Below are 72,089 nucleotides of genomic sequence, written 5' to 3' on the forward strand. Positions count from 1 at the left end.
GGGGGAGGCCAGGATCTTGTGCAGCTGATGGTGATTTATTGTGGGAATGCCAGACAATGCGGCATAGGTAAGGTGGGAGATGGAACGAGTCACTTGACTCACTCTATTATGCGGTGGGGGAAATGGCGCAGAGTGGGGGAAAACTAGTGGGTGCTGACAGCCACAGCACGCTGATAGGAGCAGGACCCTGGGAATGCCTGTCACTAGCATGTCACAGTATGCCACCGTGGGCCACGGGGCGTAGTAATGGGAGTTCAATAGAAGCAGGCTGGGTGGCATAATATCATACTTGCCAACTCTCCCTCATTGTCAGGGAGACTCCCTGAAATAGCAGCAATCTCCCTGTCTCCCTGAAGAGTCTAGCAATCTCCCTCATTTCATCCTTACCCCCATTATGAAGCTGTTATATTAAAAACAGAGATATATACATTCAAATGGGATCATTAGTGTAATTTCCTTGCATTGGTTATTATAAGGCACAATGATCCCTATGAATTTCTGAAAAGTATTAGTGTGTTTTCATCAACAAACAGATCTTACTAACTGCTTTTGGGCTGGGTTTACATTTGGATGTAAGTCAGGTTTAGGACACGCCTCTCAGATTTATCAGTACACGCCCACTGTAACACGTGCTCATAGGTGCTGCTTTCACAATCTCCCTGAAATGCTTTTTCAAAAGTAGGCAAGTATGCATAATATGTATATTTGGTCCCTCGATGTCAGGCCACATAAAATGTACATTCGGGATGCGAGTTTGACATGGCTGTTCTAATGCCTACTTCCAGTGGGGTAATGCACCATGGGGTCAATTTACAATGATTTGTGACAATGCGGCTAGTCTGTTGATTTTGGTGCTGGTACATTACCGCATATCTCTTTGGGGAAATCTGTAGTATTTACTGGTAGCACATTGCTGTCAGTAAAACACAGAGTTGTGGAACTTTTGTTTTTTAAATCTGTGTAAAATCACAGACAGAGGCACTCTACTCCAGCTCCAGCTGTACAGGCTATGGCATCAGGGTGTGGGTAAAAGCCGGAAACATAGTAACTGCATTGATAAAGCCTGAAATCCATAGTACATGTATTAGAAAACCCGGAAATCATAGTACATGTATTGAAAAAGCCGGAAATCATAGTAAATGTATTAGAAAAGCCGGAAATCCATAGTACATGTACTAGAAAACTCGGAAATCCATAGTAAGTGTATTAAAAAAGCCAGAAATCATATTACATGTATTGAAAAAGCCGGAACTATGATTTCCGGCTTTTCTAATACATTTACTATGGATTTCCGGCTTTCCTAATACATTTACTATGATTTCCAGCTTTTCTAATACACTTACTATGGATTTCCGGCTTTTCTAATACATTTACTATGATTTCCGGCTTTTCTAATACACTTACTATGGATTTCCGGCTTTTCTAATACATTTACTATGATTCCTGGCTTTTCTAATACATTTACTATAGCTTTCCAGCTTTTCTAATACATTTACTATGATTTCCAGCTTTTCTAAAACACTTACTATGGATTTCCGGCTTTTCTAATACATTTACTATGATTTCCGGCTTTTCTAATACATTTACTATGGATTTCCGGCTTTTCTAATACACTTACTATGGATTTCTGGCTTTTTCAATGCACTTACTATGTTTCTGGTTTATACCCTCTTCCTCCAGAGGGGTGTAGAGTTATTGTCATATATACTATACCCTGAGAGAGTTATTTTCATATAGTCTATACTCTATACCCTGAGAGAGTTATTGTCATATATTATATACCATAGGATAGTTATTGTCATATATTCTATATCCTGAGAGAGTTATTGTCATATATTATATACCCTGAGAGAGTTATTGTCATATATTCTATACCCTGAGAGAGTTATTGTTATATATTATATACCCTAGGATAGTTATTGTCATATATTCTGTATCCTGAAAGAGTTATTGTCATATATATTCTATACCCTGAGAGTTATCATATATTCCATTCTCTGAGAGTGTTATTGTTATAAATTATATACCCTAAGAGAGTTTTTGTCATATATTCTATACCCTGAGAGAGGTAATGCCATATATTCTATACCCTGAGGGAGGTAAAGCCATATATTCTATACCCTGAGAGAGGTAATGTCATATATTCTATACCCTGAGAGAGGTAATGCCATATATTCTATACCCTGAGAGAGGTAATGCCATATATTCTATACCCTGAGAGAGGTAATGCCATATATTCTATACCCTGAGAGAGGTAATGTCATATATTCTATACCCTGAGAGAGGTAATGTCATATATTCTATACCCTGAGAGAGGTAATGTCATATATTCTATACCCTGAGAGAGGTAATGCCATATATTCTATACCCTGAGAGAGGTAATGCCATATATTCTATACCCTGAGAGAGGTAATATCATATATTCTATACCCTGAGAGAGGTAATGCCATATATTGTATACCCTGAGAGAGGTAATGCCATATATTCTATACCCTGAGAGAGGTATTGTCATATATTCTATACACTGAGAGAGGTAATGCCATATATTCTATACCCTGAGAGAGGTAATGTCATATATTCTATACCCTGAGAGAGGTAATGCCATATATTCTATACCTGAGAGAGGTAATGCCATATATTCTATACCCTGAGAGAGGTATTGTCATATATTCTATACACTGAGAGAGGTAATGCCATATATTCTATACCCTGAGAGAGGTAATGTCATATATTCTATACCCTGAGAGAGATAATGTCATATATTCTATACCCTGAGAGAGATGTCTTATATTCTATACCCTGAGAGAGATAATGTCATATATTCTATACACAGAGAGGTAATGCCATATATTCTATACCCTGAGAGAGGAAAAGCCATATATTCTATACCCTGAGAGAGGTAATGTCATATATTGTATATCCTGAGAACAGAGCCGTAACTAGACTTTTTGGTGCCCTGTGCCAGAGAGAGCATTGCCCCCCCATTTTTTAAATAGGTACATAAGATAATGCAGTATATGGGAAAGATTTCTGGACTGCACAACCTGACTATATATATGATGGGAGGTGCTACCTGATGAGACTAATTGCAGGCACAGAAACAGACAAATCTCAGGTGCACAACTCCAAATTATTAATAATATATATAAATGCAATAAAATTTTGCAATTAATAGAGGTTTTTAGCATAATCATGGCCAAGGTTATGGGCCTACCCACCATATCCAGGTAACCTCTTTCGGGTAGGTCCCTAACATACTAGGGTTCAAATCCAGAGTGCAGGACCCCCCAAAACTGGACCAGCCAAGCTGCCCCAGGGCACCACCATAGTAAGAAAAGTGCAGTGTAAAGAGATAGTTAGGAGCAGCTGCAGCTGCATATAAAGAATAAAAATATTTATTTTTATTAAAAAACTGCTTGGCTGGGCCATATATTCTATACCCTGAGAGAGGTAATGCCATATATTCTATACCCTGAGAGAGGTAATACCATATATTCTATACCCTGAGAGAGGTATTGTCATATATTCTATACACTGAGAGAGGTAATGCCATATATTCTATACCCTGAGAGAGGTAATGTCATATATTCTATACCCTGAGAGAGGTAATGTCATATATTCTATACCCTGAGAGAGATAATGTCATATATTCTATACCCTGAGAGGTAATGTCATATATTCTATACACAGAGAGGTAATGCCATATATTCTATACCCTGAGAGAGGTAATGTCATATATTCTATACCCTGAGAGAGGTAATGTCATATATTCTATACCCTGAGAGAGATAATGTCATATATTCTATACCCTGAGAGAGATAATGTCATATATTCTATACCCTGAGAGAGATAATGTCATATATTCTATACACTTAGGGCTCTATTTACTACAATCCGTATATGGAATGCGGATTGTAGTGTGATATTACCGAGTGAATTCGCATTGCGAATTCAGGCAAGATCACAGGGATTTACTATAAATCCCTTGCAGGGACAGAGCTTGCGATAAAGCTCTGTCCCTGCGGATCCCATCCGCACTCTAGTCACGGTATTTTCGGAAAAAATACCACGACTAAGAGCCCGCGCATGCGCCGTCCCACCGTCGCTGCTACCCCACCACCCGACGCTAAGCCCCGCCCCCGGTGCTAAGCCCCGCCCCCGTGATCGCGGACCCCCGCGACCCCCACTCCCCCGCCGTGACCCCCCCTCCCTTCATTACACTTACCTGCATCCTCCTGGCATCCGGTGATCTTCTCTGGGCTTCCCGATCAGGTGATCTCCCATACTGCACTGGGACCCGATCACCTGATGACTATGGGAGACCAGCTGACCGGAGAGGAGCCATCACCGGAGGCCCGATCACCGGTCCCTGGATTCAGGTAAGTAAAAAAAAAAATGTTTAATTTCTTTTTTCTTTTTTTTACAGCAATCAGCTTGCGGTCTGTTTAGACCACATAGCTGATTACTGGTACTGGCTCCCGCCTCTGCTCTCCCCGTTAGAGCAGAGTGGGAGCCCGGTAACCGGGGAGACCCTGGATAACGCCACCTCCAGGTGGCGTTATAATCACAGGGCTTCCCCCGGTATTTTTTTACAATTTATTTTTAGTAGCTCTGGTCGGATCACATTTCCCATTACAATTATGGGAAATGCGATCTGCTTTTCTAAAAATAAGTGATACTGGGGGTTGGAGTAGAATTTTTCTAATTCTACTCCAATTGCCCTGTAATAACTACAGGTGAAACTAAAATAATGTGAAAAGGGTGTGAAAACACCCTTTTTCACTTTATTTTAGTAAAAATAATGTTAATAAATAGAGCCCTTAGAGAGGTAATGCCATATATTCTATACCCTGAGAGAGGTAATGTCATATATTCTATACCCTGAGAGAGATAATGTCATATATTCTATACCCTGAGAGAGATAATATCATATATTCTATACACAGAGAGGTAATGCCATATATTCTATACCCTGAGAGAGGTAATGTCATATATTGTATACCCTGAGAACAGAGCCGTAACTAGACTTTTTGGTGCCCTGTGCCAGAGAGAGCATTGTCCCCATTTTTTAAATAGGTACATAAGATAATGCACCTGAAAAGGGGGCCATAGCCTCATGGGGAAGGGCCAGGGAAGAGATGGGGGAGGCCAGGAGATGCTGGGCATAAAAGAAGAGGAAGTTACAAGTGAGAATGATAATAAACAGTAAAATTGACAGGGCCAAACAGTACCCCCTGCCCTGCGGTGCCCTGTGCCATGGCACAGGTCACAATACCCTAGTTACGGTCCTGCCTGAGAGAGGTAATGTCAGTCTTACCAGAGAGAGCAGGGAAAGGAGCAGACAGCAGTCAGGACGGCTGATACAGATTACGTTCCCTACAGGATATGAGAGAGAGAATAATATGACACTGCACCAACTATACAGTGATCTTCTCTTACACGTCTCATACACTAAGGCCCAATTTATCAATCTTTTTTTTTTTACTGAAATCTTTTTCACATCATTTTTGTATTACTTAAATGTATCAAAGGGCTTTTTTTTTTAGCAGTTTTCGTAAAATACTCCCCCAAGCCCTTAAATTCACATTCTTTTAGTAAATAGATCACATTCCCATACTTGTAATAGGAAATGTGATCTGTTTCAAACTTACTAAAAAAAAATTGTTAAAAAATACTGGGAGGGAGCCCTGCGAGAACAACGTCACACCTGGAGATGGCATTAAGCAGGATCCCCCATCTCACCTACACTAACTCATCCTTTCCTGTCGTTAGCAGGGAAAGCAGAGCCCCAGTAGACTTTGGTGATATGTCTGTGTGTCTAACCACAGGCTAATCACAGACAGAATCCCCCACTTACCTCTGTTCAGGTGATCAATGATTCGGTCATCTGATTGCTGTGCCTCAGTCATCTGATTGCTGTGCCTCAGTCATCTGATTGCTGTGCCTCAGTCATTTGATCGGCAAACTAAGATGCTGTAATGTCCTGGCAGCATCCTCCATTTACTGTAGAGATCAGATGACTGGAGTCCTGATCACAGAGGAGCTCACTGATCACCTGAACAGAGGTAAGTGTAAGCTGAGCAGGGAAGGGGGATCATGGGGAGGGTGGGTTGTCGCTGGGGGCAGGGTAGTTAAGGCAGTTAAGGAGGGTTTGCCCTGGCTCATGCGCTGTCACACTCTCAGGGTACTTTTTGCATAAAATACGGTAAGAAGTGTGTAGAAAGGATTCGCAGGGACAGAATTTTCTCGCAAGCTCTGTCCCTCTATACAATATTTAAAACATCCATGTGATATATTCAAATATCGCAATGTGAATTTGGATGATTTTATCACATCCCATCCGCATCTGGGATGCAGAGTGTGCTAAATAGGCCCTTAAAGAGTTAATGTCAGTCTTACCTGAGAGTCGGAGACAGGAGCAGGCAGAGGATAAGGAATGATGTTCCCTACAGGATGAGAGGAGATTTATTAAACCTTGGCCAGAGATAAGTGGAGAGAGAGATAAAGTGCCAACCAATCAGCTTCTGTCATTTTACTAACAAATGAAAGTTAGGAGCTGATTGGTTGGAATGTTATCTCTATCCAAGGTGTGAGGTAATAAAGAGAAGAATGTAATTTGATCTTCCACTCTTTCAGCTATAGTGGGCAGATAGTGGTTCATCGTTTGATCGTTCAGCGTGAACGATGTGTAAACGATTTGTAAGCAATCAAGTGAAATTGAACTACATGTTCAGTCGATGGAGGAGACGATCAAACGACCAGCGGGAGCGCGCATCGTACATCGTTAGAAACAATTACTGCACGATTTGCAAACGATTTTTAAATGATTTTTAAATGATATAACGATATCGTTATCGTTCAATCGCCTGCTAAAATCGTCTAGTGGATGCCCCCCATAACACTCCAGAAATTAGGGGTTTCGAGTCCTGGCCCGGAGGGTCCCACTAAGCTCAGATCCCAGAATGAGGTAAAACATCATTTTGCTTTTCTTTTTTTGCTTTGCATAATAAAGTCCCTCCCTCGTGATCGGGCAACATTTCATACAGGAGAGTGGCAGGACAGGGTGTGGGACTGTGAGCTGTGTATCTAACTTCATAAATGCTATGAGGATGCCAGATTAGAGCAAAGAGAGCTGTAGTAGGTAGATGCAGTGGGTGACAAGAGTGACTGCAGGCTCATTGTCACTGTGGGTTTGACTGTCACACACACACTGCACACACACACTACACACACACTGTGTATATATATAAACAAAGATAGGCAGCACCCCCATACAGTCAGAAATAGTCGTCCGGTGCCTTCCTTGATATCCCCGTGACCGGGTCTGACATAAACCCAAACAAGTAGGTGGCACTCAGATAATACATTTCCACACTCAGCTGGATAAAGTTGCTCAATGTTTCGGGAATGTTTATTGTCTCATCATCAGGATAAAAATGTACAAAAATACACTCACCTTAAATACCCACCACCATCACCGCATGCAACGCCAGCTCACGGGAAAACAGGAAGTCGCAATATAGTGTCGTCATTCCTAGATGCCCGCAGCCATGGCAACCGTGCTGTAGATAAACATTAGTGAATATATAAAAAAACATGCTAATAATCATTGAACATAATTACATATACAGAACATATAGACAACCAGAGCCCCCTGCTATATATTCATCTTTTAGAAAACTGCTCTCGTATTAGATACCCACAATGAATAGCTAAACACCTAAATGTAGACAACTCAACAACTACACCATAATAATGCTCAGATCGTAACAAATCATCAAATATCCGTACCGACGGTCACTCAAATAAAGCAATGGAGACCTATATTTTCATTGAGACCTCGCTGGGATAACGTCCCAAGTTTGTGTATCCATTGCGCTTCACAGCGCAACAACTTGCCCGCTCTGTCCCCTCAGCGAATCTATTCTGGGACATGGTCAATCAAGATAAATCTAAGTGTAGAAAGGCCGTGGCCAGTATTAAAAAAATGCCTGGCCACAGGCTGATCACTGTGCCCGCTCGCAGCTGCGGCCTTAATTGCGGAGTGATGTAACGCCATTCTCTCCCGTATGGTCCTCTCAGTTTTACCTACATAGCTTAGTCCGCAAGGACAGTTTATGATGTAAATCACAAACTTAGTTTGACAGGTCAATCTATCCATAATAGTGAGTTTCTTTCCACTATGTGGATGTCTAAATACCATACCTGTTTGCATATATCGACATGTCAAACAATTTAAGCACCTATAGCAGCTTGGTTTTAATGATAGAAAATTAGATCCACTATTCTGTCCCAACCGCACATGACAAATGGCCTGATTCAGAGCCGCTCACTCGCGCTGTGTGTTCGCAAGCGGCCCGATGTTCTGCATATGCGCATGCACACGCTTCATTCTGCGTGTGCACGAACTACACACTGCGATCGCATCCCTCTCGCTCGGCCAGCAAAGGCAGCCCAGGGTAATGAGTGACAGGAGAGGCCATTTGTGGGTGGTTACAGGGGCAGGACATTAATAACGGGGGGTTGGAGATGTGAACGCAAGCGTGCCAGAGTGTTTCAACGCCATTTTAGAGGCATGCATAATTAACAGGCAGCGTCATAGTACACGTCACATACCTTGTTTTTACACTGATTTCCTCGCAATGCTTGCGGTAGGGTAAAGCTATCTCAAGCACTGCGTTCACATCCGATGGTGCTCGACGTACCAATGTTTTAATACACTTCCTGGAGATAACGTGTTGCTGGTGGGCGGCTCTGCCTGTGCAATTGGGCGTACGCATACACAAAGTGGCCGCTCGCTAAGACATGGTGGGTGTGCTTATGCCTTGGCAATTGATCGCCTCCTGTGGCATCATTTCACAAATTTGCATAATCATCCATCGAGCGTAAGCAGATAGCGAACTTGTCTGAATAAGGCCCAAAGTCCCTAATATTGCGTCCCCTCGTGTAACAAGGCATAATCCGTATTTGTCTTCTAATATTAAGGCTGGATCGGATTGAACAATAGGCCAAAGATTTTTGGCCTTACCACTGATTGACCCAAGGTATACATTTCTTGATTTCCTTTTTACTTCTTCTATTCAATAGTTGTTCCCTAGGGACAGTCATTGCCCGATCCTTGGTTTCTAACAGTGCCTCATACCTGTAACCCCGAACCAAAAAATTCTGTATCATACACTCTATATGTTTTTTTTAGCCTCGCTCGAATCATTGCAGATGCGTCTAGCTCGCAGAAACTGATAGAAAGGTAACCCGTACTTGCAAGGTTTGGGGAGGCAACTGCTGGCATGTAGGAATGTATCACGGTCGGTAGGGTTATGAAATAGAGAGGTCATTGAAGACATTCTGTAAACATATTTTTGATATATCAATGTGTGTAAGAGGATGTGTCCTTAGAAAGGGGTGGGCTGGGGCTGCTAAGCAGCCCTGGCAGTGCCACTGCGTGCGTGCCGAATACGTGTGCATGCACCCGCAAAAATATGGTCTGTTTAGCATTTTTACAATAATATGTGCATGTCCGTGTGAAACTTGGCATTGCTTTTGCTTGGCCAGCTTGTCAATGGGGCATATACAATTGGGCGCGAGGTTTAGCGAGTTAAAAACCTTGTGCACCTCGCGCCCAATTCCGGAATACCGCAGGAATGCTCGCTCCCGCTACTCGCGGTATTCAATAAAAACAATAGTGGTAGCAGGGTTTTCAGCTCTGAAAACCCGCGCTGTGTAAAATAAAAAAATAATAAAATACACCTACCTGGGAAGGGCTCTCCGTGGCTCCCCATCTCCCTTCTTAGCTGCTGGGAGGAGCAAGGGCTGCTGGGAGATGTAGTTCTCCCAGCGCCCATTTCGGGGGGCCACACACACCGCACCGGGGGTCACACACACAAACACACACTCACACACACACAGACACACTCATGCACACACACACACACACACACACTCACTCATACACACTTACATACAGCACACACACTGACATACTCACCCTACTGCAGAAGACCCTGCTCCCGACACTGGATGCAGAAGAAGATGCAGAAGACAGCGCTTCAAAAGATGAGTCATTAGGGACTAATTAAGCTAATTGGATACTTCCAATTGCTTAATTAGTCCTCAGGGGGGGGGGTACAGCGGAGGTGTCAGAGCAAGTCCCGGTGATTTTTCTTAACATAATCGATTTTAGGAAAAATCACGCTTGCTCAGGAGGTGCGTGAAAAAAAACATCCCAGTGCATGTTTTCTAAAACACGCACCTAATAGAATAGCAAAAGACCCGCACCTGCAGGAAAAACCTCACAGGTGCGGGTTTTTTGCTATTCTCGCACACAATTGAATATGCCCCTATGTTGGCATCAGTGTTGGAAGTCGCTATGCGAAGAGTATTCTCAAAATGTTGGTCTGTAATCTGAGTTCATCCTGGAGAAGAATAGCTCACATACTGTAAGTATATGCTTCCTAACAAAGCACACATCTTCAAAGTGTGCCGCCAGAGATTACAGGTTATTTCTATGAGAAGTGCCAGCTGGAGGTTGCTGCCCTTAATGTCGTATCTGTTTTCCATGACCAGTTCAGCCCAGTGGGAGAATCGCGTTGTGTGAGCCAAGGGGGGTGAGACTCTCCAGCCAACCTCATGTTGGGGAGAAGGGCAAGCCTGGAATGTAATAACACCCCATAATATTATCATCATCTGTATGTTGTCCTAATAGACTATACGTTAATTTGCCAGCCTCTTTCTCACCTGGCATCTTCTCAGACAAATGGTTAACCCTTCAGCTGGACATTACACATCAAGGGTCAATCGCAGGTTCCCATGAGGGTAATTAAAATAAATACACTTAAGGAACATAAAGGGTTACATAGTACCTAATATTTTGTGATCTATGGGCCTGATTCAGACCCACTCGTGAGCGGCTGTCCCCTCTCAAGTGGGTCGATGTTCTGGACTGAGCATGCACACGACGGAGGGAGCTCCGTCGTGCGCATGCGCCAGACGCGACGAGCGAAGGAAAGTCCTTCGCTCGTTGTGTCCGATCAAAGGGGGCGTGCTGTCAATGTTGATTGACAGCACGCCCCCTTTGGTAGGTGTGTCGGGGGCGTGCCTCCCTGACGGGGGCGTTCCCACGGGAACGCCTCCCGTCAAAAGGAACATAAAGGGTTACATAGTACCTAATATTTTGTGATCTATATTCTAATCTCTCCATCCTATCCCTGATATCAAGATCAGGGCCGTAACTAAGGTGGTGCAGGGAAGGGGGCACTGTTTGGACCTGTCAATTTTCCTGTTTTATTATCATTCTCACTTGTAGCTTCCTCATCTTTTATCCCCAGCATCTCATGGCCTCTCCTATCTCTTCCCTGGCCCTTTCCCATGAGGCCATGGCCCTTCCCCATATTTGAAAAATGGGGGGGGGCCAATGCTCTCTCTGGCACAGGGCACCAAAAAATCTAGTCATGGCTCTGATCAAGACTGAATAATTTTGGGGCAAATCCTGCAAATCGTGTGTATGGAGCTTAAAAGTCTGCTAGGTTTCGAAATACTTTTAGAAGAACAATTTAATAGAAGTAAAAATGCTAATGAGAACAGGAAACATATTTAGGGGTCTAGTTACTAAGCAGCGTTAGGAGACAGAGTGAAAAGTAATAAGGTGCCAGCCAATCAGCTCCCAACTGTCATCTCACAGGCTGTGTTTGAAAAATGACAGTTAGGAGCTGATTGGCTGGCACCTTATCACTTTTCACTCTGTCTCCTAACACTGCTTAGTAACTAGACCCCTCAATGTTTAGATAACAGATTCGTGATTACAGCTTACTTCTATTCACAGGCAATGAATTAAAGACATGTAAATAACCTTTTTTTACCTTTAACTTAAAGTGGTGGAACTCACCCTCATCAGCGCTAATTGAAAAAAAAGGGATAGCGAGCGATGTAGGTGCGCACGTCAAGAAAGGGGTGTGGTCTCAAAAGAGAGGGTTGTGGTCACACAATAGTGTTCCCAATTCAAATTACACCACGCAGTAGCACTAGCTTTATTCACCCGATTCAAATTACAGCACATAGTAGTGTGCCTTATTCATGTATGACACACAGCAGTGCCCCTTTTACACAATGCCCACATTTGTGTCCCTTATACACAATGCCCACAGTAGTAGTGCCCCTTATACAATGCCCACAGCAGTAGTGCCCCTAACACATAATGAGCACAGCAGAAGTGCCCCTTATGCAAATGCAATGCCCATTGTAGTGGTGCCCCTGATGCAGTGCCCCCAGTAGTGGCGTCCTTGATGCAGTGCCCCAGTAGTGGTGTCCCTTATGCAGTGCCCCCAGTAGTGGTAGTGCCCCTTATGCAGTGCCCCCAGTAGTGGTGTCCCTTATGCAGTGCCCCCAGTAGTGGTAGTGCCCCTTATGCAGTGCCCCCAGTAGTGGTAGTGCCCCTTATGCAGTGGTTTCAGAAGTGGTAGTGACCCTTATGCAGTGCTCCCAGTAGTGGTAAGGCCCTGTATGCAGTGCCCTCAGTAGTGGTGCCCCTCATGCAATGGCCCCAGTAGTGGTAGTGCCACTTATGCACTGCCCCCAGTGGTAGTGCCCCTTATGCAGTGCCCACAGTGATAGTGCCCCTTTTTCAGTGCCCCCAGTAGAGGTGCCACTTAAGCAGTGCCTCCAGTAGTTGTGCCCTTTATGCAGAGCACACAGTAGTGGTAGTGCCCCTTATGCAGTTCCCCACAATAGTGTTGCCCCTTATTCTGTGCCCCCAGTAGTGGTGCTCTTTATGCAGAGCCCACAGTAGTGGTAGTGCCCAGTGATTGTGGTAAGCAAAAAAAATTGTGGGTCCCAGGGACCGCACACTTTCAAAATTGGGGTCCTACTCCACTGTTTTTGGGTCCCATTACATATTATGGGGGTGAGGACAGGCAGCAGTTTGGACAAAGCTGGGGCAGTTAGCAGTTGGGATAGAAAAGGTTAAGGCAGTGGGGTAGAGCTGGGGGTAAAGGCATGGAGAAGTTGTGGTATAGCTGGAGTTAGATAGGGAGTTAGGGCGGGCAGAGCTTGCGAAAGGGAGGGATAAGTGCAGACCATAGTTGTGACAGTGCTAGGGGCAGGTAGTGGTGGGGGTAGTAAGGGGACAAGGGTAGATTGCAGCTGGGGCAGTACTGGGGTATGGGAGAGGTTAGGGGCAAGTGTGGCACCCCATCAACACCCTGTGTTCCTACCCACGCTGATGTGCCTCTATGAAAATGTAAAATATTAATGTGACTCCTTCCATTGTCTAATATAGGGCATGATTTAACTGGTTTCATTAAGGTTCAGGGACTATTTGCACTGCCCCCTCAGCGGTGGTGGACGTTAGGGGACCAGTGAGTACTGTAGCAGGCTCAAGGATTTGAACTAGAGGAAAAATGGCAGTTGGTGTGAGCAGTTGGTGAGGTAGCTGGACAGGAGAAGGGGCTGCGCTGCCTTGATGCTTACCTGAGGGCAGCGGCCGTACTCCGGGACAGGCAGCGGAGGTCTCTGAGGCGGGGAACATCCGGTGGGACTAAGCTGTGTCATCCGGGGAGGTTCCTGAGAACAATCAGCATAAGAGGGGTGTGTCGGACGACCCCTAAGGGAGTGCCTCAGGCGGAGCTGCAGAAATATAGAGAGATCGAGCTTGTAAAGGAGCCGGAGGCTGAGAGCTGATACTGGAGGGGTAAGAAAGCTGCTGCAACCTCCCAAATAGACACTCAGTGACATTAGCGCCTATTAACTGGAGGCCTACAGTTGTCCACCGTTACATATGCACAGCTGTTCCTGCAGAGATCAGCCTGGGGTTTATAGACTGCATTCATAATAGTAAGAGTAACCCCCCCTGATACAGCATATTGGAGATTAGGTACAACAGTTACCAGCAGTGTTAGGGGGACACTTCAGTGCCAGCACCTGTAATACTATGAGTATGAACTAAGGTTGCTAAGCAGAGAAGGAACTGACTGTAATACCAACACCATCGCAGCAGGATCATTTACAGAGGATTACAGTATTGCATTAAATACAGACACGTACTGTAGCTGGAGCAGTTTAAGAACTGTTCTTCATATCCCGGGCAACGAAGGGTGCACCCCATAAACTATTTCAGCGCTGAACTAGCATTGTATGAGACATGTAAAGTGTAGTAGTGTGAGGAAAACATTTTCCTAAAAAGGTGTATAGAAAAGTAACACAAGTTTGCAATTGTATTCTTGATGTAAACTTGTCCGTTTATCATACTCTCGTGAGGTTTTTTGTATATATTTTAGAGATGTTAAGGGAATTGCAAAATTAGTAATTTGTTAATTGCCACTAGAGCATACTTACCCATTTATAGTTTGCAGGTTCGAAGTCCAGAGTTCGCTAGTGAACTGCAGGTTCCTGAAAAATAAAATAAACAAAAGTGTTAATGTGTGTTACTGTCTGCTGAAATGCATTGTTGATATATGAATATTGCCAAGTGTTTCTTTGTTCTTGCAAAGTATAATAAACATAAGAAAGGATTCACTATTGCCATCTTTACTGCTATACTATATTGTATGATTACATTGTGAATAAACCCATAGTATAGGGTATCACACAAGCAGTACTAAGGGTAGGGAGGGGGTAAAGATAGATAGCAGCTGGGGCAGTACTGGGGCAAGAAGGAGGTTAGGGACAGGTAGTGCTGGGTGTAGGTAGGGGGCAAGTGTAGATAGCTGGGGCAGTACTGGTGGTAAGGAGGAGGTTAGGGACAGGCAGTGCTGGGGGTAAGGAGGAGGTTAGGGACAGGCAGTGCTGGGGGTAAGGAGGATGTTAGGGACAGGCAGTGCTGGGGGTAAGGAGGAGGTTAGGGATAGGCAGTGTTGGGGGTAAGGAGGAGGTTAGGGACAGGGAGTCCTGGGGGTAAGGAGGAGGTTAGGGACAGGGAGTGCTGGGGGTAAGGAGGAGGTTAGGGACAGGGAGTGCTGGGGGTAAGGAGGAGGTTAGGGATAGGCAGTGCTGGGGGTAAGGAGGAGGTTAGGGATAGGCAGTGCTGGGGGTAAGGAGAAGGTTAGGGACAGGCAATTCTGGGGGTAAGGAGGAGGTTAGGGACAGGCAGTGATGGTTCTGCACCGCGGCCGATACCTCTCCCTCCTACAGCCAACAATTCCCCACTTGGGTCCGACATCCTCACAGACACCCCTCCCCCTTCCTCGGGTCCTAGATCCCCACTGAGGCACAGTGAATGTAGAGTGGCTGTGGCGGAAGCAGAGTGTGTGGGAGAGAGACCGGAGGGTGGCTGAGTGAGCCGCGAGCACAAGGTGGCATAGGAGGAAGAGTGACAGAGTCTGTCTAACTGAGACTCTGAGTGGAGCGGGCGGCACGACACGCTGCAGAATGCGGACTCAGAGGGAGGGGGAGCCGCAAGCAACAGGAATTCTGGGAGCTGTGGTGAGAAGACTGTGCCGGCGGCGATTGCTTGGGAAGCCGCTGGTGGTGATTGGATGCTACAGCGCTACACAGGACAAACAACGCGTCCTACAGGACCCACTCAGTTTAAGAAACCTGGTCCCAAAGTTCCTGTAATGCATAAAAACGTGCGATCCCTGCATGTTACCAACCATCCCAACATACCCCTAGAATGTCCATGTGTGTGTGTGTGTGTGTATATATATATACACACATATATATGTGTGTGTATATATACATACATACACATCTACATTAGATTATGCGCTACAAACCCTTCCCTTATATGTTTGATCATTTTGTCCCCCCAACTCCTTCCCTTTATATTTTATATGAAATTGTCATCTCCCCCCTAATCTCTTTTGTTTTTTATTGCTGCCTCCTCTCCTGTAGTTCATCTTCTTGGGATGAGACGTTATGATGTTTAGACAGCATAACATCTCATTCCCACACCTCCAGCGCCACCCACCCAGTAAGTACTGGTACTGATAGCGGAATCCTGGGCACATCATGTGACAGAAGAGAGGAGGACGGAGGTGAAGGGGAGCCAGGGATGAGACAATGCGGTGGAGCTGGGAGAATTCCTCTTGTCGCTGCAGTACATGGAAGCCCGGGGATAGCCCCGCACCCCATCAAAATACCGCCGCCATCATTCAAAGCTTTTGCCGGCCGTGAGCCAATTGTGTCTCGTGGACTGGCAGCCGCTGCTGATTGGCTGCCGGTCCACGAGCCCTGATTAGCTCACGGCTGGTGCTTATTTGAATGACAGCCTGTCAGGGATTGTCCACAGCACAGCACATCCCCGGGGACCCAGGCACTTAAGTGAGTCCCTGGTCTTCAATTCCGGGTAATATACGTGCTATATGGCGTATTTGCGATCATTGAGTGCCCCTTATGCAGTGCCCCCAGTAGTGGTCCCCCTTATGCAGTGCACCCAGGAGTGGTGCCCCTTGTAGTAATGTCCCCAGTATTAATGCCCCCTATAGTAGTGCCCCCAATAGTAGTACCCCCTGTATTATTGCCCCCAGTTGTGGTGCCCCCAGAAGTTATGCCCCCCTATAGTGCCATTTACACCAAAAAAATAAAATAAACAATATTTACCTTAAGCCCCGCTCCTGCGTGCCTCCAGTCTGCCTGGGTGCTCCGAGTCCTCTGAACTATGGGAGAGATGTCATGACGTCTCTCCCATGGTGCCCGCTGAGGGAGCGGAGCTGGAAGCCGGAGCTCAAGAGTGAGCTCCAGCCTCCATCTGCCGCTGGCTCTGCAGAGAGGGAGTTGGGCACCCACTGATAACAAAATCTTAGCTGACATCCAGAAAATGGAGCCTCCCTGCGGCACTGGGCTGAGGTGGGTCGGAGGAGGTGGAACTGGTTCCGTCTCCAAATAGAAGTGACGGAACGCAGCTCTGCCCCTATCCAGCCCACTTTAACCCCTGCATCTAGCAGAGAATAATCAAGAGGTTAAAATATAAAATTACTAGTTATGTATTAAGTTGTGTTATTGCCATTTATTTGCATTTTATCAGAAATGTACAAAGTTCCCAGATTTAAAAGTGAAACTAGGAAAAAAGAGATGATCTTCACTTCACAAATATAATTACCTAGTAATTCATTAAAGATTACACTATGGTAGACTATAGTAACCTTCTACTTTGCTTGCTTAAGAAATACATTTAAAAAATAATTACAAATTAAAAAATGTATAAATTGCAAAAATATATATTTTTCCTGCTATAACTTTTTTTATTACGATGGAAACTCATTACAGGGTTTGTGTTTATTAAAACTGAGGTTATTTTTTTTTTTAAATTTTGATGTTAATTACAAACTTAAAATTCCTAGATATAACATTGATACACTCCTGATGGTTGATTATTGTTAGTCTGCTTGCTGACAGCGTTATTGCTTGCAAAAGAACAAGAGCTGACATTTGTCATTAAGTTACTGAGGGTGTTTTTTTTGTATCAGATACACTGTATAGTATCCTCTAATTTCATTGGCACATTTCAATGGTCTGTGAAACTGTCATACTACAGAGGATTTATTTTTTAAATTTACATTTTTCTTCAGATATGCAGAAGAATTGTTCATATATGTTGACTAAGGGAATTTAATGTTCCTATCAATGCTATGTTAGAAAGATTTTAGAAAGTTGACATTGCACGATGAAGCATTGCTAAATTACTGTAGTTGATTGTTTTTGAGATACAGATACTGAATAAAATAGGTTATTCCCTAAAGCTAAGTTGTTGATTTGAGATTTCTGAGGTTTAGATGGACTTTACCTTATATCTGAAATTTATTTGCTAATACATACATTTTGGGTATACTGTAAATTACAGTTATTGGTGTAACTCAGAGGTCTTCAACCTTTAACACAGTGTTGACCACATAAAAAAATTAAACGAAGCCCATAGGCCACTAAGCTATACTGCGGTATGTAGACTCTAAATTTTAGAAGATTCTAAGACCTTTCCCAGACTCATAAGCAGGCCCGCCAAGAGCCGCGGCGGGCCCGGATAATAGGGGGCATGGCCTAATTGCGGGAGGCGTGGCCATGCCCCCTTCCCAATAAAAGAAAAAAGTTTTGCAGTGCTGCAAAGCGGTACTGCGAGCTGGAGAGGGGGGCGCTCTGAGCCCCTCAGCCCGGCTGAAAGCTGGGGGGGCACGATCAGGGTGATTGTTCCCCCCCACAGGCATAGGAGACTGCTGTGGCTGTTGCTCAGCACATGCTGTGTGCTGGGCTGCTGTGAGGGAGGGGGGGCGGCACCGGTCCCCTCAGGAACCCCGGGCCCGGTAATCTGTACCTGCTTCCCCCCCCTCTTGGCGCCCCTGCTCATAAGGCCATAATGAAGACTTCAAAAGTTAATTTTATTATATTAATGAACAAAAATATGGTTTGTTTATCTTTTTTTACAATAGTATGTTCATGTGAGGGTGAAAGTTGGCATTGCTTTTGCTTGGCCAGCTTATCGATGTTGGCAACAATGTTGGAAGTTGCTATGCGAATAGTATTCTCAAGATGTTGGTCTGGAATTGCTCACATAAGTATGTGCTTCCTAACAAAGCACACATCTTCAAAGTGTGCCATCGGAGATTACAGGTCATTTCTATGAGAAGTGCCCTGTGGGGGTTGCTGACCTTAAGGTTGTATCTGTCCTCTGTGATCGGTGCAGCCCAGTGGGAGAACCGTGATGTGTGGCTGCTTTGCATTGCCCGACAATGGAGCTTTCTGGATGTCTGCACTCTGCACTCTGCACTGATGGAGACCCATGTGCCGCTGACACGGAGGACACATCAGAGCCTCTCCCCGCCTCCTTCCTGGCAGCGCATCCTCTCACTTCCTGGCAGCAGAGACTGTTTAACCCCATTCAGCGCCAGCTTCCCTGCCACCAATCTCTCCCCAACCCCTTTAGCACCAGTGTCCCCGCCACCAATCTCACCACCCAACCTGTGCCCCGGTCCAAAGGCCATGGGGAATAGCTCCAGGGGTGCTCCGGTTGGCGGGCCATGGGGAACATATCCATGGGCCAACCGTGACCCATGGGCCATGGGTTGAAGACTGCTGACCTAGTCCATTCAAGTTATCAATTGTGTAGTGTGACCTATAGTATGCCTGTATGCTAGGAAGTTAGAGACCGCCATGCTGTTTACTTTTATTGAGAATATCTAATTTAAAATTGGGCGTCTGTATCATATTTAAGAGAGGAGTGAATTTAGTTTGAAACAATTAAGAGAAATCTTTAGGAATGGGAACCCGAGGTATCTCAGGTGGGTAGGGTACCACGTGAACTAAAAATCCTAACCATGGATTTCCTTGGGGGGGCAGTAAGGTTGAGGACCACCAATTTGGTATAGTTTTTAAAAAAATTGGATAGCACATCAAAGTTCTTTGGAAGGGAGTTCATTATAAGTATAACCAAAGCAAATGAACACAAATGAACATTCAAGACAGACAACTCTGAAGTTCCCTCCATATCGTATTTAAGAGGGGAGTTAAGTTAGTTTAAAAACAATTAAATCTTGAAATCTTAAATTGAAATCTTTAGGAATGGTAAAGAACCAGGTATCTCAGGTGGGTAGGGTACCACGTGAACTAAAAATCCTAACCATGACTTTACACAATACTTGGTATAGTTTTTTTAAAGATTGGATAGCACACCAAAAGTTCTGTAATCATCCATTAAATTATGTGAGGAGACGATTGGATTGGTGACCATGGCCAATAGGTCCCTCATGCATTTTTCCCTTAGATGTAACTATTTCACTGCTCCTACACTGCAACATCTAAACTGCCAGCTTTCAGAGGTGTCTAAGATGCCTATTTTTACAGGATCTGATCTGCCGGCCATCACATGCACTGGAGTCATTTTATTATGACTGTCAACATTACTGTCAACATTTTAACTGTGCTTGTATTTTTACTATTGACATTTTCACCTTGCCAACAATTTCAACCTGTCTATATATAAATTTTCGACATTACTGTATGTCCCTGTTGGCATATTCACGGCCTACATATTGATTGTACACGTTGGCATTTTGGTTGTCTAAATCTGTAACTGTGAACATTATGGTGTCCATATTTTAACTGTCTAAATTTTGACTGTCTAAGTAATATACTGCACTCCTTCTCCAGTGATACTGCTATTATTACTTTAATTGCCAAAATATAAACAACTTTGATCCAAAAACTAGAACCAAAAAGTTCACACATTTCATCATTTACACCAATAATTGTCATTTACTGTATACCCAAAATTCATATATTAGCAAATCAATTACAAATATATGGTAAAGTCCATATGAACCTCAGAAATCTCAAATCAGCAACTTATCTTTAGGGAATAACCTATTTTATTCAGTATCTATATCTCAAAAAATAATCAACTACAGTAATTTAGCAATGCTTCATCATGCAATGTCAACTTCCTAAAAATGTTTCCAACTTATCATAGATACAAACATTAACTTCCTAATTCAACATATACAAACTATTCTTCTGCATATCTGAAAAAAAATCAATTAAAAAAATAAATCCTCTATAGTATGATAGTTTCACAGACCTTCGAAATGTGCCAATAAATTAGAGGAAACTATATCTAATACAAAAAATAAGACCCTTAGTAATGAAAAATGTCAGCTCTTTTTCTTTTGCAAGCAACAATAATGTCAGCAAGCAGACATACAATAATCTACCATAGAAGTGCATAATTTTTATATCTAGGAATTTTAAGTTTGTAATTAACATCAACATTTTTTTTTTTTAAAAACCTTAGTTTTAAGAAACACTAACCCTGTATTGAGCTTTCGCAGTAATAAAATAAATTATAGCAAGAAAAATATATATTTTGCAGTTTGTACATTATTTAATTTTTAATACATTTTTAAATGTATTTCTTAAGTAAGCAAAGTAGAGGGTTACTATAGTCTACCATAGTGTAATCTTTAATGAATTACGGTACTAGGTAATTATATTTGTGAAGTGAAGATCATCTCTTTTTTCCTAGTTTCACTTTTAAATCTGGGAACTTTGTACATTTCTGATAACAAGCAAATAAATGGCAATAACACAATTTAATACATAACTGGTAATTTCATATTTTAACCTCTTGATTATTCTCTGCTAAATGCAAAAACAGGTTATTTACAGTTCATCAAATCATTGCCTGTGAATATAAGTAAGATGTCTTTATGAATCTGTTATCTAAACATTAAATATATTTCCTCTTCTCATTAGTTTTTTTACTTCTATTAAATTTTTCTTCTAAAGTATTTCAAAACCCAGCACTCTCATTATAGAGTTATACACTCCATGCACACAATTTGCACAAAAATTATCCAATCTTAGTATCAGGGTAAGGATGGAGAGATTAAGATTAGGATTATGTTAGGATTATAACATGGATCACAAAATATTAGGTAACATGTAACCCTTTATGTTCCTTAAGTGTATTTATTTTAATTACCCACATGAGCACCAACGATTGACCCTTGATGTGTAATGTCCAGCTGAAGGTTAATTATTTGTCTGAGAAGATGCTAGGTGAGAAAGAAACTGGCAAATTTATGTATAGTTTATTAGGACAACATACAGATAATGATAATATTATGGGGTGTTATTACATTCCAGACTTGACCTCACCAACATGAGGTATGCCTGGAGAGTGTCACCCCCCTTACCAAAATAATATTGTGTTGACAAGCAAGATCTTGGCTAATTTGTATTGACAAAGAAAGCCAAGGAAATATGGGGTGCAAGCTGACACCCAGATATGGATAAATACCATATCCCACATGCAAAATTTGTACAAATCTTGGGAGCCAATCAGACATTGGGAATTGATCCATCTTCTGCATCTCACCACAAGTAGATTAATGTGAGACTGTTATTTTTCCCTTTTTCTTTCTAAGAAAATTATTTGACTAAGTCTATCTTTGTACATCATTCTTTTTAATTGCTTTTGTGTATACTTTTAGCATTGTATTTTACTCATATTAAACTTCATTTAATAAGATTGGTCTCTGTAATTCTTATGAGATCCATTTTTTCCTTTGGATTCTGCTTATCCATGCTTCATACCTGTACTACAGGTTATTATTTGAGTAATGATAATTGGAATTGGGACTAATTACAAGATCATAAACATCCTACTTGCAGTCAGTTGCTCCTGATCCAACTTTAGTGAGAGAAATATTGGAGAGTGTAATAATTTCTGCAGCTATACCAGGTGGTTGTGTTTTGAGTAAGTCTGTGTTAGACCTACTGTGAGTGCTGATTGTCACAACTCCCAGATGGTTATGGATGCAACCCATATTTGGGGATTGGTGTGACCTATTTCTGAGGCGTGGAGTCTAATGTGCCAGCGGTGTTCACAAGGGACCCTCACAAGAGGGTATGGGCTTGGCTGCGTCCAACACACAGGTCGCGGCCCTCAGAATAGGTTCCCTTATACAGGTGCTGGGTAATTCTGGATGAAGCAGAGAGGACGTATAGCTTAGACAGCAGGCTGGGTCAGAAACAAATGGACTTAGACGGTACCAGGGAACAGGCGTAAACAGATCACAGGGAATAGCCGAGGTCAAAACCAGATATCAGATGCAGTACCAGGGGTCAGGCAAAATCAGGGTCACAAACGAAGCCAAGGTCAGGAACAGGTTAATGGAATATCACAGGAACACTGGAGTCTGGTAAATGAGCCTGATAGCAGTGGTGGTATTCTGCACAAAGGAGCCACAGGTTAGAACTGATCTCTAGGAAGCAACACTTTGTTCAGGCACCAGTGGGAGGTCTCACAGGGGATATGAGTCTGCTACAAGTACCTGATAGGCTGCTGAGGTCAGCTGAGGCAGGAGCACTCTCACTGGCAGAATGCTAACAGCTGACATAGTGCATGATGGTGATGTCACTGCATGGTTCCCGAACAAGGTAAGGCAGAAATCCTGACCTGCAGGAAATGGCAAAGTAAGTCACACAATTGTGCAGAGTGACACTGATCTTGACAAAGTTACAGACAGTGGTTAGAAATTTGAATATCTTGGTACTGGGTCTGTGACAGATTATGAACATCGTTTGGATGGTCTGAGCTGCACCACTGGTCACAGGATGCTATTCCAGGTGCAGCAGCTATGGAACAGAAATGGTGCCACCCTCTGAGGTGCCCACCTCCCTGGGTGATGGCATCTCTGATACACCCTCCCTATAGCCCTGGTGTGTAATCTCCATGTGGGCCACCTAATCTCTCATAGGTGGAGCAGGTGAATAGATTCTGGTACTGTGCCAGAGTCTATTGCATGTATGCCGGTCTCCAGGAACATGGCACTCACTCCATGTTCCTGTGATTTCTGTACTGTGAAGGTGCAAATCCTCAGGGAAATGGCCATAGCTCTATTATCCTAGTGATTTGTGCAGCACTAATATGGGACTCCAGAAAGGGAAGTATAAAATATATATGCAAATAATTTTTTTTCTGTGGTTCAGAGTAAACCCCTCCCTTTACAAGCACCTGTGAAATACCATTAAGTTGATATGAGCAATCACTTTTTTGTACAGGTATCTCCATTCCTCAGAAGCAGGGACACCCCATGTCACTTGCAACGATGCAAAGGAACATATACCACCAGAATTTACCAACTGTCCAATCCTAAATATCACCACACCCAACCAATTGTTGAAAACTCAGGGGAAATAGGGTGCTATGTCACAGGGAAGACCAAAGATGAAACAGAGACATGAGTGCTAAGTTAATTTTGGATAAGTAGGAAGACATGGAGCTAAATTTGCTGGGACATGCATTGCTTGCTCCTTAATCCATATCCAGAATTTATTGGCAGGGCCCCTAGTCTATTCAAGTTATCCATTGTGTACTCTAGTGTGACCCAATAGTATCCCTGTATGCTAGCAAGTTAGAGACCACCATGCTGTTTACTTCTGTTGAGAATATCACATTTAAAACTGTGCGTCTGCCGCCTCAGAGAAATTCCCTGATTAAGGTTTGAATATCCAGGAACCAATGAAGTGGAATCTGAATAGATAGGGCCTGGAGAATCTACAGTATCCTTGGAAGGGAGTTCATTATAAGTACAACCAAACCAAATGAACACAAATGAACATTCAAGACAGACAAGTCTGAAGCTCCCTCCATATCGTATTTAAGAGGGGAGTGAAGTTAGTTTAAAAACAATTAAGAGAAATCTTTAGGAATGGTAAAGAACAATGTATCTCAGGTGGGTAGGGTACCACGTGAACTAAAAATCCTAACCATGACTTTACACAATACTTGGGGGGCAGTAAGGTTGAGGACCACCAATTTGGTATAGTTTTTTTTAAAGATTGGATAGCACACCAAAAGTTCTGTAATCATCCATTAAATAAGGTGAGGAGACGACTGGATTAGTGACCATGGGCAATAGGTCCCTCATGCATTTTTCCCTTAAATGTAACTATTTCACTGCTCCTACACTGCAACAGCTAAACTGCTGGCTTTCAGAGGTGTCTAAGATGCCTATTTTTACAGTGTCTGATCTGCCGGCCATCACATGCAGTTGAGTCATTTTATTATGACTGTCGACATTACTGTAACTGTGCTTTTATTTTAACTGTTGACATTTTGACCCTACCAACATTTCAACCTGTCTATATAGTCATTTTCTACATTACTGTATGTCCCTGTTGGCATATTCACTGTCTACATATTGATTGTACACATATTGTACACGTCGACATTTTGGTTGTCTAAATCTGTACCTGTCCACATTACGGTGTCCATATTTTAATTGTCTAAATATTGACTGTCTAAGTTATATACTGCACTCCTTCTCCAGTGATACTGCTATTATTACTTTAATCGACAAAAAATAAACAAGTTTGATCCAAAAACTAGAACCAAAAAGTTCACACATTTAATTATTTACACCAATAACTGTCATTTACTGTATACCCAAAATGTATATATTAGCAAATTAATTACAAATATATGGTAAAGTCCTTCTGAACCTCAGAAATCTCAACTCAACAAATTAGCTTTAGGGAATAACCCATTTTATTCAGTATCTATATCTCAAAATTAATCAACTACAGTAATTTAGCAATGCTTCATCATGCAATGTCAACTTCCTAAAAATTTTCTAACATAACATAGATACGAACATTAACTTCCCTTACTCAACATATATGAACTATTCTTCTGCATATATGAAGAAAAATCAATTTAAAAAAGAAATCCTCTGTAGTATGACAGTTTCACAGACCTTCGAAATGTGCCAATCAAATTACAGGAAACTATATCTAATACAAAAAATAAGGCTCTCAATAATGAAAAATGTCAGCTCTTTTATCTTTTGCAAGCAACAATAATCTACCATCAGGAGTGCATAAATGCTATATCTAGGAATTTAAAGTTTGTAATTAACATCAACTTTTTAAAAAAAAAACAACCTTAGTTTTAAGAAACACTAACCCTGTATTGAGCTTTTGCAGTAAAAAAAATAACTTATAGCAGGAAAAATATATATGTTGCAGTTTGTAAATTATTTAATTTTTAATACATTTTTAAATGTATTTCTTAAGCAAGCAAAGTAGAAGGTTACTATAGTCTGCCATAGTGTAATCTTTAATGAATTACTAGGTAATTATATTTGTGAAGTGAAGATCATCTCTTTTTTCTTAGTTTCACTTTTAAACTTGGGAACTTTGTACATTTCTGATAACAAGCAAATAAATGGCAATAACACAACTTAATACATAACTAGTAATTTCATATTTTATCCTCTTGATGATTCTCTGCTAAAAGGCAAAAAAAGATGATTGACAGTTCATCAAATCATTGCCTGTGAATATAAGTAAGCTGTCATCATGAATATATTATCTAAACATTAAATATATATCCTGCTCTCATAAGTATTTTTACTTCTATAAATTTTTTCTTCTAAAGTATTTCAAAACCCAGCGCTCTCATTATAGACTTATACACTCCATGCACACAATATGCAGGATTTGCACAAAAAATATCCAATCTTAATATAAGGTTAAGGATGGAGAGATTAAGATTAGGATTATGTTATGATTATAACATGAACCACAAAATATTAGGTAACATGTAACCCTTTATGTTCCTTAAGTGTATTTATTTTATTTACCCACATGGGGACTTGCGATTGACCCTTGATGTGTAATGTCCATCTGAAGTGTTAACTATTTGTCTGAGAAGATGATAGGTGAGAAAGAAACTGGCAAATTTATGTATAGTCTATTAGGACAACATACAGATAATGATAATATTATGGGGTGTTATTACATTCCAGGCTTGATCTTCTCACCAACATGAGGTTGGCCTGGAGAGTGTCACCCCCCTACCAAAAGAATATTGTGTTGACTAGCAAGATCTTGGCTAGTTTGTATTGACACAGACAATGAAATGGGGGGTGCAACCTGACACCCAGATATGGATAAATACCATATCCCACATGCAGAATTTGTACAAATCTTGGGAGCCAATCTGACATTGGGAATTGATCCATCTTCTGCATCTCACCGCAAGTAGATCAATGTGAGACTGTTATTTTTCCCTTTTTCTTTCTCAGAAAATTATTTGACTAAGACTATCTTTGTATGTCATTCTTATTAATTGTTTTTGTATATACTTTTAGCATTGTATTTTACTCATATTAAACTTAATTTAATAAGATTGGTCTCTCTAATTCTTATGAGATCCATTTTTCCTTTGGATTCTGCTTATCTATGCTTCATACCTGTACTACAGGTTATTAATTGAGTAATGATAATTGGAATTGGGACTAATTACAAGATCAGAAACTCTCTCATAGGTGGAGCAGGTGAGTAGATTCTGGTACTGTGCCAGAGTCTATTGCATGTATGCCGGTCTTCGGGAACATGGCACTCACTCCATGTTCCTGGGATTTCTGTAATGTGAATGTGCAAATCCTCAGGGAAATTGCCATAGCTCTATAATCCTAGTGATTTGTGCAGCACTAATATGGGACTCCAGAAGGTAAGTATAAAATATATATGCAAATGTATGCAAATAATTTTATTTCCTGTAGATCAGAGTAAACCCCTCCCTTTACAGGCACCTGTGAAATACCATTAAGTTGATATGAGCAATAATTTTTTTGTATAGGTATCTCCATCCATTCCTTAGAAGCAGGAACACCCCTGGTCACTTGCAACGATGCAAAGGAACATATACTGTACCACCAGAATCTACCAACTGTCCAATCCTAAATATCACCGCACCCACCCAATTCTTGAAAACGCTGTCATCTAGACCAGGGGGAAATAAGGTGTCATGTCACAGGGAAAACCAAAGATGAAACAGAGACATGAGTGCTAAGTCAATTTTGGATACGTAGGAAGACATGGAGCTAAATTCGCTGGGACATGCATTGCTTGCTCCTCAATCCATATCCAGAGTTTATTGGCAGGGCCCCTAGTCCATTCAAGTTATCCATTGTGTACTCTAGTGTGACCCAATAGTATCCCTGTGCTAGGAAGTTAGAGACCACCATGCTGTTTACTTCTGTTGAGAATATCTTATTTAAAGCTATGCGTCTGCCACCTCAGAGAAGTTCCCTGATTAAAGTCTGAACATATAGGAAACAATGCAGTGGAATCTGAATAGATAGGGCCTGGAGAATATACAGTATCTTTGGAAGGGAGTTCATTATAAGTACAACCAAACCAAATGAACACAAATGAACATTCGAGACCGCCAAGTCTGAAGCTCCCTTCGTATTATATTTAAGAGGGGAGTGAAGTTAATTTGAAACAATTAAGATAAAACTTTAATAATTCAAACCCCCAGATATTTCAGGGGGATAAGGTACCATGTGAACTAAAAATCCTAATCACAGCCTTCCACAACACTTGGGGGGCAGTAAGGTTGATATGCGTTTATGATGCCGGTGGTCACTATGCCGACCGCCGTCATCTCCACTACAGAATCCCGGCGAGGGTTAATTAACCTACGCCGGGAGACTGGCACCCGGCATCCCGACCGAAGGGATGCCGGGCGCCGAGCACGGACAGCCGCAGGAGGGGAGGTTTAGGGTTCCGGGGGGGACTTAGGGTTAGGCACCCCCCCCCGGATATTAGTTTTAGGCTAGGGGGAGGGAGGGTTAGGGTTAGGCACCCCCGGGGGGAATTTAGGGTTAGGAACTCCCCCAGGGGACTTAGGTTTAGATGGCGGGGAACGGGGGTTTAGGATACGGCACTTAGAGGGGGGATTAGGGTTAGGCACAAGGGGGGGAGGTTAGGGTTAGGCACCCTATAGGAGGGTTAGGGGGTAGATTAGGTTAGGTAATACTTTTCAGACAATCGTGATTTCCTTCCACGTCGGGCTACACCTCTGCCATGCGGCCAGTGGTGTAACATACCAATGCCGTAAGGTTTAGGTCCACCAATTTGGTATAGTTTTATTTTTTAATTGGATAGTACACCAAAAGCTTTGTACGTATTCATTAAGTTAGGTAAGGAGACTACTGGATTGGTGACCATGGCCAATAGTTAAATGTAACTATTTCACTGCTCCTACACTGGAACAGCTAAACTTCTGGCTTTCAGAGGTGTCTAATGCTGGGTACACACTGCACAGATATATTTGCATATCGAGTAATCTGCTGATATATCTGTGGATGATGGTTGTTCATATACACTGAACAACCATCATCTCATCCATGCAGAATCAAGCCCTTTGTTCTTGGACTTTGGAACATTGTCTTATCTTTTTCAGGTACAATATTTTTATTGCCCGGTTTTCTTAAATTTAGGACAGTGTGATATTTGAAAACAGAAAATTTCTTTATTTGTAACTACAACAGAGAAAAGAAATGCAGACAGTATGAAACAAATTACAGGCACAAAAAAATCAAATCAATTAATATACATTTTAGATTTAACAATAAGTGGGCCCGATTCAGAGATGTACGATAACCCGATGTTAGCGCACATCTCTGATGTTGTAGTGTCAGCACATGTGCATAATGGGTCCTGCGATCAGACCCCCCCAAGCTGCAGAATGATTGACATACTGCAGTGTTATTTGAGATGGAGGGAGGGCATGGCTGGCCACCGTTCCTGGAAATGGGGACATGTCACCCCATTTTCTGGGAAGGATGGGCCAGGGTCTGCGTCAGTGACCAGGACCTGGCCTGGCTGAGTAAGCTTCAGCTTATGCAACCTGGCCAAATTTATTTCCTATTGTTAAACTCCTTTTATGAATTTCTTAAAAAAATATATAATTTGTTTCTATATTCTTTGCAAATGTAAAAGGTTAATATAATGTTCAGCTTGAGATACAATGCAGGTGTGGTTTACCATAGGCTTCTTCTGTGAATACTCACACGTGTAAAATCCAATTAATTATGGGAACCTTTAATATGAAACTGTGGTTGTACCTGTTACCATTCCCAATTCTCTGATGAAGCTGCTATGGTGGAGAAATGTGCTACTTACCTGTCTTCTGCAGCAATATCCTATTACTTTCACCTGCATGGTTCCCTTCTCTCACTGTGGTCAGCACTTCATCATTGGAGACATACCTGTTGCTGTCCCACAGGAAGCAGGAGCTACAGTTACACTCAGCCTCCTGGTGTAGTTACGTTCCACCTCCTGTTGCTAATCTGTAAGGAGCTGGAGTGGTGGACACAGCGGCTGTACTGTGCTGCTCCGTTCAATCAACCTCTACCACTCATGTGGCTGATGCTCTGCAGGACAATCCACAACACCACCGGAGAGACTACCATCCTCCTCTAGTGCAGTGGTAGTTGTAAGTGGACATTACAGTGCAGTTTTTTCTTTATTTACTGTCCACAGAATTACATTTACTGTATAATAATCAAGCAGGATCAAGTTTCCATTCACAGAAGTAAAGATTTAATTCCCACCGATGATCTGTCCTCTACACACTAATGACAACAGGTGACATTGTTTCTGTGGCTCGGTCTACTGTGATTTGCAGGTAGAGCATTGAAATGCAGTTACAGGCTTTTAGTCAATCTGGACACAGATTTTTATAGTATCGGACATTGGGCCTGATTCAGCAAGAAACGCAAATGTGCGCACGCACGCACACGGCCGCTGCATGTATATGCTAATCAGTGCATACGCACGGCAACCGCAGCACAAGATGTAGACACAGCAATACATAATGTCGCTCAGTTCCCTTTTACTCACAGCCTGAGTATTCCGCACGATAGCGGAAACATCGGTAACATCGCGAACCATTGGACCCATAGTGGTTGAACTGACCCTCCCGCAGACTTTGATTAATCTTCCACACGCAGTGAGAGCTCAGGCTGCGTAGGGTCACGCAATGGCTAATTTATGCACGCCTCTGCAACAGTGTTGAAACGCACCGGCACGCCTGCGTTCACACGACCACCCCTCGTCACCGGCCACAATCGGCACTTCTTGTCATCACTGTTAGAGGGGTCTGCGTGCACGCTGCGTCTGCTCTGAGTACCCTTTCCTGATCACACTCTTTGGTTCACGTACGCGCAGTATGGTGCTTGCGCAGTGCGAAAACATCGGCCGAGTGCGTGCGTGCGTGCGCACATTTGCATTCCTTGCTGAATCAGGCCCATTGTTGTTTTGTAACTCAATTGTTTTTCTTAGTATGGTTTATTGTTTGGCTTAATTTAAATGCAAATTGTTATTTATTATGTGAGCTAGGTATCAGCATTTCACAAAGGCCCATTATATGGAAATTGTTTGTAATAAATTTGTTTTATACATATTTTTTATCTATTATTGGTAACATCTGCCAGGTTATTGCGCTGCTATATCTTTTCTGTGTACTTTCTTCCTGCCCTGAAATGCCCCTTTCTTGTTAAAGAAGAACCAGCCAAGATCTGAACAAATCACTACATGTTCTGTATGCTAAAGCTTGCTACTTGCATCCATGAAAAGAGATATCTTGGCTTGTATTATCCCCATAGTGTGTAAGCTCATCGTAGTAATAACTCATTATTCTAGATTTTATTCACTCGGAAGCTACAGTATGCTTCTCCGTATATATACAGCGACACTATATACTGTTATATAGATGCACACATCCACTGATAGATGTCTGATGCTATAATGTAGGTAGATCTCCTCAACTGTTGTAATGTTAATAATGTTATAATTATGATATCATAAATAATATAGAATGCTGCTAAATATTGCATTTTTCCTCTATTAATATGGAGGAACCACCTATCATTTATTGCAGTTTAGGCTTAAATCACTATATCATAGCATATGGGAATTGAGGTACCTTATTGTATGTTAACAGCCGGTGTCACCTCGAAAACATTGTGAAAATATTACTGTAAATGAGCCTCTATCTATTCTACTGATAGATATAACATTCTCCCCCTGATAATGTGCTTATCACTAATTGTGCTCCTGCTACAGTGAGTTTCTCATTGGTGAAGCACAGATTATATTTATTATATTACTGCTCATCAGTGTCTATTCCGAGCACTATCTCATAACTGAGTTGCAAGATAAAATGTTGACCTTCTACAGTAGATGTACCAAAGGTCATTTATCATATATTGTATGTTGGTTGTTTTCTTTGTAGCATCAGACAGTGCAGAGGGAGCTGTAGTAGGAATTGGCTTTATTATGTCACCCCTGTATATACTTTCTATTAATCCTGTTTTTATCCTAAAAATAAATTATTCCATATTGTGTGATTGATAATTAATGTCTTCTTGATATTAACGTACAAGATAAATCAGTATAACACTCAGAATTGTTGTTGCTGTTCAATATTTGATACTTACTGTATTCCAGTTTTTTTTATTGGGATGCAGTCAGAAGCCGACGGTCGAAATGCTGACTGCTGGCTTCCCGACTGTCTAATCCTGGCAGTGGTCTAATGATAGACGCCTATCATTATCCCTACGCCGGGAGCCCAACGCCTGGCATACCAAACGAAGGTAAGCCGGGCGGCGGGTGCAGACAGCCACGGAGGGGAGGGTTAGGCTAGGGTAAGGGGTTATGGTTAGGCACCACCGAGGGAGGTTAGGGTTAGGCACCCCCCAAGAGACTGCGGGAACGGGGGGTTTAGGGACTTGGGGGGTTAGGCACTCCTAAGGGAAGGTGAGGGTTGGGGGGGGGGCAGGATTAGTATTACTTACCTAAATCCCCTGTTGGGATCTTCACTTCTGCCGGGGCTTCCGGTGTCGGGATTTGAACCGCCGGCCATGTGGCCGGTGCTAATACATACTGATTCCTTTTTTATTTTCTCCTATCAAAGATGTTACATACAGCAGACAGCATTTAATATGTGGTTCAAGTTTAGGACATTGGACACCCTGGGTTAGCATAACTAAACTGCTTCAGGACATGGGACACCCTGGGTTAGCATAACTAAACTGTTTCAGGACATGGGACACCCTGGGTTAGCATAACTAACTGCTTCAGGACATGGGACACCCTGGGTTAGCATAACTAAACTGCTTCAGGACATGGGACACCCTGGGTTAGCATAACTAAGCTGCTTCAGGACATGGGACACCCGGGGTTAGCATAAGTAAACTGCTTCAGGACATGGGACACCCTTGGTTAGTATAACTAACTGCTTCAGGACATGGGACACCCTGGGTTAGTATAACTAACTGCTTCAGAACATGGGACACCCTGGGTTAGCATAACTAAGCTGCTTCAGGACATGGGACACCCTGGGTTAGCATAACTAAACTACTTCAGGACATGGGACACCCTGGGTTAGCATAACTAAACTGCTTCAGGACATGGGACACCCTGGGTTAGCATAACTAAACTGCTTCAGGACATGGGACACCCTGGGTTAGCATAACTAAACTGCTTCAGGACATGGGACACCCTGGGTTAGCATAACTAAACTGCTTCAGGACATGGGACACCCTGGGTTAGCATAACTAAACTGCTTCAGGACATGGAACACCCTGGGTTAGCATAACTAAACTGCTTCAGGACATGGGACACCCTGGGTAGCATAACTAAACTGCTTCAGGACATGGGACACCCTGGGTTAGCATAACTATGCTGCTTCAGGACATGGGACACCCTGGGTTAGCATAACTAAGCTGCTTCAGGACATGGGACACCCTGGGTTAGCATAACTAAACTGCTTCAGGACATGGGACACCCTGGGTTAGCATAACTAAACTGCTTCAGGACATGGGACACACTGGGTTAGCATAACTAAACTGTTTCAGGACATGGGACACCCTGGGTTAGCATAACTAACTGCTTCAGGACATGGGACACCCTGGGTTAGCATAACTAAGCTGCTTCAGGACATGGGACACCCTGGGTTAGCATAACTAAGCTGCTTCAGGACATGGGACACCCTGGGTTAGCATAACTAAGCTGCTTCAGGACATCAGTAATATTGTTCAGAATATTACGTAAACCAATTGAACACTTAGGGGCAGATGTACTAAGCCTTGGAGAGAGATAAAGTGGAGAGAGAAACAGAACCAACCAATCAGCTAATAACTATCATATTTCAAACACAAACAGCCTGTAAAGTGACAGGAGCTGTATCTCTCTCCACTTTATCTCTCTCTTAAATCGCTACTTCTCATTAATGTAACACTTTATAACACTTAAACTGCTGTTTCTTATTAATGTAATGCTTTAGTATAGTGTTACTAATAGAACACTTCCCTGTATCTTCTCATTCCTTCCTAATGTAACACTATTCAGTGTCCTCAGTGTCTGGAGGATAGAGGGCGCTTCCATGATGCCTGCTCATTCCTTCCCTGATTGCCTGGCTCTGAGTGACTGACCTGGGACACAGCTCCAAGTGTTATTCCTGCCTGTTAGACAGCAGCTATTGCTTCTGCCAGTAGGTCCACAAGTGCCAAAGGGCAGGCATGCTGACACCTGTAGTTCCACTGTAAAAAACAATAGTTCTACTTTATTAACAACACTATTACCCCTGCACCCATCACTCCAGGGGTGCAGGAAAGAACCCCTGGGCTACATCCTAAGTCTGGGATGCTCGGGAGAGGGGTGACCCCCGGCTTGGGCTGACCGGGTTGGGGTGTTAATGCTTTGGCCGGGAAGACCCGGTGATAGGGTCCCCTGGCTGTGGCATTACACCACGACTGGGTCGAGTCCGGTGTTGGTTATAAAAATAGCAGGACCCCTACGCATTTATTTCCCCCGTATTTTTAGGAACCAGGACTGGCGGAGCAGCCCTGGGCTGGTTATGCTTTTAGGGGGGGGGCGGAGCCTATGTCTTTTTTTTTTACAGGAAAATCACAAGCAGCCTTCACATATCTCACTGATACAGTATGTGCAGCTGCTTGTTCAGGAGAGTTTTGCAGAGAGAAGACACTGCAAACTTGGGTGAGAAATCTCCTTCAAAACTAGCAAATTAGAGGAGAAATCTCGATCTGCTTCACCATCGGCCAACTCGCTCTCAGCTAAACTCATTTCTTAGTAAATTTGAGAGCTTAAAAGCCTAAAATCACCGGAGTTTCGGCAATGCAAATCCATTAAAAAATTAAAATAACTTGATCAAACTCGATTCTTAGTAAATTTACCCCTTAAAGTGTATTAATTAATTTATATGTTTCACATTGCATTTTTATTGTATATGTATGCCTAATTTGTTTGTGGATTATTGTATTAAATACTATAGGGCCTATGTATTAATCATACTAAAGATCAATATTGCAGGGGATATTTTCATTGTTAATGAAAATGTATTTTACCCTATGTACGGTACAATTCGGAACTCTCACGGACGGCGGTAACCACTGTCCCTGCGAGTTATATCCCCAGCATTTAGTGGAAGTCTTTCATGTTTGTGAAAGACTTCTCTGGGGGAAGCTGACACTGCACATGCTCACAGGAGCTGGCCTGGAGCTGCGGGGGAAGATATTGAAAGATCTCTCTCCTGCTCCTGGAGCCTCCATAAACATAGAGCAGGTTCAGTGGCATAACTAGGGTATTTGGAGCCCAGGGCAAGTATAAAACTGAAGCCCCCCCTCAAGTAGGTGTGGATGCTGAAAAAGTGGACATGGTCACAGGAAAATGAGGGCGTGTCAACATTACACACCACCATCTCTTCATTCTGGGAACATTCCTATCCATTCCATATGCACCTTAATGCCCCCAGTAGTAGTGACCCTCTTCCAATGCTCACTGTAGTAGTTATGCAGTACCCCCTGTAGTAATGCCCCTTATACAGTACCCCCAGTAGTGCACCCTTATACAGTGCCCATAGTAATGCACCCTTATACAGTGCCCACAGTAAGGCACCCTTATACAGTGCCCACAGTAAGGCACCCTTATGCAGTGACCCCAGTAATCCACCCTTATACAGTGCCCCAGAAGTGCCCCTTATGAAGTGCTTCCATTAGTCCCACTTATGCAGTACACCTTATACAGTGCCCCCCAGTAGTGCCACTTATACAGTGCCCCCAGTAGTGCCCCATATATAGTCCCCTCCTATGCAGTGCCCTCAGTAGTGCCACTTATATAATGCCTCCAGTAGTGGTCCCCCTTATGCAGTGCCTCTTAAATAGTGCCCCCAGTAGTAGTCCCTCTTATGCAGTGAAACCAGTAGTAGTCCTCCCAGTAGTGGCCCCTGCTATGCAGTGCCAGCACCCCTTAGATATAGTCTATAGGACAGAAACACAAAAAAAAAATCCCCGCTGCTACCTGAATCCCCGCTACTGCCCCGCCGCTGTCCAATCCTCTGTCCTCCTGGGCCAACCCGCTCTGCACTTTGGGAGAGACGTCGTGATGTCTTTCCCATCACCCACTGCGGGAACCGGAAGGTGGAGCTCATGAATAAGCTCCAGCCCAACTCCGGCCGTGTGTGTAGCAGCCAATGAGAGGCTATCTGACAGTTTCACCACCATATATATTCTATAAAGTACAAACCTTTTGGATTGTGCCTCAGCACTCGTATTTCTATCCCTTTGTTGACAGGAGTCAGACAGCTCAACCAGCCCACCCCTGAAATATAATATATAGTACATTGGACAGCTAATTTTAGTTCTTTTTGGTCTAATGAAAGTCAGGCTAATTATTGTGAGTGTCTAGGGGTTAAAACACATTATATTATCTAAAGAGATGCCCGCCGGACCATTTTTGATGATTTTGGTTCTAATTAATCAGCCAAAATGCTGTGACTGGTTTTATTTATTTTTTTTAAAAACTGACAAAAAGCATAAATCACATAATTTTAGACTTTTTTTGTTCCTAGAGTATTATTAATCTCAATAACATTAATTTTCACTCATTTCCAGTCAATACTGACCACTTCACAATATTGTTTTCATCCAGTTTAAGCCAAAAGGTTGCACCGAGCTAGCTGGCTGACTAAGCTAAGCCACAGCAGTGGGCAACACAAACATGTGACACATCAGGAAACAAATGTTTTCATTAAAAGAGGCCTAAAGTAGATGGATTATGTATGTAGTGGAAGGGATAGGAAGGGTTGATTTGTAGTAAATTTAAATTTCATTTTTTGATTCTGAAGTAAATTTATGAGAGGGGGGGAGCAGTGCCCCCCACAAAATCAACTTGGTGGTTCAGAATATTTTTTAAAATTAAAGGAGCATGCATGAGATGCTGTCAGTGACCATAAATATTTCTGGACATTTTCAGCATTCAGCAACCGCATGTTAAAGATTTCAGTAGCTGTGACAGTTCTACTTCCAACATAGCACATCAGGAAACAAATGTTTTATTAATCAAGAGGCTTGAGTGAGATGAAGTATGAAGGCAGGGAGAGGAATAAGTAATTTGTAGTAAATTTAATTTAAGTTTTGGATTCTGAAGCAAATTTATGAGTGAGGAGGGGAGACATTTACAAATAAATAATTCACATCAGTCCTTGCCCCAGTTGAGCTCTTTGGCGGATCCAAATCTTTTTTAAAAGGGGCATGCATTAAACGCATGTAGAAAATTTCAGCGGCTGTGGTAGTTCAACTTCCAACATAGCAAATCTAGGGAACAGAATGGTACTGCAGTGGCAGACAAGATGGCAGTTTAATAAATGATACAACCCCATAGAAAGAACCCAAGAATGTATTAATTAATCAAGAACTCGATCAGAGGCCCAAGGGAGATGGAGCATGTATGTATTTGAAGGCAGGGAAAGGAAGGGTTGATTCATAGTAAATTTTATTTCAGTTTTGGATTCGTTGCAATGTGCTGGGAGTGAAGTGACTGTGTCGCATTCCGGAACTTGATAAATCTGACAGCATTGCATCCCACATAGAAATATATGAGGGTTTGTGGTGCCAGCGGAAATGGAGAGACAGCAGTGGTGTCACAAGGAGGCTGCACCCGGGTGTCACCCACTGAGGAGTGACACCAAGGTGCAGGCTCCCTCTCAGTGACAGGAGCTGGGTGCAGCACTCTGTAGCATTAAGTGCAGCACTCGGCTCCTGTCACAGTGAGGGAGACGTCACTGCCCGCACCTCTGGCACACCCCACCACCCCATTGATAACCATCAGCCGGGGAATGGGTTCGGGCCATAAGACTACGCCCCCTTCCCCGAGGCCATGCCCCTTTTTGGCGGCGCGCCTGGCATCCCTCCATGCATCAGGTGTTACCGCGAGGAGGGACACCACTGAGCGACAGCAGCAGATATCAGAGATATCTGCTGCGATCCCTCCATAATACATTAGGGGGATTCTTAATATTTGAGGTATCCCCCAAAAACAGATGTTTTCAGGGAAAACACAGCAAATATTACATAATAAATGGGCCCATTTGTAACTGTAGAGTAATTGATTAATCTGGTAAATAATACACTGTGCCTCTGCCCTATTGCCTACTCGGCTAAGCTGAGGCTTACTCAGTCTGCTGACGCAGTCTCTGGTCTTGCCAATCCTAGAAAATGGGGCCAACATGCCCCCCATTTCTGGGAACACCGGCAACCCTTGCAACGCCCCTTAAATGCCTCCTCAATGATCGGGCTGCATGTGATTACTCACCCGCAGAATGGGTTCGGTGCAGGCGTAGATTCCTGATAAACGGAATCCATGTTCAGCACTGCACTTGCGCACACCGCTGAATCAGCCCCATAGCTCAATATGCCAAAAATATTCTTTCCATAAAATTATGGAAAGAATATTCTTCTGGTGCAGAGTGATATCTAGTGGACTTTGATGGTACAACAGAAGTCTATCATGTTACGTAACTCAGTTAATTAAAAGGTCAGTGTAGCATCAGTGATTTGTGGATTGGGACCAATATCAGAGCACGGGAGTGGATAAGGTGTAATGGTGCAAATAGAAAATGTCTGTGCATGCAGAGTACATACTATAGGCTTTTGCATGCTGCATACATCCTCCTCAGCTCTAATACCTCACTGCAGTCATTCCCCTCCCCCCTAATTGCTGGATTTTGGCCAAACTATAAATAGGCCCCTGGTGCTCTGGTATTGCACTTAGCTGCTATTGTATATGTGAATACTGTACCTGGAAACTGCTATTTACTGCAACTCATTTGTCCTATTAGCTGTTGGTGTTTATATGCTGATTGTCTCATGATTATTTTTATTCCAGATTTTTAAAGTGCACATTTCATCAACACCAACATCAGCAGAGATTCTCCTGGTTATCTGTATCTTAGCAGCTGTGACTGATGCAAGATGGTTATTTACTAATATGTCCTAGATGTAAAACTGGGGCAAATCCACTAAAAATCAGTTTAGTAACATTACAATAATAATAAATAATAATAAATTCTTTAGGTAACAATAAACAACTGCAACCTAATAATGGCAGTGTTTATAACATTTTAAGTTCTATAAGCACAACAGTCATTAAATGGTTAATATGCTGATGAATACTCTCAAATAAAACTGTTGCGGTAACCTAAATACAATATGCAGTACTCCGTTCCAAATAAAAAAAAAAAAAAATCTGAAAATAGGAGAAAATATCAAGAATCAATATTTTATAGAATATATTTGATGATAACAATATTTCTATTGGTTAATTAGAATGTAGCTGTCTGTGCTGCATACTGTACTTACCAAATTTCTGGCTGCCCCCTCTGGGGCAGCCAGGTCAGTTCAGAAGGGGGCATGTTGGCAGCGTAAGTGAGCGGAGCGGGGGCATGTTGGCGTTGTTGCAGCCCCGCCCCCAGTTTACAGTGCAGATATTACCAGCATTGTAAAGCATGGGGCGCGGCTATGATGACACGATTTAGCACAAATCCCGTCATTGGTCCCCCCCAGACCACCCACTTATGCTTGATAAGTGGGTGCAACTGGGAGAGACACTGGGGGCAAAGGCCAATGCGGGAGAGTAGCCTTCTCTTGCGAGGGGCCGTGAGTACCACCCAGGTTTCAGGCTGTTCTGGGAGAGTAAGGAACCATGCTGTATGACCACTTCTTATTGGTATCTTCTCCTAATAATGACTACTGCTGTGCAGTCTCTTGTTGTTTGAGCCATAATGAAATAAGTGTACATCACATTTTCCGTAAGCTGAAGAAGGAAAGCACTGTATCATTTATATCCTTTGCAGATCCTAGAAAAAATATTGTGGGCTGTGTTCCCTGTTCTTCAGGCAGTACTTGTATCTCTTCTCCCTTCTGGATCTGCTCTAACAACTCCGCCTGCTGTCTGACCTCCTGCAGGGACCTGATTCTCTCCTGGTATCCTGGTCTGGCTTCATGTTCCTCACTCTGTATCATCAGATCAATGTATTTGGTGGTGGACAGATGGTTTGGTATTAGAGCGATTTCTCGGAGGCGCTTCAGACTCTGGGAGGATTTGTTAATAAGACCAAACACTATTACTATCATACTATGATATTCCATGTTCAGTTCTTTGAACAACGTTTTTGCAGTCATCACTTCTCCAGAGGCTGCTTCATATTTTTTTTTTCAGCTCTTCATAGGTTCTTTTTTCTGTTTTTGTCACATAATCCCACTTATACTCCTGAATGTAATGGACACTCAAGAGACATTTACCTGGACATTGTGTACAGTTTCCATTACACATAGCATAACAGTTATATTTATTTGAGTCATCAGCAATCTCACAGTGATAGTGACAAGTAAAGTGACATTGCTGGCAGTTCATTGCGAAGCCGTCCGTTATCACTTCCTGTACTGGAACAGTTATGGTTACTTCATAATCAAAGTCTTCCTTTGCCGCTAAACGGTCCTTGTTCTGCTGCAGAGCTTCCTGTGTCTTTCTTAGTTCATCCAGATTCATTAGCCCGGCCTTTATCTGTGGCTGTAAGGCCTGCACAGTAATCTCTAGCTGTTTCCTTTCAATGAGGACTTCCTTGGTCAGAGTCAGACTTTTGGTTCCCATTTTACTTAGATCATTGAAAAATTTTCTCATACTGTGCTCCCCCATATTCCAGAACATCTCATCAAAGCTCATGTTACTGGCCTTATTGTTGGCAAACAGAGCCGAGTTGTTGAACTTGAAGTGAACGGGGTCACCATTACTGTCCAGTGGGCAGGGAATGTCAGCTGCTTTTATGGCCTCTAGTACTGGAGGTTTTGCGCCATCTGAGAAGTTGATCAGGATCAGTATTTTGTCCCTGATATCTTTCCCAAAGATAGAAAAAATAGCAGAAAATATATATTTCTGGGTGTGTGTCAGCCGAGCCAAAGATGCCCGAACTACAAAGCACACAGCGTCTATCTGATCAATGTCATTATTAGCTTCAAAAAATGCAGAAATTTCCTCCCTCAGTCCTTGTGTGTCTCCAAACCCTGGTATATCTATCACAGTGAGGGAATAAGGGATTTGGTAGCCACTTTCATGGTTCAACTTGCAGGCTGTAACTCTTGAGGCTTGGCTGTGAGCCTCAGATTTATCTGTAACCTCATGTACAAGTTGGAATCTAAAGTTATCTTTCCATTCCACACCCAAGATGTAGTTGGCCATCGCATTGATCAGGGTTGCTTTCCCTGTTCCTGTAGCTCCTACTAATAGAATCACTTTATTAGGTTCCTGTAGGTTTTCTTTTCCCAGGTTGTACTTACGATATCTAGAGTCACAATGATCTGTTTTCAGTAGATATATGGGAGGTTTTCATTTATCCTGTCCCTTTGTTAACATATTACTGTCTTTGAGAAGTTGATGTTTTAGATTAGAGGAGTTTTCTTTTGTTGTAACAACTACAATCTCATCACTGGGAGTACCGAAGCCAGAGTCACCACATATGACCAACACATGTATTATATAGGATGTCACTGGATTTAGTCCCTCAATAATACAAGTCTCTATTTTTCTTCCTGATCTATATTCCAGCCACCCCCCATCTTGATCTTCAGCCTCCTTGTATTCAACTTTATACTCAGTTATTTTGACTCCATCTCCAATTATAGTTGGTTCCTTGAAATGTAAAATAAGATAGGATGGTGCAGCAGTGACATGTATGGCTTTAGGTGGGCTAGCGGGAAGAGTTCTCTCATATTCTGTAACATCACTGGCAACATTGAGTCCTGGTTTACACACTGCAGAGTATCTGAGCTGATACTTCGTATTAGGCTTTAGTCCTGTAACTGTGATCTTCTGACCTTTATTCTTTGTTAGAATAGATGTCCAGTTCTCCTCCTTAGCAGATCTATACTCTATGCTAAACCTCTCTATGAACTCTTTCCCAAAGTCTGCAGGACTGAGGATGAGATCCATACTATCATGGGTCCTACCACTGATAATGAGAGGATTAGGTTTAGTTGGAGGCTCAAACATTGGACTCACCAAATCCCCACCTTCATACAGGTAAATAGAGGCTCCAGGATTACTCTGGTCTAGGACACATGAGATAATGAATCGGGTCTCCTCACTGGATGCATTGGCCTTAGCAAACACCTGAAATGCTCTCACATATATCTTGGCCCTCATAGAGACATCTTTGTCCTTAAACCATGGTGAGATGTTTTTAGCCTCATAGACGTTGTGTGCCGGTGATTGGAGCCAATTACACATATCAGAAAGATATGTCTCCTCTTCATTTAATGATGTAAAATTGTAACACACAACATATCCAATCATAGGGTCAAATATTAGTCCATTTATTTCAGTCTCAGATGGTAATACTTTGATGTTGGGCAACACTTTGAGATAGGAACTCACAAAATTCATCTCCTGTTCTTTTCTGCTCAAATACTGTGTAATGTGGTACTTTCCAAATGGAGATTGCTTTATTTTTGCTAAAATGTCAGCAAATGCAGCTTCCTCTGATCCCCCACCACGGATAGAGGGTAAGGTCTGTGCAAGCAGCTTCTTGAATGTGAGTGTAAATTGATCACACTGCTCTCTGAACTGAATGATGTTACTCTTCATGTCTGGAAAGGTCTCTGCAGCCGGATGTCTCATCAGATCATTACACTGTATGGTAACGTCTATCATTTGCTGTATCACCTTCTCTGTATTCAAAACAAGATCTGCACTAAGTTCTCTAACCAATCGTGCAGTTTTATTGTCCAGTTTCCTCAGTGGATACAGCCAGACTCTCACAGGTACAGCCTTTTCCCCATTCTCTCCTAGTAGCTTTGGGAGATCAGTATAAATTTTCATGGCATCTTCATAGGTGACCGGATTTCTCTCCAGAGCAAAGGCCCTGATTCAGAGCCGGACGCAAGTCGCTGCTCGTTCGCTCCGAGCGATGTTTGCCCAACTGCGCATGCGTACGGATCGTAATACGCATGCGCGAACCACTCAGTGCAGCCGAAATTCATGTGCTCGCAAAATAGCGAGTGCCTGATAATTTGAGTGACAGAAAGAGGCGTATGTGGGTGGTAACAGGGGAAGGTGCTTGAAAACGGGGTGTGGAGATCCGATCGCAGGCGTGCTTAAAGGTCAAAACGGGCGTTCTATGGGTGTGCATATTTAAAACAGCAGCGTCGTTGACCACGTCACTGGGTTATTTTAGAGCCAGAACTGCTCGCAAAATTGAGGTAGCAAACACCAGCCCCAAGAATAGCGAGCAGTTCATACCCTGGTCGATGTACTCGATTAATCTAATAAATAGCGGACATGACGTAGGATGCGAGCGGCCAGGGGGAGTATTTTTTCAAAAAACGAACGCAAGTTTTGTTCGCTCGTTTAGACATAGAGGCGTGAACAGACCGCAAACAGCGAACGGTTCATTTGAATAGCCACCCCTAGTTTTAGAACGAACGACCGCAAATAGCGAGTGGCTCTGAATGAGGGCCAAAGTCTCCGTGAAACTTACAGCAAAATTTTTTTATTTCTTCCTTTTCTGTATCATTCATTTTCAGATCTCCCTGCCCTTTAACTGTAAGTGAGGGAATTTTTTTAATCATGACCTGGATATATCCCTGTATATCCTGAGTGCTCTCTGATGTAGACACCTCACGGTCAAATATAAAGAAGGCTTGAGCACCATACAAAATACCAGTGACCACATGGGTGGCTGTCCCTTGGTCAAACACATCATGGTAAGTCATGTTCTGGGCACCTAAATGGTCCATGCTCAGCTGCTCAAACCTTGTGGTCCTTGAGTACTTGAGAGCGACTCTGGCTTGGTTCTTAGATGTCTTAGTGTCATTTAGGTATCTCCCTGATCCACCAACATCTACCAGACCACAGAGGAAACTGACTTTCAAAGATGCTGCAACATCCAGAGCCGATGATTTATCAGAAACAGTGTCTGAGGCTATAAAGTCAAAAGATGTATTTTCTTGAGGTGTTGATGCCACGTTCTCTCTCAATGCCTCATGGTTCCATAATGTTATACCTGAATAATAACAAAATATATACACAGTCACCTATGCTGTATCAGATTTGTACTGTACCAGTTGTAAGCTTTCATTACATATGTGTTTTATACGACATTTTGAACAGAAACAGCTACTAGTAAAAAACTAGTAAAAAAAATGCTCTAACTGTACCAGTGCCCTACCAAAAATGGAAAACTAAGAGACAAAAAGATGAAGTACAGTACGAGAAGTGAAATATAAATACAATGAAAAGAATATTGTATGTTAGCAGTGAAGGTCCATCACTAGAACGGGGAAGCTGAAGGTGAGTTTGGGGAATAGAGTAATTGGAAATGATCTGAGATTAAGGGCCTGATTCAGATCCACTCGCGAGCAGCTGTCCGCTCGCAAGTGGGTCTATGGTCTGCACTGCGCATGCGCACGACGGAGGGAGCTCCGTCGTGCGCATGCGCGAGACGCGACGAGCGAAGGACTTTCCTTCGCTCGTTGTGTCTGATCAAAGGGGGCGTGCTGTCGATGTTGATTGACAGCACGCCCCCTTTGGTGGGCGTGCCGGGGGCGTGCCTCCCAGACGGGGGCGTTCCCAAGGGAACGCCTACCATCAGAAGCCGGCCCCACTGACATCACTAGTGATGTCAGTGGGGGTGATTTTGGCTCTGATAGAGCCAAAATCACTCCGGGCCTTGCGGTTGAGAAACTCAACCGCAGGCTTCGGCTCGCAGTGGCGATGGTCGCGATGGTCAAGACCATCGCGACCATCATCCTGCACGCTCGTATAAGCTGTGGGTGGTGACCCACAGCTATACGAGCGTCCAGGAGGACGCTCCATAATTATGGAGGTGGGCCCTGATTCAGAGCGTGCGCTCTGGTCAGAGCGTCCTGCTCTGAATCAGGGCCTAAGTTTTCTTCTGTGACTGAAGAACGGGTTATAGAACAGAGATAGAAAGAGCATTGGTTGACATTAGAAGATATAAAACGTATGACTTGGGGAATAGATTCCTCCTCAGCCTTAGAATAGTCAGCACATTCATCCATTGTAGTGGAAGAAGTGGAGATGTCCAAGAGTGACATTTGCAATTATAGGAGTAAGGAAGACATGCTGGATAAGAGAGGAGGTCAGATTTGTTATAGAAATATATAGATGGAGGGTTGATGGTGAAGAAAAGATGAGACATAAAAGAAAGAGAAAGAAAGAAATGCCAGAAATTAGAGAAATCCAAGACAAGCGTTATAACCTTTTGTAGGATTCCATATTTTATAACAATTAGACAAATCAGGGTTGGCTGGTTTAAACCAAATGTTTTTTTCTTTTTAAAAACTACTCTGGTTTTTTTTAACACGCTGTGACTTCTTAAAAAAGCCTATTATAAGGAAATCCCCCTGGTATTGTTCCACATTATTGTTGCTTGTGGTCTTATTTTGAGTGAGTTGAACCAATACAGTAAATTCACAAATACAACAAAGAAATAAGGAGGGTGAACCAGATCAGAGAGGTAATAAATCTGCCTAGCATCAGCTAAAGTTGGGTACACACGTAAAGATTTTCTGTCCAACCTACAACTAGTTGATTGGTTGGAATGAAAATCTGGTAAAGTATGAAAGCAAATGACAATCAGCAATTTGCTCCCAAACGCCAGAAAATGGACAAAAACTGTTGTTTGTTAAATGTTTGATCTAAACAATTTGTTCAAACTTGTTTTCATCTGTTTTCTGGCATTTAGGAGCAAATTGCAGATCATCATTTTCTCCCATAAGTTACCAGATTTCCATTCCAATCAATCAACTAGTTGGATGGTTGGACAGAAAATCTTTACATGTGTACCCAGCTTTAGAGGGGTATTCAATATGGGAGCGAAAAGTCCGTGCTGGACTTTTTGCTCCACATCAGAGCTTTTCCTGGGGTAAAGTATCGGGCGCGCGCCCGCTTTATACCCGTAATCAAATAAAAAGCTACGAAAACGGGAGTCGGCGAAATAGGATCGGCGAAAAAAAAACGGGATTTACCTGGAATAAATTGTAGGACCCCCCTAAAGCTGTCAAAACATGGGGGATCAATATGGGTAACCCCGTTTTAGCCTGCAAATGAAAGTCGGGGTTTTAAATAGCCGCGGCAGGTGTTTTTTTCCGAACCTTGAAGAAGTGATGCAGAAGAGCACTTAGGTTATTTTTTTTATTTTTTTAAGTGGTCCCATCAAATTTGGGGTACATGAAAATGGGTACTAGCATATTTTTATGTCCCTAAAGTAATTTTTTTTAAATTCTGCAAAAATGCACCTGCTGCTAATAGCCTAATCTAGAAAACACCTGCCACATACTTGCAGAATAGCCCTGAACCTATTTCCCTATTTTTAAACATTTTTTTCCTTTTTTTTTTTTCACCCCAATTTTTTAATTAATTTTTTGGGGTGTCCCTATTTTTTTTTAAAAACTTTTTTTGACACAGTTATTTTTAAAATGTCATTCCCAGGGGTGCAGGCTATTTTTTTAAGCCTGCACCCCTAAACCCCAATTCTGCACTTTTTTTCGCCACCTATTCAGTGGTGAAAAGTTATCCCCGGTTTTTTTCAAAGACTTTTCGAACCTGCGAAAGTCTTTGAAATTGAATACGGGGATAATTGAAATCTGCGAAAATGACGTCATCAGTGACAATTTATCGCCGATTCTGAAATTTTCGCTCCAAATTGAATACCCCTGTTAGACTCTACAAACAAACTCCTCCCCTAACAATCCTATAGGACAGCGGAAAACCACAACTAACATTCTCAATTTTATAGGTTAAACAACTGCAACACATTAAAGAGGCAATACACAGAGAAACACCTCATGATTTAATCTCCTTCAAATATATTTCAAATCAATACCTTCAGTCCTACTAAGATGAGTGGACATAGGCCCTGATTCAGAGCCGGACGCTCTGACAGAGCGCTCGCTCTGAATCAGGGCCGGCCCTCTGGTTGTTTTGAACGGCCTCCTGGCCGCTCGTACAGTAGCTGTGGGTGACCACCAAGACCATCGCAACCATCGGGCTTGCGACGAGCCCCTATGGTAGGGTCTCGTTGCCGCAAGCCCCAGAGAGATTTCGGCTCTAACAGAGCCGAAATCTCTCCCACTGACATCACTCGTGATGTCAGTGGGGCCGCCCCCAACCGGAGGCGTTCACATGGGAACGCCTCTGTTTGGGCAGCCACTGCCCCAGCCCGCCCACCAAAGGGGGCGTGCTGTCACTCAACATCGACAGCACGCCCCCTTTGGTGCGAGACCCGGAGCGACGGAGTGCCAGTCGCTATCCGGGTCTCGCGCACGACGGAGCCGGTTCCGTCGTGCGCATGCGCACTGGCCCATCATCGACCCGGTTGCGAGTGCACAGCGCTTGCGACCGGGTCAGAATCAGGCCCATATTTCACAGACATATCATCTGTACACACTGGCCGATGCACAAACAATATGTCGGCTGTTCAATTGAACTGCCAGTATATCGGCCAGTGTGTTCCCAGCATAAGTCTGGCTCTATTTTGATGAGATAAAAAAAATTGGAATAACTTTAGATTGTTAGTGGTTGAAAGCATTAAAACATGGTTGAATCGGTATGTAATGCCAGCTGTTAGTTTGCTGTTGTCAAACTATCGACAACAGCATCCCAGCAAACCCAACACTAACCCTGCTACGCTACCAAAACCTAGCGGCTAAAACTAAGGGGCGCCGCAGGACTTACCTTGTTCAGGCTGTCGTCATTCTGGATTCTGGCCTCGGGATTAAGATAGACTTCGGTATTTCGACACCTATCTTAACTCCCTTGTCGGGAATTCCCGGTCGGTATTGAGACCAGCGTCATCGCGACCGCCGGTCTCATAACTACCGTCCTTCTAATACATAGCAATGGTTCAGGATTCATTTTTTTCATTAAAACATTAATGTTAAAAAAATCATTTATACCAAATAAACAGTTTTGTTTTTGTTTTGTTTTTTTTAAACAATTTTTTTCCAACGCTGAGACAAATCCTTTGAAGAGGACTGTGGAACTGATGTGAACATATAAAACACCTGAGCACAGCTCAAACGCATGATACATAGAGGTCACCTACTGTATTTCATTTCTCTGTTGCATAGATAAGCTGCTCAGAGCTAGTGTCAAGAAACCCTGATTTACCAGGCATATAGTGAGATTGAGTATTTCCCAATGTATTGAACTAATCCACTAGAATATCAATTGAAGGATTTTGGGTAATTCATTCTTGACCAGTAAGTGTAAAATAAAAATATGGAATTACCTGGGATGAGCATATCAGTACGACAATCATACAGCATCCCAAGGGAGAACGGGCGTCCTAGAGCCGGCATTTCTATGGTCATTGAGTCCAACGTCCCATCTGACTGCCCAGGTCCTAGAGTCGCAGATTCATTAACTTTTGGATCCATGACCAGGTCAATAAGATAGATACCTATAATGTAGGGGTGAGCGGGTTCGGATTTCTGAAATCCGAACCCCCCCGAGCCCCCCCGATCCGAGTCCGATCCGAGTCAGGCTCGACTTTTCCCGCCTGACTCGGATTCTGAAATCGAGGCAAAACGTCATCTTCCCGCCTTCCGAGTCTCGCGGGTTTTGGATCCTATATAAGGTACACACATCGGCGCCATTTTCTCACTCGGCTGTGGACAGTGAAGAGGGAGGGTGGGAGTTAGGGCTGTGTAGTGTAGTGTAGTGTAGTGCTGCTGTTGTCCACTACTTCAAAGTCCATAGGGGCTGGCTGTGTTGTGCTGTGCTGCTGTTGTTAATAGGGGCTGTGTCCACTACTTCAAAGTCCATAGGGGCTGGCTGGACTGTGTTGTGCAGTCAGTTCTCCATAGGGGCTGTGTCCACTCCAAAGTCCTGTGCAGTGTCCCAGTCCTAAAGGAGTGCTGTAGTGTTGTCCAGGGGGTGCTCTGTCCATCAGGGGTGCTCCCCCCAAGTGCTAAAAAAATAATATATTTTCTGTGTTTGTGAATTGTGTGCGCAGTAGCCGCACGTGCATCAACAAAGTAGTGCCAAGCGTGCGCCTGTGTCATAAGTAAAGGGCCGGCTGGCTTGACCGTTAAGGGTGCTGTAACCCCCGAAAGTACACTCCAGTCCAAACAAAAAAAAAAATTATTTTCTGTGTTTGTGAATTGTGTGCGCAGTAGCCGCACGTGCATCAACAAAGTAGTGCCAAGCGTGCGCCTGTGTCATAAGTAAAGGGCCGGCTGGCTTGACCGTTAAGGGTGCTGTAACCCCCGAAAGTACACTCCAGTCCAAACCAAAAAAAAAATTATTTTCTGTGTTTGTGAATTGTGTGCGCAGTAGCCGCACGTGCATCAACAAAGTAGTGCCAAGCGTGCGCCTGTGTCATAAGTAAAGGGCCGGCTGGCTTGACCGTTAAGGGTGCTGTAACCCCCGAAAGTACACTCCAGTCCAAACCAAAAAAAAAATTATTTTCTGTGTTTGTGAATTGTGTGCGCAGTAGCCGCACGTGCATCAACAAAGTAGTGCCAAGCGTGCGCCTGTGTCATAAGTAAAGGGCCGGCTGGCTTGACCGTTAAGGGTGCTGTAACCCCCGAAAGTACACTCCAGTCCAAACCAAAAAAAAAAATATTTTCTGTGTTTGTGAATTGTGTGCGCAGTAGCCGCACGTGCATCAACAAAATAGTGCCAAGCGTGCGCCTGTGTCATAAGTAAAGGGCCGGCTGGCTTGACCGTTAAGGGTGCTGTAACCCCCGAAAGTACACTCCAGTCCAAACCAAAAAAAAAATTATTTTCTGTGTTTGTGAATTGTGTGCGCAGTAGCCGCACGTGCATCAACAAAGTAGTGCCAAGCGTGTGCCTGTGTCATAAGTAAAGGGCCGGCTGGCTTGACCGTTAAGGGTGCTGTAACCCCCGAAAGTACACTCCAGTCCAAACCCAAAAAAAAATTATTTTCTGTGTTTGTGAATTGTGTGCGCAGTAGCCGCACGTGCATCAACAAAGTAGTGCCAAGCGTGCGCCTGTGTCATAAGTAAAGGGCCGGCTGGCTTGACCGTTAAGGGTGCTGTAACCCCCGAAAGTACACTCCAGTCCAAACCAAAAAAAAAATTATTTTCTGTGTTTGTGAATTGTGTGCGCAGTAGCCGCACGTGCATCAACAAAGTAGTGCCAAGCGTGCGCCTGTGTCATAAGTAAAGGGCCGGCTGGCTTGACCGTTAAGGGTGCTGTAACCCCCGAAAGTACACTCCAGTCCAAACCAAAAAAAAAATTATTTTCTGTGTTTGTGAATTGTGTGCGCAGTAGCCGCACGTGCATCAACAAAGTAGTGCCAAGCGTGCGCCTGTGTCATAAGTAAAGGGCCGGCTGGCTTGACCGTTAAAGGGTGCTGTAACCCCCAAAGTACACTCCAGTCCAAACCAAAAAAAAAATTATTTTCTGTGTTTGTGAATTGTGTGCGCAGTAGCCGCACGTGCATCAACAAAGTAGTGCCAAGCGTGCGCCTGTGTCATAAGTAAAGGGCCGGCTGGCTTGACCGTTAAAGGGTGCTGTAACCCCCGAAAGTACACTCCAGTCCAAACCAAAAAAAAATTATTTTCTGTGTTTGTGAATTGTGTGCGCAGTAGCCGCACGTGCATCAACAAAGTAGTGCCAAGAGTGCGCCTGTGTCATAAGTAAAGGGCCGGCTGGCTTGACCGTTAAAGGGTGCTGTAACCCCCGAAAGTACACTCCAGTCCAAACCAAAAAAAAATTATTTTCTGTGTTTGTGAATTGTGTGCGCAGTAGCCGCACGTGCATCAACAAAGTAGTGCCAAGAGTGCGCCTGTGTCATAAGTAAAGGGCCGGCTGGCTTGACCGTTAAAGGGTGCTGTAACCCACAAAGTACACTCCAGTCCAAACCAAAAAAAAAATTATTTTCTGTGTTTAGCCGCACGTATATATCAAATCGATATAACATAAATGGAGGACCAAACTTTCTCCGATAAAAATAAAATAGAGAAAGATCAAGAACCACTTCCTCCTAGTGCTGAAGCTGCTGCCACTAGTCATGACATAGACGATAACATGCCATCAACGTCGTCTGCCAAGGCCGATGCCCAATGTCATAGTAGAGGGCACATACAATCCCAAATGGCAAAGTTCAGGAAAATGACCTTGAAAAAGACATTTAAATCAGCTGAAGAGAAACGTAAACTTGCCAATATGCCATTTACGACACGGAGTGGCAAGGAACGGCTAAGGTCGATCCCTAGTATGTTCATGACTAGTGGTTCAGCTTCACATGACGATGGAAGCCCTCCTCCCACTAAAAAAATCAAAAGAGTTAAGCTGGCAAAAGCACAGCGAAGAACTGTGCTTTCTAAGAAGATATCACAAATCCCCAAGGAGAGTCCAAGTGTGGTGGTGGTTGCGATGCCTGACCTTCCCAGCACTGGACGGGAAGAGGTGGCTCTTTCCACCATTTGCATGCCCCCTGCAAGTGCTGAAAGGAGCACCCACAGTCCACTTGCTGATATGCAAATTGAAGATGTCACTGTTGAAGTACAACAGGATGAGGATACTGGTGTAGCTGGCGCTGAGGAGGAAGTTGGCGAGGAGGATTCTGATGGTGATGTGGTTTGTTTAAATCAGGCTCCGGGGGAGACAGTTGTTGTCCGTGGGATGAAAAAGCCCATCACGGTCATGCCTGGGCAGAAGACCAAACATTCCACCTCTTTGGTCTGGCAATATTTCTATCCAAATCCGGACAACAACTGTCTTGCCATATGTACCATATGTAAAGGTGAAATAAGTAGGGGTAGGGACGTCAACCACCTAGGAACATCCTCCCTTATACGGCACCTGCAGCGCGTTCATAAAAAGTTACTGTCAAGTTCAGAAACTTTGGCTAAGACCGTAAGCAGTCCAGGGACACCTAAATCCCGTTGTCCTGTTGTATCCAAGCGCCTGCAAACCACACCGTCAACTCCCTCCTCGTCAATTTCCTCCTTAGTCAGGATCGGAAGTAGTCCTGCAGGCCATGTCACTGGCATGACTGACTCTCCTATCCGGGATTCCTCTGGAGGATCCTGCATTGCTACGCCTACTGCTGCCGCTGCTGCTGTTGCTGCTGCTGGGAGTCGTTCATCATCCCAGAGAGGAAGTAGGAACACCACTACTTTTACTAAACAATTGACCCTCCAACAGTCCTTAGCGAGGAGGATGAAGTACGACAGCAGTCATCCTGAAGCAAAACGTATAACTGAGGCCTTGACTGCTATGTTGGTGTTAGACGTGCGTCCGGTATCCGCCATTAGTGCAGTGGGATTTAGACAATTGATGGAGGTAGTGTGTCCCCGGTTCCAAATCCCGTCTAGATTCCACTTCACTAGGCAGGCGATACCGAGACTGTACAGAAACGTCAGAAAAAGTGTCCTCAGTGTCCTGAAAAATGCCGTTGTACACAATGTCCACTTAACCACGGACATGTGGACAAGTGGAACAGGGCAGACTAAGGACTATATGACTGTGACAGCCCACTGGGTAGATGTATCACCTTACGCAGCAACAGCAGCAGCGTCACCAGTAGCAGCATCTCAGAAACGCCAGCTCGTTACAAGGCAGGCTACGCTGTGTATCACCGGTTTCAGTAAGAGGCACACCGCCGACAACCTCTTAGAGAAACTGAGGGAAATCATCGCCCAGTGGCTTACCCCACTTAGACTCTCCTGGGGATTTGTGATATCTGACAACGCCACCAATATTGTGCGGGCATTACATCTGGGCAAATTCCAGCACGTCCCATGTTTTGCTCACACAATAAACTTGGTGGTGCAGAATTTTCTGAAAAGCGACAGGGGCGTGCAGGAGACGCTTTGGGTGGCCCGAAAAATTTCTGGCCACTTTCGCCATTCAGCGACTGCGTGCCGAAGACTGGAGCGCCAGCAAACACTCTTGAACCTGCCCCGCCATCACCTGAAGCAAGAGGTTGTGACGCGGTGGAACTCAACCCTCTATATGCTTCAGAGGATGGAGGAGCAGCAAAAGGCCATACAAGCCTATACATCCACCTATGACATAGGCAAAGGAGGGGGTATGCACCTGACTCAAGCGCAGTGGAGAATGATTTCCGTGTTGTGCAAAGTTCTCCAGCCCTTCGAACTTGCCACACGTGAAGTCAGTTCAGACACTGCCAGCTTGAGTCAGGTCATTCCCCTCATCAGGCTTTTGCAGAAGCAGCTGGAGAAAGTGAAGGAGGAGCTAAGACGGAGCGATTCCGCTCGGCATGTGGGACTTGTGGATGAAGCCCTTCATTCGCTTTGCCAGGATTCCAGGGTGGTCAATCTGTTGAAATCAGACCACTACGTTTTGGCCACCGTGCTCGATCCTAGGTTTAAAGCCTATGTGGTGTCTCTCTTTCCGGCCGACACAAGCCTGCAGAGGTGCAAAGACCTGCTGGTGAACACACTGTCAGCTGAAGCGGAACGTGACACGTCAACGGCTCCTTCTTCATTTTCTCCTGCAACTGGGGCTGCCAGGAAAAAACTTAGGTATCCTAAGCAACCCGCTGGCGGTGATGCAGGGCAGGCAGGACCAAGTTTGGACATCTGGTCCGGACTGAAGGACCTGGCAACAATTTCTGACATGTCTACTGTCACTGCATATGATACTGTCACCATTGACAGAATGGTGGAGGATTACATCGGTGACAGCATCCAAGTAGGCATGGCAGACAGTCCATACCTGTACTGGCAGGAAAAAGAGGCAATTTGGAGGCCCCTGTACAAACTGGCTCTATTTTACCTGAGTTGCCCCCCCTCCAGTGTGTACTCCGAAAGAGTGTTTAGTGCAGCCGGGAACCTTGTCAGCGAAAGGCGTAGGAGGTTGCTTCCACAGAATGTGGAGATGATGTTCATCAAAATGAATTATCAGCTCTTCCAGGGAGACCAGCCTCCAGAAGGTACAGAGGGACCTGTGGTGGTGGATTCAAGTGGGGACGAGTTAATACTTTGTGAGGATGAGGATGTACACACTGAAGAGGGTGAGGAATCGGTGGATGAGGAGGATGAGGATGACATCTTGCCTCCATAGAGCCAGTTTGTGCAGGGACACATTAATTGCCAGCTTGTTTTGTGGGGGCCCAAACGAACCAATCATTTCAGCCACAGTTGTGTGGCAGACCCTGGCGCTGAAATGATTGGTTTGTTAAAGTGTGCATGTCCTGTTTATACAACATAAGGGTGGGTGGGAGGGCCCAAGGACAATTCCATCTTGCACCTCTTTTTTTTCTTTGCATTATGTACAGTTTGGGGCCTAGTTTTTCAAACTGCCATCCTGTCTGCCACTGCAGTTTCACGCCTAGATGGGTCACGTGTTTGTGCCGCCCACTCGTGTCGCTTAGCATAGTCATCCAGCTACCTCGGTGCAACGTTTTGGACATAAAAACACTATTGTGAGGTGTGAGGTGTTCAGAATAGACTGGAAATGAGTGGAAATTAAGGTTATTGAGGTTAATAATAGCATAGGAGCAGAAAAACCTACAAATTCTGTGATTTTAGCTGTTTTTATGCTTTTTTTCAAAAAAATACAGATCCAAAACACAAAACCCAGAACCCAAAACACGGAAGGGTGGTTTTGGCAAAACCAATCCAGATCCAAAACACGAAGAAAGATCCAGATCCAAAACCAAAACACAAAACACGAAAAGTGGCCGGTGCACACCCCTACTATAATGTAAAGGCACATACATGACAGGCACACTGACATAAAAGTAGTTATCTGACGTATTTGATTATATATATATATAATTATATATAGATATAGATATATATACACATACATATACATATATATATATACATACACACACATACATAGAGAGAGAGAATAGCATTATATGGTCATACGGTATCACATGACTGTCTTTGAACTGCAAATAGCATTGTGCAATATGAATTGGTGGGATGGATGTGGGGACTGATCAGGATAGACTTGGATGGATGTAGACAGAGGGAGATGGATGTAGGGACAATGGGGGATGGATGTAGGGCAGAGGGGGGTGAATATGAGTACTGAGCGGGATGGACTTGGGACAGAGGGGAATTAATGTGAGGACCGAGGGCCTGATTCAGAGCTGGACGCTCTGACAAGAGCGCTCGCTCTGAATCTGGCCCGTCCTACCTAAAATTGGAGCGGCCTCCTGGCCGCTCGCATAGCTGTGGGTGACCACCCACAGCTTATGCGAGCGGCCAAAAAGATGATCGTGATGGTCAAGACCATCGCGACCATCGGGCTTGCGACGAGACCCTTGTGGTAGGGTCTCGTCTGCCGCAAGTCTGGAGTGCTTTTGGCTCTATCAGAGCCAAAAACACTCCCACTGACATCACTAGTGATGTCAGTGGGGCCGGACCCAGACGGTAGGCGCCTCCTCCTGGGCAGCCACGCCCCCGGCACGCCCACCAAAAGGGGCGTGCTGTCAATCACCATCGACAGCAGGCCCCCTTTGGTGCGAGACCCCGAGCGACGGCTTCCCCGTCGCTCGCCGGGTCTCGCGCATGCGCACAACGGAGCAGCCTCCATCGTGCGCATGCGGGTAACATCGACCCGCTTGCGAGCTTACAGCGCTCGCGAGTGGGTCTGAATGAGACCCTAGTGGGATGTACATGGGGACTGAGTGGGATGTACATGGGGACCGAGAGGGACGGATGGGAGGACTGAGTGGGATGGATGTGGGGACTGTGCAGGATATACTTGAGTCAGAGGGGGATAGATGTAGGGACAGAAAGGGATGGATGTAGGGACAAGAGGAAATGCACGTGAGTAGTGAGTGTGATGGGTGTGAGGCAGGGGCATTTCTAGAGAAGAGGGGGCCCGTGTGCAGTGTCCATCACGGGCCCCATCCTGTCAGTCAGCGCCAGCGCCGCACTTATAGAATCTGGGCACTAGAGTGTTGCCAGAGTCTATAGCGCATGAGCAGGTCACCAGGAAAATGGAGGTGGCAGCCATTTTCCCTGTACTGCGCATGCGCAAAGTGATGGGAAAGTGGCAGCTGCAGACATTTTCCAGCCGTTTTTACAGCACTGACACCGGCGCTGACGTGGGACTCTGGAGAGGTAAGTATAATATGGGTGCACCGCACATCCTGCACCCATTATAAATACGCCCTGGTGTGAGGACTTGAGGACTGAGTGCCTAATTCATTATGGATCGCTATAGCAATTGCATCTGCAATTACGCATGCAGGTATACTGTGAAAATATGCTAATGAGTGCAAACACAAAGCTAGTATAGAGATGCCAAAAGCCAGCATAGAGACGCCCACTATCGCTTTCACACATCCCTAATAGCTTGCAATTCTACGAATACATCGGGAACATCGACCCATCATGCACAATGACAACAGGTCTGACATTACTCAGAAATTGATCATCCACAACCCCAGAGGAAGGCTAAGCAAGCTGAAACGCGTTGGAACACATTAACATTACTCACCCTTTACTTTACCACCAAGAGAGTTAACACCAGATACGGACGCCAGCGTCACAGCAGGCACGTGACTGGAACAACAAGGAAGCCAGCAGATGAAGGAGTACGCCGCGGCCAGCAGTGTGACAGGACCCTGGCACGGAGAGACAGACAGCACAGGGACAATCAGGTAAGTCTCTGTAGTGGTAGGGGCACCCAGTGAAAGGCCCCCTGAAGGCACGAACCATTGACATCCCCTCCCCAGACAGTAGCACCCCCGTGACCACCGGGCTCCGGGGACGTCTCCTAACAAGACCGACTCGAGTGCCTGCTAGTCCGGAGAGGTAACAGTCCGGAGCTCCCGATCAAGCACTGCACCGGTCCGCTCATACCTACTAGCATGATATCTGTACCTGCACCACACTGATCGTCACAAGGACTAACTACAATCACTATCAGCGGGACGCCGCTGCAACTAGCATAGACTGACAGACTTTGCAATAATAATACCAGCACCACTATCATTTGATCTCACAGAACTTTGACTTAAAGAAGGACAATAAAACATTTAGGGGTCTATTTACTAAGCAGTGTTAGGAGACAGAATGAAAAGTGATAAGGTGCCAGCCAATCAGCTCCCAACTGTCATTTTTCAAACACAGCCTGTGAGATGACAGTTGGGAGCTGATTGGCTGGCACCTTATCACTTTTCACTCTGTCTTCTAACACTGCTTAGTAACTAGACCCCTAAATAATTAAAGAGGGGGGATCTGCCCACCTCTGCTCTCTACCTTCCACCCCTGCTATATGCACCTTCCACCCCAGCACCTTGTAACTGCCCACCTCTGCTTCTCTACCTTCCACCCCTTGTATATATGCACCTAGCACCCCTGTACATTGTAACTGCCCACCTCTGTTTCTCTACCTTCCACCCCTTGTATAAATGCACCTACCACCCCTGTACCTTGTAATTGCCCACCTCTGCTTCTCTACCTTCCACCCCTGCTATATGCACCTACCACCACTGCACCCAGTAATTTCCACCCCAGTACCTTGTAACTAACCACTTCTGCCTCTCTACTTACCACCCCTGCTATATGCACCTACCACCCCAGCAACGTGTAAATGCCCACCTCTGCCTCTCTACCTTCCACCCCTGCTATATGCACCTACCACCCCAGCACCTTGTAACTGCCCAACTTCTGCTATTCTACCTTCCACCCCTGCTATATGCACCTACCACCCCAGCACCTTGTAACTGCCCACCTCTGCTACTCTACCTTCCACCCCTGCTATATGCACCTACCACCCCAGCACCTTGTAACTGCCCACCTCTGCTATTCTACCTTCCACCCCTGCTATATGCACCTACCACCCCTGCACCCAGTAATTTCCACCCCAGTACCTTGTAACTGCCCACCTCTGCCTCTCTACCTACCACCCCTGCTATATGCACCTACCACCCAAGCACCTTGTAACAGCCCACCTCTGCCTCTCTACCTTTTACCCCTGCTATATGCACCTACCACCCCAGCACCTTGTAACTACCCACCTCTGCTTCTCTACCTTCCACCCCTGATATATGCACCTACCACCCCAGCACCTTGTAACTGCCCACCTCTGCTTCTCTACCTTCTATCCCTGCTATATGCACCTACCACCCCAGCACCTTGTAACTACCCACCTCTGCTTCTCTACCTTGTACCCCTGATATATGCACCTACCAACCCAGCACCTTGTAACTGTCCACCTCTGCTTCTCTACCTTTTACCCCTGCTATATGCACCTACCACCCCAGCACCTTGTAACTGCCCACCTCTGCTTCTCTACCTTCTATCCCTGCTATATTCACCTACCACCCCAGCACCTTGTAACTACCCACCTCTGCTTCTCTACCTTCCACCCCTGCTATATGCACCTACCACCCCAGCACCTTCCACTCCTGCTATATGCACCTACCACCCCAGCACCTTGAAACTGCCAACCTCTGCTTCTCTACCTTCCACCCCTGCTATATGCACCTACTACCCCAGCACCTTGTAACTGCCCACCTCTGCTACTCTACCTTCCACCCCTGCTATATGCACCTACCACCCCAGCACCTTGTAACTGCCCACCTCTGCTTCTCTACCTTCCACCCCTGCTATATGCACCTACCACCCCAGCACCTTGTAACTGCCCACCTCTGCTTCTCTACCTTCCACCCCTGCTATATGCACCTACCACCCCAGCACCTTGTAACTGCCCACCTCTGCTTCTCTACCTTGTACCCCTGCTATATGCACCTACCACCCCAGCACCTTGTAACTGCCCACCTCTGCTTCTCTACCTTCCACCCACGCTATATGCACCTACCACCCCAGCACCCTGTAACTGCCCACCTCTGCTACTCTACCTTCCACCCCTGCTATATGCACCTACCATCCCAGCACCTTGTAACTGCCCACCTCTGCTTCTCTACCTTCCACCCCTGCTATATGCACCTACCACCCCAGCACCTTGTAACTACCCACCTCTGCTCCTCTACCTTGTACCCCTGCTATATGCACCTACCACCCCAGCACCCTGTAACTGCCCACCTCTGCTTCTCTACCTTGTACCCCTGCTATATGCACCTACCACCCCAGAACCTTGTAACTGCCCACCTCTGCTTCTCTACCTTCCACCCCTGCTATATGCACCTACCACCCCAGCACCTTGTAACTGCCCACCTCTGCTTCTCTACCTTCCACCCCTGCTATATGCACCTACCACCCCAGCACCTTCCACTCCTGCTATATGCACCTACCACCCCAGCACCTTGAAACTGCCCAACTCTGCTTCTCTACCTTCCACCCCTGCTATATGCACCTACTACCCCAGCACCTTGTAACTGCCCACCTCTGCTACTCTACCTTCCACCACTGCTATATGCACCTACCACCCCAGCACCCTGTAACTGCCCACCTCTGCTACTCTACCTTCCACCCCTGCTATATGCACCTACCACCCCAGCACCCTGTAACTGCCCACCTCTGCTACTCTACCTTCCACCCCTGCTATATGCACCTACCACCCCAGCACCTTGTAACTGCCCACCTCTGCTTCTCTACCTTTTACCCCTGCTATATGCACCTACCACCCCAGCACCTTGTAACTACCCACCTCTGCTTCTCTACCTTCCACCCCTGCTATATGCACCTACCACCCCAGCACCCTGTAACTGCCCACCTCTGCTACTCTACCTTCCACCCCTGCTATATGCACCTACCACCCCAGCACCCTGTAACTGCCCACCTCTGCTACTCTACCTTCCAACCCTGCTATATGCACCTACCACCCCAGCACGTTGTAACTGCCCACCTCTGCTTCTCTACCTTTTACCCCTGCTATATGCACCTACCACCCCAGCACCTTGTAACACCCACCTCTGCTTCTCTACCTTGTACCCCTGCTATATGCACCTACCACCCCAGCACCTTGTAACTGCCCACCTCTGCTTCTCTACCTTCCACCCCTGCTATATGCACCTACCACCCCAGCACCTTGTAACTGCCCACCTCTGCTTCTCTACCTTCCACCCCTGCTATATGCACCTACCACCCCAGCACCTTCCACTCCTGCTATATGCACCTACCACCCCAGCACCTTTAAACTGCCCACCTCTGCTTCTCTACCTTCCACCCCTGCTATATGCACCTACTACCCCAGCACCTTGTAACTGCCCACCTCTGCTACTCTACCTTCCACCCCTGCTATATGCACCTACCACCCCAGCACCCTGTAACTGCCCACCTCTGCTACTCTACCTTCCACCCCTGCTATATGCACCTACCACCCCAGCACCCTGTAACTGCCCACCTCTGCTACTCTACCTTCCACCCCTGCTATATGCACCTACCACCCCAGCACCTTGTAACTGCCCACCTCTGCTTCTCTACCTTTTACCCCTGCTATATGCACCTACCACCCCAGCACCTTGTAACTACCCACCTCTGCTTCTCTACCTTCCACCCCTGCTATATGCACCTACCACCCCAGTACCCTGTAACTGCCCACCTCTGCTACTCTACCTTCCACCCCTGCTATATGCACCTACCACCCCAGCACCCTGTAACTGCCCACCTCTGCTACTCTACCTTCCAACCCTGCTATATGCACCTACCACCCCAGCACCTTGTAACTGCCCACCTCTGCTTCTCTACCTTTTACCCCTGCTATATGCACCTACCACCCCAGCACCTTGTAACTACCCACCTCTGCTTCTCTACCTTCCACCCCTGCTATATGCACCTACCACCCCAGCACCTTGTAACTGCCCACCTCTGCTACTCTACCTTCTATCCCTGCTATATGCACCTACCACCCCAGCACCTTCCATTCCTGCTATATGCACCTACCACCCCAGCACCTTGTAACTGCCCACCTCTGCCTCTCTACCTTCCACCCCTGCTATATGCACCTACCACCCCAGCACCCTGTAACTGCCCACCTCTGCTACTCTACCTTCCACCCCTGCTATATGCACCTACCACCCCAGCACCTTGTAACTACCCACCTCTGCTTCTCTACCTTCCACCCCTGCTATATGCACCTACCACCCCAGCACCTTGTAACTGCCCACCTCTGCTACTCTACCTTCTATCCCTGCTATATGCACCTACCACCCCAGCACCTTCCATTCCTGCTATATGCACCTACCACCCCAGCACCTTGTAACTGCCCACCTCTGCCTCTCTACCTTCCACCCCTGCTATATGCACCTACCACCCCAGCACCTTGTAACTGCCCACCTCTGCTACTCTACCTTCCACCCCTGCTATATGCACCTACCACCCCAGCACCTTGTAACTACCCACCTCTGCTTCTCTACCTTCCACCCCTGCTATATGCACCTACCACCCCAGCACCTTGTAACTGCCCACCTCTGCTACTCTACCTTCTATCCCTGCTATATGCACCTACCACCCCAGCACCTTCCATTCCTGCTATATGCACCTACCACCCCAGCACCTTGTAACTGCCCACCTCTGCCTCTCTACCTTCCACCCCTGCTATATGCACCTACCACCCCAGCACCTTGTAATTGCCTACCTCTGCCTCCCACCTTTCCACCTCTGCACCCAGTAACGACCCACACCTGCAATATGCTCTTTTCATCCCTGCACCCTGTACCTTCCACCTCTGCACCTTTCTGCCCCTATACCCTGTTACTGTCACCACTGCACCTCTCACCACCACACCCTGTAACTACCACCTCTGGACCCTGTAACTGCCACCCTTGCACCTTCCACTACCACAGATGTAACTGTTACCCTGCAACTAAAATCCCCACTCCCTCTCACTGCAACACCCCACTCCCTGTAACTACCCTCCTACAACTGTCCTCCCCCCACTCTGTGTGTGTCCCCCATGCTATCCTGTCTCTGGGAGGAATTGCAGATACCCCCTCCCTGCAGCCGCCGACACTTGAGGATGCACCTGCCTTACCCCAGAGATATAGAGGGTGGGAGCTTACAGAGATCTTTCAGTAACTCCTTTCTTCATTGCCTGGTCTTCCATGTTATTGTAAAAGTACAATTCGGTCTCCATTTTATAAATCACTTGATAAAATACTTTATTGCATTAATAAAAATTTCAAGCATTTTAACTTTTGCAAATCTGCAGGGGTTTTATGGTCAGCTTTTATGCTTTTCTATCGGCCGAGAGGAAAGTTACAAACTGTTCCTTATTTTTAGGCTTTAAGGTGCATTTTTGTTGTAATACAGGTGCATGGCCCAAATCTCCTTATGGTTTATGCCGTATCATATGGACGAGAGAGATCGGAGATAGATAGATATGAGATAGATACTGTAGATGTGAGATAGATAGATCTGTACATATGTATATAATCTATGACACAGGATCTCAAACTGGGTCCTTAGGACGACAAACAGTGCATGTTTTCCATGTTTCGTCACACAACAACAAGTGAAATAATTAGCTCCACCTGTGGATCTTTTAAATGCGTCAGCGAGTAATGACTACACCTGTGCACCTGCTGAGTAACCTGGAAAATGTGACCTGTGTGGGGTCCTGAGGACAGAGATTGAGAACCACTGATCTATGTAATTGTTGTATTAATACCACCTATTTTAATGTTGGTTTTGCCTACAGTTGATTTGGTGTTGACTGCGTGGGGTCACTTCCAGAAATTTTTCCAGGGCCAATTTTAGTTTTAAATCCGCCCCTGTACGTGATTACACCTACCAGATGCATAAGCTGCATTGTGTTAGTGGCAGCAGTGGCGTCACTAGGGGGGTGCGGGGGGTGCGGCCCGCACCGAGTGTCACCCTTCAAGGGGGTGACACCAAGAAGAGCAGCAGACACCCCATTCTGTGACACGTCCGCACGGCACACCCGCTTCCCCGGCACCACTGCACCCCTCCGACTACATGAGCTGGCCGCACGCCGCTGGTGACTGCTCCTGCACTCCGCCGGGGCTCAGCTGCTTCTCTCACGCGGCCAGCGTCCAGAGCCACACACAGGCACAGAGAATCTCTGTGCTTGTGTGTGGTTCTGGACGCAGGCCGCAATGACGTCATCGCGCACACTGCACGCCGGCTCCGCAGGTGGTTATGGGAGCCTGTGAGAGAAGAAGGAGGGACAACGACTTTGAGCACAGCGGCAGCCAAAAGGGAGGAACATTTATTGAACAAGTGCGCAACCCACCCGCACCCAGACAACCCCAGTGCAGACCATGTTGTGATTAGAGGTAAATACTGCACCGGGGAGGGGGCACAGCATAAGGGGCATTACTGGGGCCATTAAATAATAGGCACTAATGGGGGCACAGCATAAGGAGCACTACTTGGGGCAATACTGGGGGCACTGCATAAGAGGCATTACTGGGGGCACTGTTTAAGGGCACTACTGGGGCACAGCTTAAGGGCAATTGCTGGGGCACAGCATAAGAGGCGCTACTGGGGGCACTGTATAAGGCGTACTACTGGGGGTACTGTATGACAGGCTATTGTATAAGGGGCATTACTGGGGCAGTGCATAAGGGGCATTACTGGGGCAGTGCATAAGTGGCACTACTGGGGGTACAGCATAAGGTGCTCCTTTAGAGGGGCATTGCATAATGGGCTCTTATACAGGGGGCATTGCATATTGGGCACAACTACTGGGGGCATTGCATAAAGGGGCACTACTACAGGTGGAACTGCATAATGGGCACAACTACAGGGGGCATTTCATAAGGGGCACTACTACTGGGGGCGTTGCATAAGGGGCACTATCACAGGGGGCACTGCAAAAGGGACACTACTACAGCGGTCATTGTATAAGGGGCATTGTGTATAAGGGGCACTACTGTGTGTCGCAATGTGAATAAGGGACACTACTATGTGGTGTAATGTGAATAAGATTGTGCTGCTGTGTGGAGTAATTTGAATTGGGGATACTATGTGTGATTTCGGTAGGACAGAACCCACGTCCCTTACTGCGAGGTCGTGCTCTTTTTTTCGGGCTCGGTAGATAACAAAAGGTTTTTCGTTTTAAAATTAAAACTAGTTAGTTTTGTTAGGTGTTTATGTCACTACTATTGCCATTGCATTTAGTGATATTCAGGAATTATGATCTACAAGTACAACTAGTACAAAAACATTACTAAGGATTCAATGTGGTGCGATACAGGAGAAGGCCCATGGGGGGGAGGGGTGACACCATGAGTTACCACACCGGGTGACACCAACCCTAGTGACGCCTCTGAGTGGCAGCAATCTTATCTAAAGATAGATCTAACCACGACATATGACGGCATGTGTATCTTGTGTAAAAGAAATGTGTGCATTACGGTTATGACACGTGGGGGTAAATTCAGGCTTGCCTACCCTCCCGATTTGGTCGGGAGCCTCCCGAATATCGGGTGCCGCTCCCGACTCCCCGGAAAGGCAGGCAAGCCTCCCGGCTGCTGCCTACCCCCCAGACTTTTAGTAAAAACCCCCGCTGCCGGGGGGCCTGATGACGCGATTCGCGCTTAATCGCGTCATCGTGGCTCCGCCCCCTGCTTCACAATGCCTTTTTTCCAAAACGGCATCATAGCCCGGCCACGCCCCCCACAGAATGCAGGCATTCAGCTCCCTCACGGAAGGAGGGAGCTGAATGTCGGCAAGTATGGGTAAATTTATTAAGAGCCGTATTCAATATGTTTCGCACAAGCGATACTTTTTCACCTGCCGGACTTTTCGCCTACATCGCGTGTTTTGCAGGCAAAAAAGTATCGCACACGTCCCCACTTATTCCCGTATTCAATTTGAAGGGATGCAAAAGCGGGACCCGGCAAAACTCAAACAGGCGAAAAGTGCTGTCAGATTTGGGAAAATCATCATGACACCCCCCAAAAGATGCACTGACATGGGGGATCACTATGGATACCCCTGAATAGCCCTGCTGAAGGTATCTGGCCACTTTAAATGGTCTCAATAGGTGCTATATAGCGTCTTTGCAGAAGTGGTGAAGAATAGCATTTAGCAGGGGTTTTTGTAGAAAATAACTAGTCCCAGCAAATCTGGGGTACCTGAAAATGGGGGCTAGCATATTTAAAAGTTGCTAAAGTGTAGTTTAAAAATGTGTGAAATATCAACCTGCTGCAAACACCTGCAATCCAAAAAACACCTGGGTCATACTTGGGGACCCCCCTGGAGTCTATTTCGCTAGTTTTTAACTTTGTCCCCCAACTTTGTTTTTTTTCGCCCTCAAATTGAAAGTAATTTTTTGGGGTGTCCTTAAGTCTTTTTTTAAACTTTTTTGATGCAGTTTACCTTTGGGGGACTGTCTTAAGGCTGCACGGGTGTTCCCGCAATGTTGCACCCCAAAACTGCAATTCTGCACTTTTTTCTACCTGCTATTCATAGGTGAAACTTTTTCGCCTATTACATTGCATTGACTTTCCGTCTAGGCGCAAAGTCTTTGAAAATGAATACGGCGATACTTTTTCGCCTGGCGAAATGACGTCATTGGTGAAACTTTTTCGCCGATCTTGGCTTCTCGCTCCAAATTGAATACGGGCCTAAGATGGGAGTTCTATTTAAGAAGTGATGTTGCCCATAGCAACCAATCAGATTCTACTTCTCATTTATCTAGCACCTTCTAGAAGATAATACCTGGAATCTGATTGGTTGCTATGGGCAACATCACTTCTTAATAGCACTCCCATCTTAGTAAATTTACCCCTAAGGGCCTGATTGTAAGACGGATGCAATGATAATAGTCACACAAATGGTTGATGTTTTTCAATTGTGCATGTGAGGAAGTCAGGAAAAGTTGCAGAGTGCATGTGTCCCATGATGTGTGCTCAGTGGGGGAGATGATGTACTAAGCTCTAGAAAGTGATAAATTGGAGATTGAAAAACTGCCAGCTACTCAGCTCCTAACTGTCATGTTACAGGCTATGGACGAGATGTACTAAAGGTAAAAATGTGAATGTATTAGGCACCTGAAATGCGCTGCATTCGGTGCTTCGACCCAATGGGTAACACCTCCTTCAGGTGGCGTTACCTAATAGTAGCCTATGGGCTTATTTTCAAGATGCTCCTGGCTGGGAGGCATCTGATCGGGCCCCTCCCATGAGCCCCCGCGGCTCACGTCCTTCTGCGCATGCCAGAGGAACTTCTGGGTGTTAGGGTGCCCGGCAGCATCACAAAGGACAGCTCTTATTAGGAGAGCTGTCCTTTGCAAAATACTTAGTACATACCGCTATGTGTTTGAAAAATGACAGTTAGGAGCTGAGGCCCTGATTCAGAGCCGGACGCTCTGACAGAGCGCTCGCTCTGAATCAGGGCCTCCTGGCCGCTCGCATAGCTGTGGGTGACCACCCAAATATATAGCGAGCGGCCAAAAAGATGGTTGCGATGGTCAAGACCATCGGGCTTGCGACGAGACCCTTGTGGTAGGGTCTCGTTGCCGCAAGCCCTGGAGTGCTTTTGGCTCTATCAGAGCCAAAAGCACTCCCACTGACATCACTAGTGATGTCAGTGGGGCCTGCCCAAGACGGTAGGCGTTCCCATGGGAACACCTCCGTCTGGGCAGCCACGCCCCCGGCACGCCCACCAAAGGGGGCGTGCTGTCACTCACCATCGACAGCACGCCCCCTTTGGTGCGAGACCCATAGCAACGGCTTGGCCGTCATTATTCGGGTCTCGCGCATGCGCACGACGGAGCCGCCTCCGTCGTGCGCATGCGCACTTGGCCAACATCGACCCGCTTGCGAGCACTCAGCGCTCGCGAGCAGGTCTGGATTAGGCCCACATTGTTAGTTTATCACTTTCCATAGTTTAGTACATCTGCCCCAGAGTCACAGGACCGATGGGGATGGATGGAGTCAGAAATGTATTGGGCTTTCCTGGGTAGTACCAGGGAGGTGCCTATGTGGGTGCATGGAAATGGGTGATGGGCATGTTGTTTTCAGCCTCAGACACTTAGGCCCTGATTCAGAGCCGCTCGTAAGCGGCAGTACGCTCGTTCCGAGCGATGTTCGCACATCTGCGCATGCGTACGGTTTATAATACGCATGCGCGAACCAGTCAGTGCGGCCGAAAATCGTTTGTTCGCTATATAGCGAATGCCTGCTACTTTCAGTGACAGGATGAGGCGTATGTGGGTGGTAACAGGGGAAGGTGCTTGAAAACGGGGAGTGGAGATCAGAACGCAGGCGTGCTTAAAGGTCAAAAGGGGCGTTTTATGGGTGTGCATAATTAATACAGCAGCGTCATTGACCACGTCACTTGGTTGTTTTATAGTCAGAATTGCTCGCAATGTAGCGGTAGGAAAAAACAGCCACAAGAATAGCGAGCAGTTCATACGCTGTTCGATGTACTCGATTAATCTAATAAATAGCGGACATGACGTATGGTGCGAGCGGCCAGGGGGCGTCTTTTTCAAATAAACGTCCGCATGTTTTGTTCGCTCGTTCAGACATGGAGGCGTCAACAGACCGCAATGAGCGAACGGTTCATTTGAATAGCCACACCTTTTTTTTTGAACGAACGACCGCAAATAGCGACCGGCTCTGAATCAGGGCCTTAATGGCTTACACTGGAGACCATACTCTGGTGGGGAATATGAACCTAGCATAGGGCTGGTGCAAGCTACGATACTGGTACCGATGGTATCTTCGCTCCCTTGCACATGACATATTCTATGCACTGAAAAAGTTAATGTAGGACTTAATTCAGAGCCCAGATAGAGGTGCAGACAACGTATCAGGATGGCTGCTACTGATAATGGGCCTGATACAGAGATATACGCTAATGCCACTGCTACTGCGTGTGGGTACACTAATACAACTGCGTGTGGGCACACTAATGCCACTGCTGCTGCATGTGGGTACACTAATACCACTGCTGCTGCATGTGGGCACACTAATGCCACTGCGTGTGGGCACACTAATGCCACTGCTGCTGCATGTGGGCACACAGCTGCAATTCAAAAATTTGCTGAGACGCCCACCTGCCGGTTGTAAATCCAATAATAATAATGTGACATCCCACTAATTATACAGGTCATGTATCATCTGTAGTCTGAGAGAGGTAATATCAGTCTTACCTGAGGCACAGAGAGAGGAGCTGGCAGTGATCAGGATGCTGATAATGAAGATATGAGGGAGGAAATAATGTGAACAATGTTCTCTGCAACACTTTCACTTTCCTGTCTGTGTATTAACCCCCTTCTCTGGAATCAGTGAGGTGATAAATGGACAGATTAAAGGAGGGGGGAGGGACAGGGGTTAAGTGTCCCCGGCCCCCTCTCAGGGTCCCCCAGCTCTGATTACAGATGCATTACAAAAGTGCACCACAAGCTGTAGCAAGTAAATTGAAAAGGACTCAGAGAGGGTGAGTGGACACCAAGCAGGGGGTCTACACAGCACAGTGACTGTGTGCAGCCTGTCAGTCAGTGGAGTGCTAGCAGCAGCAGTGCAGGGGAGAGAGGAGGGGGAAGCAGTGACTGTGTGCAGCCTGTCAGTCAGTGGAGTGCTAGCAGCAGCAGTGCAGGGGAGAGAGGAGGGGGAAGCAGTGACTGTGTGCAGCCTGTCAGTCAGTGGAGTGCTAGCAGCAGCAGTGCATGGGAGAGAGGAGGGGGAAGCAGTGAGTGCTTGGGTGCCAAGTGATGATGTAAGGTGAGAGGGTAAATTAAGATTTCCTTCTTAATTATAATTCCTGCCACCTGTGTTGATCTAGTTAATGGATAAGAAAGGTGTTACACCACAGGTGGGGGCAATCATAAATTACCAGGGAAGTCCAGGACCAGAGCATTGTGTCCCTCCTGGAGAGGGTCATGTTGGGAGGTATGTGTATACATATGTGTCCACATACATCTTACCTCCGTGCGCTACAAATGGCGTTACACAGCGCGTGAGCGCTGTGCGACTCGATAGCACTAAGCATATTTTTGTGTGTCTTTTTCCCTTCAAATGTGTTTTATTACTAATAATACGAGCACCTTCAGCTTATTAAAATGATATGCAGCATGCCATGTACAGTTATATCTGCATGCAAAATGCTATGTTACAGTGTCAGTGACATACAGATACACCCGCAGTCACACACAGAATATAGGCCGCAAATCATTTAAATCAGCAGAAGCTGCTTATATGTCCTATTCGCTTCACTTTGCAAATAAGATGCGTTTGCAGCAAAATGATGCATAAAAAGACTACAGAGTTGTGCCACAGCAAGGCGCAACTAGAAGGACTGTTTAACGCGCAAGGATGCTAGATGTATGAGGACCCTTCTGTATGTGTATAAGTGGTCTCCCTTTGAATGGTTTTATACTATCAGTGATAACCACCGATGGTACCATCAATGGTGACCATCGAGGTTAACCCACTGATGGTCATCCTTAGGGGTCTATTTAGTAAGCAGTGTTAGTAGACAGAGTGAAAAGTGATAAGGTGCCAGCCAATCAGCTCCTAACTGCCATCTCACAGACTGTGGGTCTCATTCAGACCCGGTCGCGAGCGCTGTACGCTCGCAAGCAGGTCGATGGTGCCCAAGTGCGCATGCGCACGACGGAGGGAGCTCCGTCGTGCGCATGTGCGAGACCCGGCGAGCGACGGGGAAGCCGTCGCTACAGGTCTCGCACCAAAGGGGGCGTGCTGGTGGGCGTGGACCCTTTGGTGGGCGTGCCGGGGGCGTGGCTGCCCAGACGGAGGCGTTCCCATGGGAACGCCTACCGTCTGGGTCCGGCCCCACTGACATAATCTGATAGAACCAAAATCACTCCAGGGCTTGCGGCAACGAGACCCTACCGCAAGGGTCTCGTCGCAAGCCCGATGGTCACGATGGTCTTGACCATCGCGACCATCATCATGGACGCTCGCATAAGCTGTGGGTGGTAACCCACAGCTATGCGAGCGTCCAGGAGGACAAACAAAAAAAACAAAAAAAAAAACGCCCTGATTCAGAGCGGGCGCTCGTTCAGAGCTTCCGGCTCTGAATCAGGCCCAGTGTTTGAAAAATGACAGTTGGGAGCTGATTGGCTGGCACCTTACCACTTTTCACTCTGTCTCCTAACACTGCTTAGTAAATAGACCCCATAGTGTGATATGTTTTTGACTATGGGCCTGATTCAGCAAGGAATGCACAAAAGCAGACGCACGCAATCGGCGGATGTTCGCGATCTGCACATGCATCTGGGACGCAGTGAAATCAGAGCTTACCGTCTGCAGATGCTGCAAACTCTGAAGAACAGTAACTTAGACCTGCAAGCATCTTTATGTGACAATCTGCTGGAGCTTGTGGAAGAGAACGGTTTACCTGAAAAGTTGGTATTTTAGTGACGAAGCAGCATTTCACATTTCAGATAAGATGAACAAACTCAATGTTAGAATTTGGGGTACTGAAAATCCCCACACATTCTTGCAACACGAACTTGATTGGGGTGAGGGGGGTGCTAGAGGTGCGGGCAGCGCAGGCTTCCTCACTGTGACAGCTTGATGGAGCTGCACTGCTCGCACTCCCCTAATTACGGCCCTGGACAGGAGCTACCTACCTTGACATGCTGGAACTATGACTCCTCCCACAGCTTGAAGAAGACAGTACTGACTTCATCCCTCAACAGGTGCCCCTCCTCATTACCATAATGACATTTGGGCCACCTCAATGATCGGTTGCCACAAAGATGGGTTGGCTGTGCAGCTGCAGTGAATCATGAACTGCTGTGTTGCCATAACATTACCCAGATCTCACCCCGTGTGATTTCTTATTGTGGGGTTCCATCAAGGATTGTGTGTTTGTACCACCACTTGCAATGACACTGATTGACCTGCAGTCACTCATTAGATCACCCATCAGAAAAATTGCCCCCCACATGCTACAAAGGGTTTGTCATGATCTTTCTCTGGGAATCCTGAGCCGGAGGATTGGAGGTCGAGGTATCAGGGGGTGGAGGGAGCAACAATCGAGGAAGATGAAGGTAAGTCTTCCTCATCAGCAAGCTCTGAGTGTTGGCGAGACCAGAGCAAAGATGAGGAGTCTAACTTACTGTGTGCTCTTCACCAGTGACCCCTCCAATTGGGAGATGGGTTTCACTGCACCCAGCAAGCAGGTCACGGCCCTTTGGTCAGGTACCCGGAGACTAGCAAGGAGACTGAGTGACAGAGGATAAAAGGAGAGACTGGAGTTAGACACTGAGGAACAGCTCTGGAGAAAATCAGTGGGAGTCAATGGAGAATAACACTGGAGTTGCGTACACAATAACGTGGAAAATGGTCACTAGAAAAGGATAAGCAACCAGCACTGAGGATAATACTAGAGATATGTATGCAATTATACTGAAGGTATAGTAGAGATCAGTATGCAGGTAGTCTTGGGTGTAACACAGAAGATCAGTCTGCAGGTTTGAGCTAAAGTATCACAATGATCAGTACGCAGGTTAGTACTGAAGTATACTGGTAACCAGTACGCAGATTTGTACTGCGAGTATTAATCTAGAAGATTCAGACACAGGATAGTACTGTAGTGTAACACGGGAGATCCAGATGCAGGATAGTATTGTGGTGTAACACGGGAGCTCCAGGTGCAGGATAGTATTGTGGTGTAACACGGGAGATCCAGATGCAGGATAGTACTGTAGTATAACACGGGAGATCCAGACACAGGATGGTATTGTAGTATAACACGGGAGATCCAGACGCAGGATAGTACTGTAGTATGCCATGGGAGATAGACACCGGTAGTAACACGGCGTGGAGCCTGGAACGATGCAACTGCAAAACAGTCACTAGAGTAGTGAAGTTGTTCAGGCAACTTCCTGTTCCTGGAGCCCGGATAAATACCCTTAGGTAGCTATCCATTGGAGGACAGAGTCAGCTGAATGCTGGCTCAGTAAACACTGGATGAGTGACTAGATGACACATACCACATGGCTGCGTCCATGACTGCCACCACGGGAATGGAGCAACACATAGAAGTCCTAGCAGATCCTGTGGAGAATACTCAGCATGCCACCTGCCACTACACCTGATGTCTGCCCGCCAGGGAGATCAGGAGATTCCGGCACCACGGTGAGTAGTGGCTGATTCCAGGCTGCATCCTAACAGGGTTTGGGAGGAACTTGATTACCAGCTTGATGTGTGCCGTGCTACGCTAGGAGCACACATTGGCCATTTGTAGTTTGTGATTTGTCTGAAAGAAACTTGATGAGTTTTTCCACTACATAAGTAATTATTGTGTTTATCTACATTACAATAAAAATCAACTGAAATCAGGATCATCATTTTGACTTAACATTTATCTGTGAAAACATTTATTTACATTTTTGTAACCTCCACCAGGGTGCGCTGAATTGATACTTGACCATTAATTTGATGGCCTTGATATATACATACATACATACTATATATATATATATATATATATACTGGGCTACCGCAACTTTAAAACTGGTAGTCATATCAAGTTGTCGTTGCACCATTCACTAGTTAAAGTACAGTACAAACAGTGTAAGGGGTTAATTTACTAAGAATCGAGTTTGGTCGAGAAGACCTTTTCTGGAGAGTTTGGCCATTTTTTACAACTCGGAAATCTCCAATGTCAAAC

General features: G+C 45.2%; 1 protein-coding gene across 1 annotated transcript; it reads right to left on the bottom strand.

Annotated features, from left to right (window-relative positions):
- Positions 1-39,374: 39,374 nt before the first annotated feature.
- Positions 39,375-47,981, bottom strand: LOC148508006 (uncharacterized). The gene is given in 4 exon segments (XM_088445061.1): positions 39,375-39,791; positions 39,793-42,490; positions 43,093-43,633; positions 47,885-47,981. Coding segments are annotated over 4 exon segments (3,738 nt in total). The 5' UTR covers positions 47,967-47,981.
- Between the last annotated feature and the right edge of the window lie 24,108 nt (positions 47,982-72,089).

This window comes from Taudactylus pleione, unplaced genomic scaffold (genome assembly GCF_031769625.1).
Source record: "Taudactylus pleione unplaced genomic scaffold, aTauple2 ptg000377l, whole genome shotgun sequence".
Lineage (NCBI taxonomy): Eukaryota > Metazoa > Chordata > Amphibia > Anura > Myobatrachidae > Taudactylus > Taudactylus pleione.